Source organism: Apium graveolens, chromosome 3 (genome assembly GCF_009905375.1).
Source record: "Apium graveolens cultivar Ventura chromosome 3, ASM990537v1, whole genome shotgun sequence".
Lineage (NCBI taxonomy): Eukaryota > Viridiplantae > Streptophyta > Magnoliopsida > Apiales > Apiaceae > Apium > Apium graveolens.
Window position 1 is genome coordinate 32,561,998 of NC_133649.1, and position 51,902 is coordinate 32,613,899.

The following is a 51,902-nucleotide window of genomic DNA, read 5'->3' on the forward strand; positions in this document are numbered from 1 at the left end:
GAAGAGTGAAAAACATGTGAGGTACACGAAATAGAATCACACACTCACAGTGAGGAAGAAAGACAGAAATACCATATCCCATTCCCTATCCCTAAACATGGTTCTTGATACTTCGGGTCTCGATTCTATTTATGATTGGAACTTAACTCTTAGGAACCTAACATTTACAGATTGGATTAGAATACTTCGGGACCTTTGGGAGCTCATAATTGGTAACACTTGGTGATCTCACATTTGGGAGGTATAAGGAGTTGGGAAGATTGGTGAACATGATGATCAACAGTGAAGTCATTCTTGCAGAATTTAACGGGACATGGTTGATCAGACTCTGGCTTGTTATTTCTTTTCCAACGAAGTAAAATATGAGAACTCCTTCAGACAATGGCATACATTCCTTCTCTAAGGGGGAGATAAAAGCTTATATAATAGTTTGGAGGATTCCTCAACTAAGGGGGAAAAATAGCAGGGAAGAGGAAAAAGGTAAAGCACATGTACATTACACCACACTATTGTTGTTTGTAACTACGGATCCTATTGTACGGGAGAGGTGGTAAACACAAGGTGATTTCCTGGTAATCAGAAGAAGTGGTTTGGTTCATCACTATTCTTCATAAGGGGAGAAGCTGTTTTCCAAAAGGGGAGTACCATCAGTTCTAATCTGTGGATCCTATTGTACGGGAGAGGTGGTAGAAGAAGGTGATCTCCTTTAAGCAGTTGATTCTCATAGGGGGAGAAGCAAGAGAGATATGCGCTTCTCAACAGGAAATGTGGTTGTACAAAAGAAGCTGCTAATGATTACTTCAAGACTGAGAAGTATTATCTGGCAGAGATTTGAAGAATCAGGGAAATGAAGATGAAACTACTTGAAGATCAGTTCAGTGCTAGAGGAACAAGCATCTTTCATTTCAGTTACTCAAGAAATCTGGAAATGCAGTATTTGATCCAGAAAACCAGTAGCATTATTTACAAGTCCCGGTACATTACTTTTTCTAGTTGTTAGTTGAGTTATCCTCTCTATTCAATTTGTTTGTTAGGTTTAACAATCAAATAGGGGGAGATTGTTGGTGAGACTACGTAGCTGTATGAACAGTTACGTGATAACTCAATACGATGACAACACTAGAACAAGACAGGTTAATAATACTACGTCTATACAAGAAATCAGGAAGAATGAAGACAAGGCAAATATAAAGAATCAGAAGATTAGAAGAAAGCCTGAAGTCTGTCTACAGGTCACTGAAAGAAGTTCATTAATATGATCATGCCCCAGTGAAGAACAAAGGTTAAAGACTTTCAGGGTTTCAGAAATGTTGAAGATTCAGTATACAAGTGCTACCGGAAGATTTCAGTGTATTGGCATTGATTGAAGATAGACAGTGTATGAAGCATAGGAATCTGAAGAATTGAAGACATGGTATAGACAGAGGTTAATGAAGACGTTGTCTAAAGTACCAGAAAGGATTCCCGTGAAACAGTTTTTTATTGACAGTCAGTGTCTGAAGCAATAGAGTTGAGGCAAGCTTAACAATATAATCAAGGCTATAATACGAAGACCTGAATCGCGGTTAGTCGTTTGTGAACCAGACCAGTTGCACTAGGCGTCAACAGCTCGTGAAAGGAATCTGGGTATTATTTATAGAAGAATTGTTAAGTTGAGGAACATACTTGGATTGAACATTTATATGTTAAAGTACGAGAAGAGGTGTGCGGTGTATACAGCTAAACAGCTCAGGGGACTGGCGAAGCTCAAAGTTTAATTGGTAAATTAAATAAATTTATTTAATAGACTTTAATATAATTTATTTAATAAACTTAAAATGATTTATTTTATAAACCTTAAATAAGTTTATTTTATAAATCTAAATTAGTTTATTTATATAAGTTATATTTAAGTTTATTTTATAAATTAATTTAATTACAATTTAAGCTTAAAAAGAAAAATAGAAAAACAAAAAAAGAAAAAAGAAAAACAAAAGAAAAACAAAAAGAAAAAGGGAAAAACAAAAAGGAAAAACAAAACAAAAAGAAAACAAAAGAAAAGCAAAAAGAAAATAAAAAAAAATGAAAAAAAGAATAAAAAGGTAACCTTGTGTGACATTTGTCGCCACACAGGTTATAAGGTTTTGTTTTGTTTTTTGTTAGTAAACCTGTTGCCACGGGAAACAACAAGCCTCCCCTCTTTGTCGCCACACAGGAGTTAGTGTAGGTTTGTTTTGGTTTACACTTATATATATACTAGTACACTCCTGTCGCCACATGCATATATACTCCCTCCTATTCTCCTTGTCGCCACAGAGAAAGGACTTGTCGCCACAGAAGCCACTCAACCTCAGCCACACAATTTTATTGTGTGTAAAGTCTACACTTTGCAGCAGATCTAAATTAGAACTGTTTTATCTTCTTCTCCAACAAAAAGAGAGCTGATAAAACAAGAAGCGGAGATTTACAGAGGAGTTCAAGCTACTTGAATATCCGTTTAACTTCTCACCGGAGTAACGTTATAATTCCCGATTTAACTCTTGTATATTCTTAGGGGCATTATAATCGTTACCCGGTAATTAAATCCTAGTACAAACAAAAGCTAGATTATTGTATAAGATTTGATTTGTAAATCTTTGTAGAAGCTAGGAACTTTATTGTTCTTAGATTGTAGCCGGTTAATTTATTTACCGGAGTGTAGCAACACCCTCGAGGATTTATATACGAATATATATATTTCCCCGAATATCTTGTGTTCCTTATTTTTATCGTTCCAAACACCTCTCAAGAACACGAAACCGCTAACCGAGCACTAAATATTTTATCCGCTAAAGATCCGAAAGAATTTTTAATTTAGTGATTATCATATTCAACCCCCCCCCCTTCTACGATAATTCGGGACCTAACATTAATTCTTCATCCTAAGGCAATAACTCAGCTAATGTGTTGGAACAGATTAATTTCCAGTAAATCAAAATTAATTTGATTTAATTGGAAATTAACTGAAATATGAACTATAAATATTTCAGAAATCTCTGCATATTTATTTTTCAAAAATTCAAAATTCAACTTGGAATTTTTCAAATTCTAAGTAAACTGCTCGGTTGTTAATTTATATTCTTAATATGTAAAATTAACACAAGGCAGAATTACAAAAATCAAAAGTATATAGAGAACTGAGTTCTCGATAAGTCTAATTGACTTCTCGACAAGTCATTTTAGGACATCTCGAGTGAGTTCTCGACAAGTCAATTTACTGACTTCTCGATAGGCTTAAAAATGACTTATTGATAAGTCATTGTAGAGTTCTTTAGTAGTGTTAATTCACAGAGTTCTCTACAAGTACAATTTTTGATTTATCAATAACTCAGAACTAAAATAATTTAATAATAATTATTTTGGTAAAATACTTTTGGAAAATTTATTCTAATTTTATTTTGAATTTATTCAAATAAAATTTAAAATTAATTCAGTCCATTTTTGGACAAATAATTTTTAGTTCTCTATAAGAGTAATTTAAAATGACTTCTCGATATGTATTTCATTTATTAAAATGACTTCTCGAAAGAAAATTTCCAAATGTCTATTTTTGAGTTCTAGACAAGTCATTTGCTTTTACTATAAATACCCAGACTTCTCGATACATACACTTACTTACAACTTTCGAGATCTTAAGTGACATAGCTTTCAATCCAAAACCGATTTCTCTCTAGTTTTTCCTTCTTTCTCACAAATCTCTTTTACCCACTAAACTTCATACTCATATCAATGGCAGCCAACAATCTTGTACCCTTTCTCCCCAAAGAAACCAACTTTCTTGCATTTTTGGATGCAAATCAAGCACCTGAAATTTTTCAGTGCTTTGTTAAGTTTCTTTCTGAGACCTACTTTGTAGGTGATCTAACTGCTAATCATGTGTTGTATTTAGATGTGTTAGGTGATTTCTGGAACACAACAACAATCAGGACAATTATGCATGAGAATCAAGCTGCAACTATAGTGATAAACTGCACAATTAAGGGACAGCAAATGAAGATTCTTGAGGATGATGTCAACAAGACTTTGGGCATTCCTACTGACAATCTAGTGGAGGCTCCAACTCAGGATGAGCTGCATGAGTTCATGGACTTCATAAATTATTCCGAGAGGATTAATCTTGTCAGCGTGAACAAGAAGTATCTGAGGAGGGAATGGTCATTCCTATTTGACTCTGTGATAAGGGCATTTACTTGCAGAAAGTTAGGATTTGACAACATATCCAATATTGTCCAGAAGCTGGTCTACTCCATGGCTCACAATAAACAGATAAATATAGGACACTACATTTTGGAGGAGCTGAGCATCAGGTTGACAATGTCATTGAATCAAGAGCTAAGGAGATCTTTCTGCCTAGATTTATTATGTCAGCTTTAAATTATAAAGTAAGTGACATACATATGCTAGAAGGTATAAACATGACATTAATTGGCAATTGTAAGCAAGTATCCAAAATTCTATTTGGATCACTTCTTACTAAGAATAAGGTTTCAGTAAGTCTTAATTTAACACCTTTCATGATTGAAAGATTTTAGACTTATCCTTATTCTATGCCAGATATGAGAAGTATTGGTAATCAATTTAGCACAGCTATGATCCTTGAACCTGTGGAAGTAAAAACACAGGAACACTCACAGGGATCTTCCCAAGCTGCACCATTCCTTCAAAACCTTTAGAAGTTAGGCAACCAACCACCTCATCTTCTCAAAAGGATGAGGTGAGTAAAAAGAAGAGAAATGGGGCAACCTTAACTGTAGTAACTGAGAGTGGTGAGGACATAGCTGAGAAAGAGTCACCCTTGGTCAAGAGATCCAAAAGGAGTAAGCAAACTGAGCTGACCACTCTAGCCACCTCTGCATCCTCCCAACATGATGCAGTTGTAAAAGCAACCAATAGCGAGTCTGCACAACCTGCACCAGAAGAAATTCAAGTGTATGGTAGAAGAAATAAGGAAGGCACACACATTGAGGGTACATCATTTGAAGCTCCCTCATCCATTCAGGGGGAGCTGCCAACACTCACACTTGAACAACGAACTCTTATCTCCAAAATTTCTTCTCTTCAATCTGCACTTGAATCTAACTCTCAAGTGCAAGAAAAATCAAGTGACTTAGCTCAAGAAGCTTTGTTCACCACCCAGACACTCCATTTAGATGGTGAAAGGCTACATGATGGGGTAGACCTTGATGACAACATCACAAACATGGGGGATTCATCAGTTTTCACTGAAGACCCCATGAATACTTCTAATGCACCTTCATGTGTAAAACAGTCTTCACAGACTGAAAGGTTTGAGGATAGTACTCCTGAGGAGAGCTATCTAAATCCTCTCCAATTCAATTGGAGGCCCCTCATGTAGGAGCAACTCCCCTCACAACCCTAGCAGAAATTTCCTTGACAGTTGAAGCTAGGAGTACAATTACCCATGATCCTGTCATAGTGGAGGCAAGTATAGCACATTCAAGTGCCAGTGTATTGCAAGACACACAAGGGTTTGAGGTTGGTGTACATGACAGTAACCCAGTCAAATCCCCTCCAATTCAATTGGAGGTTCCCACTACAAGTGGAGGACAACACACTGTCAAAACCACATAGCAATCTGTGAGTCAAATTGTGACTTCAGTCACAGGTGTTTCCGAACCATCGACCTCACAACCTTCAACTTCCCAACCTCAACAACCTTACATTCTCACCAACTGGCTGCAAGAATCTATCTCTCAACCCACATCTGTAGATGATCTCTTAGTGGAGCAGATCTCTGGTTTGGCAAACATCTCTCAACATCTACTCACCTTTGATATGAGCAATCAGGACTATCAGGCCATCATGCTCACCTACAATGAAGATATGGAGAAACAAAAGGAGAAGATTATAAATGATGAAGAACATGATGGAAATGTGGATGCATGGATTTCTCAAGACTTTGTGTTAGAAATGGATCAAGTCTTGGCCAGATTCAGGGAAAAGTATGTTACTATCCTTGGAAGCAATGCAAAGGCCTTGACTCCACAAGAAGTATATGAAGCAGTCACAGAAGTGCATAAAGCTCAACTCAAGGCTTTTCACTTTTTTGGTAAAGCTCTTGAAGTCAAATTGACTGGTCATGAAGACATGATCAGGAATATGGTGAGGGAAAAGATGGATGAACTCATTCCCTCTCAAAATGAGATCAAAAATCAATTCAAACACTTCTCAGACTAAATGTCAAGATATGATCTCAGTGGTGTGGATAAAAGCATGACACAACTCAAGGATTCCTTTGTTGCTTTGCACAATCAAGTTTAAGCTCATATCACCAAATCTAATAACACAAGGTTGAAGTTGGATCAGATGCACACTGCAAGATACACTCCTTCTCCTTTGGTCATAGATGGAATTCAGAAATTTGTGCAAGCTACATTTAGGTCATTTACTGTTGTCTCTACATCAACCTGCATTTACTTTAACAAATCTACAGATTCTATCTCTCCAAGGTCAAGTCACAGCATTGCAAGACTCCAACTCTTCTCTTACTGCACAAGTTCAGGCCTTGACATCTCTTGTCAAGAGCCAACAAACAGATATCCAAACCCTGGTGGACTCTCATAAGCATCTTCAAATACAGAATTCTATAGCTTTGGAAGCCAACATGGGGAAACTCAACATACCACTACCTTCTCTACCTGAACAGGTAAGGCCTGAAATATCTACTCCTCTCCTCATGCTTGTCAACAAGACTAAGGGGGGATAGAGACTTGATTGGCACAATCAAGGTCATCTCAACAACAAGTCCAGGGTGGTGAAAAGAAATTATCTAAAAAAGTTGAGCTTGACATGGAGAGACTTATTAGAGCTGCTGAAGGACCTAGTCTGAGCAGAGAGTTTGATGAACTATTCAAAGCCTTAAAAGCTTCTCTCAACAACAATCACTTTACATACAAAAAGGCCCTGGACAAGACAATCAATTTCATAAGAGTGATCATGGTCAATCAGGACAACTTTTTGCAAAAGAGGATAGTGATCAATGTAAATGACTTAGGGACAGACAGATGTATGCAGGTGTCCCTCAATTACCTTGTCTCAAAGAGGGCATCTAAGTTAGATATCTTCATCAACAAAGTTAAAGTTATAACTCATGAAGATACCATGCTAATAACTGAATTGAGAGATGCTCAAGTGGCTACCTTTCCTGAAGCATATCTATAGCCAAGCAAAGGTATAGCATACATCTGTCCAAACACCAAACAATTCAAACATTTTCATATCCCCAAACAGTGTGTCATGAGTAACAAGAAGCTTATCATGATCCTTGGAACTGGTTTAAAAATCTAGAAGAATAGGAACAATGATGATAAGGAAATGATAAAGCTACCGAGGAGATATCTGGATAATACAGAAGCCAACTTACCCAAAACACAGATCAACAAGGATGATTTGGATGATGATGAGCAGAAGAAAGATGATCAAAATCCTTATGGCTCAAATCCAAGTCAATCCAGTAAGCCATCTGGCAGCAAGAGTGGAGAGAAGAAGAAGGAGGATGACAAGAAAGATGAAGAAAAGAAGAGAAGAAAAAAATTCATGATGACTCAGAACCACATCAAACCCTAAAAATCCAACCACAACTAGCTCAAACCTCAGCTCAACCTAAAACATCAACTATCTCAAACATCAAATCATCTCAAATCTCAAAGCCAAAGTTTATGTACAAACAAACAACCAATTCTTTCCTAAAAATTCCAATCACCTCAAGCCAAACTAATCTCAAGAAAATGACAACCCTACCTTTATCCAAACCTTCACTAAAATTCAAGCACAAATCTGTTAGGAGAAAACCTAAGAAAGTCAAGTCTATAAAGAAAGAAGAAGTCACTGAAAGGGCCATCTGGAATTGCTTTAAAGAGTCTGACCTTCTACCTCTAAATTGGTGCACCTCAAATGAAGACCATTTCCAACATCTAGCCGAGGAAATTGTTAGAGTCTGGGTTGTATCCCTGAGAGAAGTTAAAATTTATTTTGAAGATGGGACATTCACTTTTCTTGGAAATAACTTAATGGATTCCTTATCTTCAACAGAAATTAAGAGGGTGATAAGCTTGTTAAAGGACAAGGATATTGCTATAAGGGCATGGAGATCAGTTTTAGCTGAATGGTTGATTGAAAGGGAGGAAACAAAGAAAAGAAATGAGGCTGAAGCTGAAGAAAGAAGAAGAAGGTATGATGAAGAGATTGAGATGCCCATAAAAAGATCTGAAGAGTTGAAAGAAAAAATAATGAGCAGAATCTCCAAAGATGGAAGATTTCTAAACATCAAAGCTGGTGGATTCTCAAGATTCTGTATAGAATTTATAGACAGTGGTTACCCTAAGGTAGCAAGACAAAAACTTGTAGAAGCTCTAAGTGGAACACCTATCATAGAAGAACTTGATATTCTAGATCACTTGAAGGATGTTCTTAGGGAAGAAGAAGACACAAAAATTGTCTTTACCTTATACTTGTAACCATTGAACATTGTAAATCTTATGTTGTACAAAAATTTTAATTCTATCAAGCTTTATGATTAGTTTTATTTTCCATCATTTTCAACTTGGGGTTAGTCTTATTAACAGGCATGAATTTGTGTTAAGCAATCTTCTCACAAATTGAGGGAGATTATTGTATAAGACATGCATGTACCTTAACATGACTAAGACAATTTGTCAACCCTAAGTAAGTTGTATTGTTATCTAAATTTGTATTTTGTACTTGTAACACTTATAGTCTGTAAAAATGTCAAATGATCAGACTGGAGTCTTTTTCTATAAACAGTGTCAAGCCTAAGAATTCTATCTGGAAGAAGATCATGAAGATCATGCCTCAGAAGAATTATGAAGAAGCTTAGAGTTGAATAAATCTGTTTGGTTAAAAATACTCTAAGTCAAGATCTCTACAAGTCACAGATTTAGTGTTATAGAAAAGTCATTTGAGAACTCCAAATGACTTATCGAGAAGTCAGGAAAGCTACTAGAGAACTCAGAGAGATATCGACAAGTCAAGAAGACATGAAGGTTGGAGATATCGACAAGTCATTTCTTCTCTAGAGAACTCAGAGTTATCGACAAGTCTACATTCATTAGAGAACTCTGAGTTATCGATACGTCAAAGTCCACTAGAGAGCTCAGAGATATCGATAAATCAAAATTCACTAGAGAACTCTAAGATGTCGACAAGTCAAAGTGAAGACATGATGTTGAGAGATCTCGACAAGCTAAAGTTTCATTCGAGAACTCAGAGACCTCTATAAGTCAAATTCACTAGAGCATTAGAGATCTCGATAAGTCGTTATACTTATCGAGATGTCAAGATCTCTATATGCCTAATTGGAGATCTCGAGTGAAATTCTCAAAGTACAAAATCACAGACCAGTTCAATATTCAAGATAAACAATCAACAAACAATCCAACCAGCTGGATTGACAAGTCTACAAAAAGCAGCTTGAAGAATGTGCAAGATCAATGGTGAAGATTAACTGACAAAGGAAGATCAAGATAATCACATGATGCTAAAGATATGCTAAGCCAAAAATGGAAGATCTACTTTTCTATAAATAGAAATGACAAGTGACATTTTAGAAAAGCTAATAGCATGTCTTATTGTACACTGTGTAAACCAGCAGTTAACTGAACTATAAAGTTAACACTGGTCCTTCAGTCAGTTGTAACAATCTAGATAGAAAATCTTGTAACTCTCTCAAGAAGAAGCTAAGCTCTTTAAATAAAAAGCCTAGAAATTTTGTAGCAAAACATTTTAATTTTTAATATAAAAATTAAGTGAGTTTTGAAAAGATTGTGTTCTTGTTTATTGCATGTTTATTTACTTCATTAACACATCATCTCTACAAGATTAAATTTACTTTGTTCAACAAAAAATATTCAAGAAAAGCTCAAAAACAGAAAAATACATTCACCCCCTGTGCGTTATTCATTTCCTAACAACAATTAAGGGTTTTACTAGCATAGTAAACCACATGGAATATGTTCTTCTTCCTCTGGCCAAGAACAACTCCAACTGCAAAATCACTAGCATCACACATCATCTCAAAGGGCTCATCCCAATCAGGTGTAGTAATAACAGGTGTTGTAGTCAAACTCTTCTTCAAGCTCTCAAAAGCAACTAGACATTCTTCATCGAATTTGAAAGGGACATCCTTCTCTAACAGATTGCACAAGGGTTTAGAGATTTTTGAAAAGTCTTTGATGAATCGCCGATAAAAAATTGCATGACCAAGAAAACTGCGGATTCCTTTAACTGAAATTGGTGGAGGAAGATTTTCAATAATCCCCACCTTGGCCTTATCCACTTCAAGATCTTTTTTAGATACCTTGTGCCTAAGAATGATACCATGTTATACCATGAAGTGAGATTTTTCCCAGTTGAGCACCAGATTGGTCTCGACATATCTTTTCAACACCAAACCAAGATTATGCAAGCACTCATCATATGAAGTCCCAAACATAAAAAAGTAATCCATGAACACCTCCATATTAGTACCAATCATGTTTGAGAATATGGCCATCATGCATCTCTGAAAAGTAGCAGGTGCACCACAAAGTCTGAAAAAACTCGACGGAAAGCGAAAGTGCCAAAAGGACACGTAAAAGTGGTCTTCTCTTGATCTTCTGGGGCAATGCAAATCTGATTATGGCCCGAATACCTATCCAGAAGATAATAATACTCATGACCAGTCAACCTGTCAAGCATTTGATCAATGAATGAAAGCGGGAAGTGATCCTTCCTGATGGCTTTATTCAACTTCCGATAATCCATGCATACTCCCCATCCTGTGACTTCCCAAGTGTGAATGAGCTCATTATTTTCATTAGCAATAGCTATAATACCACCTTTCTTAGACACACAATGCACTGGGCTCACCCATGAACTATCAGAAATATGATAGAAGATCCATGCATCCAGCCATTTAAAAATTTCTTTCTTCACTACCTCCTTCATGATAGGATTGAGCATCCTTTGTTGTTCAACGGTTGTTTACTTCCCTCCTCAAGCAGAATTTTATGCATGCAATAAGAAGGGCCGATTCCCTTGATATCTGCTATAGTCTATCCAATTGATGATTTAAACTCTCTCAGAATTCGTAAGAGCTTGTCTTCGTCACTACCTGAAAGGTCAGATGCAATAATAACAGGTAAAGTAAATGTATCACCTAAAAAAAACATACCTCAAGTGATCAGGCAGTGGTTTGAGCTCAAGTGTGGGAGCTTCCTCAATAGATGGTTTGAGACGCTCCTGATAATTTTTAAGCTCTGATAATCCAAGAGATTCGAATGGAAAATCCAATCTCCTTTTCCACGGAGAAGCATTCAAATACTACAACTTCTCTGCTCCCTCTTCATCTTCACTATCAGATCCCCCTGTCAAGGCTCTCTCTAAGGCATCAGTCTTTAGCAATTGATCAAGCACCGAAGTCAATACAGAGTCGACCAACTCTACTTTAAAGCACTCATCTTCATCGGGAGGGAATTTCATGGCATTAACGACATTGAACGTGACATCCTGATCCTGAACCCTCATAGTAAGCTCGCCCTTTTGCACATCGATTAAAGTTCGACTAATAGCTAAGAATGGTCTCCCCAAGATAATGGAAATCTTCTTATCTTCCTCGAATTCCAGAATGATAAAATCAGCAGGGAATATGAGTTTATCTACCTTAACCAAGAATCCTCCACTACTCCACGTGGATAAGTGATGGAACAGTCAGCCAGTTACAAGGACATGTTTACCGTTTTTGGATCAGCTAGACCAAGTTTCTTGAAAACAGACAAGGGCATCACATTGATGCTAGCTCCAAGTCACACGAACACTTTTCCAAAGATAGATTGCCAATGGTACACGGTATCATGAAGCTTCCTGGATCTTTAAGCTTAAAAGGAAATTTCTGTTGCAGCACAACATTGCACTCTTCTGTTAGAGCAACGACTTCCAACTCCTCAAGTTTTAGCTTCTGAGATAGAATACCCTTCATGAACTTAGCATAGCTCAACATTTGTTCTAGAGCTTCCGTAAAAGGTATGTTAATGTGCAACTTCTTGAAAACCTCCAAAAACTTGGAAAACTGCTTGTCGAACTTCTGCTTCTGAAGTCTTTTAGGATATGAAGGAGGCGGATAGACTTGTTTATCCCCCGTATTATCCTTAGGAGTAATGTTTTCAACATCATTCTTCTTCGGTTCCACTTCATTACCCTTTTGTACAACTGAATCAGCCAAAATTTCAATTTCTGGACATTGAGAGGGGGCGAGCGCACTCCTTATGGGCGCGAGCGCACTCCTTATGGGCGCATGTGCACTACCCTTCTGGAGAAAAAATTCAGAATCTTCATTTTGATGATTTTGGGGGCTCGCGACCTTCCAGACCTCAGGGTGATTGCCTTAAGATGTTCCTTGACTTCCCTCTTGCCTGGATTAGCTTCCATATCACTCGGAAGAGTTCCTTGTGGTCGGTTGTAATAACCCCAAAAATTTTGGACTTTTTGTAACCTTTATGAATAGTGATTTTGCTGATTATGCTGAATAAGAAAACTTTTCATGCCACACTATGTAGGGGTTCTTTTATTGATATTCTGAGATCTTATTAGTACTCTATATGGTATATAAGTGTATGTAAAGATCGTTAGAATCCAAATTCGAACACTTTGATTTTTCCCGAAAACCCACCAGATACAGAAAGGATTGAGTATAAGGTAACATGATAAAAAGGATTTAAATTCAAGGATTTTAAGAGAGGATCATAAAAAGGAATATAAAATATTGAGAAAGGTTTAGGGAAAACCCAAGTAATAAGATCCCGGATATGATCCCTCGAACGATAAACGCGAACGAAAGTTAAGCGAACCGTATAACAGATAAGCGGTCATTAGCCAATTAATTAAGGGTTAATTAAAAAAGTTAGGGGATGATGATGTCATCACATCAACAAGAAGAAGACAAGTGTAACAAGATGACCTAAGCTTAATGACCTAAGCATGACAAGTGGGAAGGGTTGGTTGGTTGATTGTGAGCCACACAATTTTTACCATGGTAACAATTAAGTAACAAACAAAAGGAAGCAACCAACCCACAAATATCATAACACAAAACAAAATTGGAGTTGACTTTCCATTTCCAAGAAGGAAGCTCTTGGCTTCTTCATCCTTTCAAAGAAAAGAAAATCCAAAACCAAGATCCCAGCATTGTTAAATTGTGAGGTAATTATCCAAGGTTCCTTATACTTAGATATAGCTATCCTATGAATCTAAGCTTCCATTTCCTTCACAATCTCTTTCAATAAATCATGGAAGAAGAGGGTGAATAGTGTTTTCAAGAACTTGAAACTTTTGATCTTGTGTTTTTGTTTAGATATAGCTTTTGTAAGGATTTCCAACGGTTGTTTCAAGCTCCTTGGTTACTTCTACTCACCAAGGAAGGTATAATCTCTTACCCTAGCCTTATTATTGAATATTTAGAGCTTGTTATGTTTGGTATAGTTCATGGGAAGCATGATTCATGTATATTTAGAGTTTGGTTGGATTTGTAATGAGTTTGAGTTGTAAATCTTGGATTATTGGTTAATGAACTTAAGTATAGCTTTTAGTTCATATTTGGGGGTAGTATAAATTGGAAAATATTGAGATGTTGGGACTGTTGTAGTGAAGTTTGGATGGAGTTTGGTTGTAATGTTGATTGTGGGTTGATTTGTGGATTGATTGGAGTAGTTTAAAATTTGGTAATCGCGTAAACATAGCCGTTGTAATGCCCGATTTACCTTAGACTGTTTTTGTTCTTAACTTCAGGACCCGTGAACTCACTTTTAGATTCTGACCATTGCCATTTTTAGATAGTTCATGTTACGAGCTTCGTTTTGATATGTGGTTCGCTTGAATCCGATGTACGGTTTAGGAGAAATGGCCATTTTAAGTAATGGCGTTTCACGAACGAACCATTACCCCTTGCCTTACTTTGAAACCTTGGTTAAGGCCCTTAAATGACTAATTGGAGTATGAAACAATTATATAAAGTGGGTTAGGCAGTTGGTAGAGTACTCGCAAAAGGATCGCCTTAAAATTTTTAATGGTTAATTTATTAAAAATAGTGGAGCCGAGGGTACTCGAGCGACTTAAGTGAATATCTGAATATTATTATTTAAAATATCTGAATATTATTATTTAAAACATTTTTAAGAATGTTTAGAGTAATGCTGATTTAATAAAATAAATCAGTCCCAATATCTGAATATTCAATAAAATAAATCAGTCCCAATATTTCATTCAATAATATTTCAAAGGTCGAATCTATTCAAGTCTTATGTTGTAGTCCCACCTATGTGATGAACTTCGAAAACTTAGAATAATTTGAACAGTGGTAGTTCAAGTAGATTTCTAAATGGTATAAGTATAGTAAAGTAATTGGTAACTTCATCTTCCTTTAAGCTTATATCCAGTAAGTAATTACCTTACACTTGATAAAGGTTTCCAGTAAGTTATCCATTTAGATACTTGCATTATTGTTTATACTATATATTATCTTGCGAGCTGTAATGCTCACTCTTGCTTCATTTCTTCATCACACAACAATAGTTAGGAAAGATGGCCAGACTCAAGCAGACCCAGCGCAAGCGTGTGGGAAGTGTCCCACGTCTTTCTATTGATATCGTAACTGCTATAGCTGCAGAGGTAGATCTATTTGTAGATCAGACATTCTACTTTTGGGAATCAATTATGTATAATTATAACTTGTGGCATATAATGGCAATTAACTGTAAACTTATCAAGTAATCATTTTGGGTTGTAATAACTTTTAAATTGTGGATTCAAGGACTTGTACTTATTTCAATTTCATCTCTGAGACTGTAACGTGTTGTGGTGTGTGTTAGTGTGGGGTCACAACATGAGGTTATTTATTATTAATTAAGTTCAGTGATATTGTGGAAAGAAAGACCGTGACAACCCGGATCCCCGACCCCGGATCTGGGGGTGTTACATCGGTTCAATAAGGCGTTAACAATTTACCCTATTTGATTCTCCAGAGTCTTGATCAAAACCCCTTGGCTTTTGCACATAAGCCTCAACTCCTACAATTCAGATTTTTCATTCGAGGATGGACCGACACCCCCGTGAGATTGCTGTTGCATCCCCTGTGGTTGAAATTGCTGCCTTGGCGCATACTGTTACTGAAAACCATGAGGATTGAAAGGCTTGTTTCCAAACTGCTGGTATGGCTGTTGTGGCTGTTGCATACCACCCTGATTATTACTCTAGCTGAAGTTAGGATGGTTTTGGTTGTTAGGATGGTAAGTAACAGGAAGAGGTTGCTACGACCTCTAAAAGTTGCTCAGAAACTGAGCTGATTCACTAGATATCACACAATACTCTATTGCATGCGGACCTGCACAAAGCTCACAAACACTAGTTATCTGATGAACACCATAGTTGGTCAGAGAATCAACCTTCATAGTCAACGCCTTTAGCTACGCAGCGATAGCCGTAGCTGTATCCACTTCCAAAATTCCTGCTACCTTTCCTTGTGGTAGCCTCTGAGTTGGATTCTGATATTCATTTGCATCCATCATCTCAATTAGCTCATAAGCTTCCTCATAGCTCTTAGCCCATAAGGCTCCCCCTGATGCTGCATCGAGCATATGTCTTGACTGTAATATCCGGGATATATCGTGTAATTATTTTTGCTATTAAATAATTATTATGTGTGTTCAGTATCTATTCTGTGAATTAACTGTTAAGTGTTATTTGTATTTGAATATTCAAAAATAGTATTAATTGAGTATTTCAATTTTTATATGTCCAAAATAAAATATAGATAATTGTCATATCTTCTTAATTATTATTATGTTGATTTATGAATTTATATGAATCATATTAAATTTATAAAATCTTTTTCCGAGTATTTAAAATCTATTTTATAAAAACGGGAACCAACCGACGTCAACCGTTGTTATGTTTTTGGAACCCGAAACTCTTCCGAGAACTCCTTTCTAACCTAATTGTAATATTCCGAGCATTTTCCATGTTTCGACTTTTTCGATCCGGCGTACGGTTTGTCCTGCGCGGGTCCCGGCGCAACATTTTCGATACAATATTCGTTTCGGTAAGTCAATAAAACCCGTATTTTCGATAAACGGGAGCTTTTTATTAAACTATCACAATTATCACTTCGTAATACGTGTAACCAGGCGCTGAGACCAAGACCGCAGTACAAATTGTTCTGATTTGGATAATTATCCCGAAAACCGATACCGTTTGGATCAGTTTTTACAAATAAACGTACCGCTTTATATCCGGAATGATCCAACGGGATACTAATTTCCCGTAAATATAAATAGCCTTTTACCGTATTTTATTTCGTATCAAAATCATTTGCAGAAAGATAATTATATAATTTTACAGAGAAAAATCATATATTCATAAACCTTTAAGAGAATCAAACCACAAATTCAAGGTGTTAGTGAAATCCGTTTGGAAAGTTGGAGTAACCAATTTGAAGGTCTCAAGGAGTACTATCAGATTCCAGGACCTGTTTTACTGCAGAATCAAAGGTTGATTTTATATAAATTTAATTATTTTTGAATCATTTTTATGAAAAATATGAATTTTTGTTCGGATGATTGTTTGTATGATTTGATGATTGCATGTGGTAGAGCTTGTTTTCCTGATGATTTTGATATATTATACGTCTGATTTGGAGTTCAATAACATGCTCAAAAGTAGGTTTAATTTTCGAATTTCAAAATTAGGGTTTATAGCCCGTATGAATGTTTTCAATTGAAATTTGGGGGATTTGATTCAAGGGTTATTAGCTGTTAATTTATAGTGTGTTGTGTTCCTTATGAAATTTGCAATCGATTGGTATTAGCTCGTTAACAGGGGATTAATGGATCGAAGGGAGTTGTGTTTTGAAAGTTTTCGATGTTCGCCGGAAACCGGCGATGTTCTTGGCCAATTTCCGGCCAGAACAGAGATGATTATTGAGTTTTGATTGCACGAATAAGTTGCTGGTAACCTATAGATTTAATTTGGACACTTTGGTGGCCTGAGGTGGCCGGAATCGTGTTCTCCGGCCACACTCCGGCGAGTCGACGGCTGGGCTGGCAAAATTACAAACAGGCCCCTGTAGTTTGTAGATAATGAAGTTTAGTCCCTGTAGTTGGTAAAGTTTTCAAAAATAGGATTCATGTTTATAAAATGTTTAAAAATCATATTTCCTACTTATTTTTATTATAAAAATTCATTTTTAATTTCTGAAAATTCTAAAAATTAGTATTTTAATTCCAAAAATTATTTTTAATTCAAAAATAAATCTGAATTAATTAGTTAATTAATTTCAGTTGATTTTTAATTGATTAATTGGTCAATTAATTCAAAAATTAATTGATTAATTGATTTAATTAATTATTAATTGATTTAATTAATTATTAATTGATTTAATTAATTATTTAATTAGATTTAATTATTTAAAAATGATTTAAAAATTCCGAAAAATAGTTTCGAGCTTTAAAATATTATTCTAAATTATTTCCAAGGCTCGATAATTATTACGAAATTGTTTCGGAGCCAGAATTGGCCAACCGAACCCTGTTTATTAACCCGAAATTGATTCAACGACCCGTATTAATTCTGAAAAATACTTTAAAAATCATTTTAAATACCCGAAAGCATATTTATGACCCGAGACTTCTTTATAAATGATATGTCATTGATTAGTGATGTATTATGTGTTATATGTGACTTGTTGATTGACTATCGGTCTATATATTCGGTGTTTACTTGGTTATTGCATAACTTTCAATCCGTTAATCGGATTTGGGTGAAACGAAGGGAAGATAGAAGTATGTGTTGAATAAAATCCTATGAGTTGATGATTGATAGATGCTTATAATATGTGAGCAGAAGAGGCAAGACGTAGGAAAGGGAAACAGGTAGTTGAGGAGTAAAACGATTGTGATTGGAAGCGAGTACAGGATAGTAAGCTAATACCAGGCAAGTGTTCTGAACTTTCTCGAGATATTGTAGTACTTGATAGTCTTGTTGATATTGCAAGTGCTTTGAAGCACAGAAACCTAAACCATGATTTCAGTTATTATTCTTGAGCCATGAACCATATTCTTTCTAAGCCATTGATTATTGTATACCCAAACACGAACCACAAATCTACGATACTACTCCACAAATACATACAAACTAAATACCAGACACTGAACTGAATTATTATATACTCAACCCATGGTATCTTATGCTTAGAAAGACCAAATTCTTGAAACCCTGAAACATTGATTCCTTTATTATCCAATTCTTTCATTACCCAACATCCAAGCCTTGAAAGTACCTTGTTAATCCACACAAGGGTTGAAACCCTTTCATTGTTAAACACTCACTGTTGTTAATGATTCTGATTATTGTTTATTATTGTTTAATTTTGTTATTATGTTAGAATTGGATTGTTTTTATAAAATTGTGGACCAGATTCGTGGCCAATGTGTGCCTTGGATCCAGTAGTTAGAGCAATGCTGTGTGCTTTGCTCGGGGTTAGTGCGTGACTGATCAGCAGCCTAACCTTGGTTTTAAAATAAAAATATAGTATCCAATTCTAAATCATAATCCATTGTTCACTTGATATCATAACCATATTCACTTGATGATCATTATTCTCAGTTTTGTCATGATGACTTGCTGAGCTAGTTAGCTCATTTGTGCGATGTTGTTTATACTCTTTCCAGTTAAGAAGGAACTAGTTGGTAGCAAGGATCCCCAGTCCAGTGCGAGAGCTAGGGATTAAGGCTGTTGAAGCTGAGCTAGTAGGCTTCTTTTGGAATAATGTAAATTTGTAAAAGTTTGTAATATGTTTAATACTCAGCTTGAGTTTGAATGGTTGGGATTTAATCGGTATGTAATATGTTAGTGTGTTTGGCTTGTGTGCATACTTTAACCTGTTGCGATCCGTGGTAGTTGGTAAGTAGGGTCATTGCATATTATTATTATCTTTAGTATTGTTATAAGCAGGTTATAAATAAGGTGTGTGTGTGGACCCCAAACTTCTGACCCGGGTTTGGAGGGCGCCACAGTTTTGGTATCAGAGCTACAGGTTATAAGTCACTGACACAAGCCTAGGTTGACGGGAATGGGTAGGGGTTAGGATTAGAAGTAAGGCATAGGATGATAGAACGTCGAGAGGTTGAGTGTTATGGTATAACCGATATTAGTATAGTTCGCTTCGTGGTTCGAGATTCTTATATTGCGATATAATTTCAGATAGCAGTGATGGCCGACTCTTTTATTCTCGTATCAGCTGATCACTCAGAGCCTTCAGTTGGAGCACCAGCATCGGATCCACGTCCTGTTATTCCACCAGCATTGGTTATTCTACCTCCACCGGTGTTGCAGCTCGTACCACTGCAGGCTATTCCACCTCCAGGCATGAGGCCACCTGTTAGAGGACCCCCACCTGCTGATTCAGGCTTTACTGGTCATTCAGTTACAGGAGTACCTTTTCAGTTCTCTTCTTATCCTGTCCCATATCATCAATTTGAGGCTTGCCTTATGGAGCAGCGATTCCTTCAGGGTCAGATTCAGGAGTTACTACATATCATGCGTACCAGAGAGGTTGGGAGTGGTGAGAGGCGACTCAGAGAGAGACTACAGGCATTTCGTAGGACAGCTGCAGTGAGGATTGCTGAGGCTACATATGAGGACATCACCCCTGATTTCTTAGTGGAGTGGGCTAAGTGGGTTCTAGAGGAGCTTGAGGAGATTGGAGGTCTAGACTTGCCATGAGTCAGAAATCCAGAGACGGAGATGCTAAGCAGTGTTGTTATGGTTGTATAGTATGTACAGTAGTGTGTAGTGTGTATTAGTAGACTTTTGAGTTGTATTTATAGACTAGCGATATTGACTAGTGAGTAGGTTGTTGTACCCTTTTGCTTTTACTTCCGAAGCATTTTTACGCTTGTACTACCTAAAACTTTTGATCTATATATCAGTACCTTTTCTTTTCCAACACTATCATTTACTTTATCGCACCTGTTTTACTTTACCTTATTTATTGCACCAGTATACCCTGTGATACCATGTACCCTATTTTCCATAACTGTTTATATTCTGTAAAGAAGCATGCAATTTACTTAGTTACAACTGTTTTCAAAAAGAGATATTCCTGTTTTACAAAACTTTTCCTTTATGCAAAGATTTGATTCAAAAGCTAAATAAATTGATTAATTCTTTACAGAAAATGCCTCCCAGAAGAAATACCCGCACCCACACCCAGAATGAAGAAACCAACAACAACAACAATAACAACCAAGATGAGACAAACCAGAATATGAACCCAGGACCCATAGACCCAGTAATAGCCCAGATTCTTCAAATCTTGGCCCAACAAACAGTTCACCTGGCACAACAACAACAAAGACAGACCAATCCCCAGGTAACTTTCAAAACTTTTCAGGCAGTAAACCCACCAGAATGCAAGGGTTCCTTAGAGCCAATTGAAGCAAATGTGTGGTTAAAGGAAGTAGAGAAGGTATCTGCCTTGGTAAAAGTGAAAGAGGAGCAGAAGGTTGAGTTTGCAAGTTACTATTTGAAGAATGAGGCCACCTACTGGTGGGAGATGGTGAAGACATTGGAAGGTACAAATGTTATTACTTGGGAAAGGTTTAAGGAATTATTTCTAGAAAAGTATTTTCCTCAGTTTGTTTAAGATCAGATGGAGCTGAAGTTTTTAGAGTTAAAGCAAGGAACTATGTCGGTGGCAGATTATGAGAGTAAATTTGAAGAAGTGTCAAGGTATGTGTCGTCGTATGTTGATACTGATAGAAAGAAAGCTAAGAGATTCCAGCAAGGCTTGAATCCATGGATCAGAGGGAAGGTAACTATTTTTGAGTTGGAGACTTATGCAGGGGTTGTACAGAAGGCTATGATTGCGGAGACCGAAAGTGAGATGTCACAGAAGGAAAAAGAGAGCAAGAAAAGGAAGGTTGAGGGAAGTGAGGGTCAGTTACACCCAGGAAAGTTTCCAAATTTAAGAAGGGCAAGTTCCAGCCAGGGAGAAATTTTAATTTCAGGAGACAAAATGCAGGAGACGGAGGCCAGGGCAACCGTCCAGCTAATGTTCAGCCGAATCAGTTGAGATTAGCTTTTCCAGATTATCAAGTTTGTGGAAAGAAGCATGGAGGAGTTTGTAACAAGTTAAATGTGGTATGTTTCAAATGCAACCAGAAAGGGCACTATTCGAGGGAGTGCTGAAATCAGCTAGCTAGAGAGCCAGCAAATAAGGATCAGCCTATCCGAAATCCAGCAGTAAAGGTTCCAGCCATTGGATTTACGTGCTTCAAATGTGGAAAGCCAGGACATATGGACAGGGATTGCAAGATATCAGCCCCAGTCAGTAATGTATTGAGGATTATGGGATCTACCCCAGCCGTAAATGAGGCTCCAAGGGCTAGAGTTTTCGACATGTCAGTGAAGGATGCTATCCAGGATACAGATGTCGTGGCAAGTACGCTCAATGTGAATTCTTTATGTGCCAAAGTGTTAATAGATTCGGGAGCAACTCGATCGTTTGTTTCATAAGATTTTGTTAGCAAGTTAAATTGTCCAGTAGAGTATTTAAATGAAATAATGACTGTGGAATTGGCAAATCAAGAACGTGTAACTGTGAATCAAGTTTGTGGGAATTGTGAGGTTGAGATTTCTGGTAGTAAGTTTTATGTAGATTTGATACCATTTAAGTTAGGAGAATTTGACATTATATTAGGGATGGATTGGTTATCTAGGTATGATGCCCAGATAGATTGTCGAAATAAGAAGGTAATGGTGAAGACGCCTGACGAAAAGATAGTAACGTTCAAGGGTCAGAAGCAAGTAAAGAAGTTCTTAACAATAATTCAAGCTAAGAAGTTATTACGGCAAGGATGCAAGCATTTTATAGCATACGTGATTGACAAGAGTCAGGAGCTAGCAAAACTTGAAGATATTCCAGTTGTGAATGAATTTCCAGACGTGTTTCCCGATGAATTGTCAGGACTCCCTCCAGATAGGGAAATTGAATTTGCGATCGACTTAACACCTGGAACAGAACCAGTATCCAAGGCCCCGTACAGAATGGCGCCTGTTGAGATGAAAGAGCTAGGGAAGCAGTTGCAGGAGTTGTTAGAGAAAGGAGTAATCAGACCCAGTGTATCCCCGTGGGGAGCACCAGTATTATTTGTCAAGAAGAAAGATGGAAGCATGAGACTATGTATCGACTATAGGGAGCTCAACAAGCTTACAATCAAGAATAAGTATCCGTTACCTAGAATTGATGATTTGTTTGACCAATTGAAGGGAGCCAAGTATTTCTCCAAGATCGATTTAAGATCGGGATATCATCAACTGAAGATCAAGCCAGAAGATATACCAAAGACAGCTTTTTGAACAAGGTATGGACATTATGAATTTCTAGTAATGTCTTTTGGATTGACCAACGCCCCAGCAGCATTTATGGACCTGATGAACACAATTTTCAAGGAATATTTGGACAAGTTCGTTATTATATTTATAGACGATATTTTGATCTATTCAAAGACAGAAGAGGATCATGCGGAACATTTAAGGACAGCTTTGGAGATTTTAAGGAAAAAGAAGTTGTATGCTAAATTCTCGAAGTGTGAATTTTGGTTACAAGAGGTTCAGTTCTTAGGACACATAGTTACTAATGAAGGGATCAAAGTGGACCCGGCAAAGATCAAAGCAATTACGAATTGGAAAAGACCAAGAACACCCACCGAGGTAAGAAGTTTCCTAGGATTGGCGGGATATTATCATCGATTTGTTCAAAATTTCTCAAGGATTGCCACACTATTAACAAAGCTTACACGAAAGAATGAGAAGTTTATATGGAACGACAAATGCGAGAAAAGTTTTCAGGAATTGAAGCGACGATTAATCACGGCACCTGTTTTGTCACTTCCAGACGATCAAGGGAATTTCGTAATTTATAGTGATGCTTCTCAAAAAGGATTAGGATGTGTTCTTATGCAGCACGACAAGGTGATTGCGTATGCGTCAAGGCAATTGAAACCACACGAACAGAAGTACCCTACTCATGATTTGGAGTTAGCAGCCATAGTATTTTCTTTGAAGATTTGGAGACATTATCTGTATGGAGAGAAATGTGAGATTTATACGGATCACAAAAGTTTGAAGTATATATTTACCCAGAAGGAACTTAATATGAGGCAAATGAGATGGTTAAAATTGATCAAGGATTATGATTGCTCGATTAATTATCATCCCGGTAAGGCGAACATTGTAGCAGACGCATTAAGTCGGAAGGAAAGGTTAAATGTGTCATCCGTACCTGAAGAGATATATAAAGAATTTCAGAAATTAGAATTGGAGATTAGAATTTGCAAGCCTGAGGAAGCAAAAGTGTACAGTATGATTTTCCAACCGGAGTTATGGGATAAAATAAAGAAATGCCAGAAAGAGGTAATGGATCAAGATATAAATCGTTTGGTAGGTGAGGAATTATGCACGCAACAAGATGACCAAGGTATTCTGAGGTTTTCATCTAGAATTTGGATTCCACCGGTGACGGAGTTAAAGAATGAAATTCTACAGGAGGCACATAATTCAAGGTATTCCATCCATCCAAGAAGTACCAAGATGTATAGAGATTTAAAGAAGAATTATTGGTGGCCAGACATGAAGAGGGAAATTGCGGAATGGGTTAGCAAATGTTATACCTGTCAGAGGGTTAAAGCAGAGCATCAGAGACCAAGCGGATTGCTACAGCCATTGGAGATTCCAGAATGGAAGTGGGAACACATTGCCATGGATTTTATAGTTGGATTACCAAGGACAAGGGCTAATCATGATGCCATTTGGGTTATAGTGGATAGACTTACCACATCAGCTCATTTTCTGCCTATAAATGAAAGATTTTCGCTCGACAAGTTGGTCCATATGTACCTAAAAGAAATTGTAGTTCGTCATGGAGTTCCAGTGTCTATCGTATCTGATCGAGATCCAAGGTTTAACTCAAGATTCTGGAAGAGTTTTTAAGAATGTTTGGGAACAAAATTGAATATGAGTACGGCCTATCACCCACAGACGGATGGCTAAAGTGAAAGAACGATCCAGACAATCGAGGACATGTTACGTGTTTGTGCTATTGATTTCAAAGGAAGTTGGGACGAGCATTTACCCCTGGTAGAGTTTGCTTATAACAACAGTTATCACGCCAGCATTGGGATGCCACCCTATGAAGCCCTTTATGGACGTAAATGTAGATCTCCAGTATATTGGGACGAAGTAGGAGAACGCAAAATACTCGGACCTGAATTGGTGCAGCAGACAAAGGAAGTTGTTGAAATTATCCAGAAGAGATGATTAGCCGCACAAAATCGTCAGAGAAAGTATGCAGACCAGTCAAGGAAGGACATGAAATTTGAAGAAGGGAGCTTGGTATTATTGAAAGTATCACCATGGAAAGGACTAACGAGGTTTGGGAAGAAAGGGAAGCTAAGCCCAAGATATGTCGGACCTTTTGAGATTTTAAAGCGCATTGGCAAAGTAGCTTATGAGTTGGCGTTACCACCGCACATGGAGCACATTCACAATATTTTTCACGTATCGATGCTCAAGAAATATAATCCAGACTCCAGGCATGTAATAGAATATGAGCCAATAGAGCTTCAGGCAGATTTGTCATATGTAGAGAGTCCGATAGAGATTCTAGAGGAGCGAGAGAAGGTATTGAGGAATAAAGTGGTAAAGTTAGTAAGAGTATTGTGGAGAAATCCAAAGGTTGAAGAGTCAACCTGGGAATTAGAAAGTGATATGAGAGAAAAGTACCCTCATTTGTTTTCTTAAGAGATTCTGAGGACAGGATCCTTTTAAGGGGGGAAGGATGTAATATCCGGGATATATCGTGTAATTATTTTTGCTATTAAATAATTATTATGTGTGTTCAGTATCTATTCTGTGAATTAACTGTTAAGTGTTATTTGTATTTGAATATTCAAAAATAGTATTAATTGAGTATTTCAATTTTTATATGTCCAAAATAAAATATAGATAATTGTCATATCTTCCTAATTATTATTATGTTGATTTATGAATTTATATGAATCATATGAAATTTATAAAATCTTTTTCCTAGTATTTAAAATCTATTTTATAAAAACGGGAACCAACCGACGTCAACCGTTGTTACGTTTTTGGAACCCGAAACTCTTCCGAGAACTCCTTCCTAACCTAATTGTAATATTTCGAGCATTTTTCATGTTTCGACTTTTTCGATCCGGCGTACAGTTTGTCCTGCGCGGGTCCCGGTGCAACATTTTCGATACAATATTCGTTTCGGTAAATCAATAAAACCCGTATTTTTGATAAACGGGAGCTTTTTATTAAACTATCACAATTATCACTTCCTAATACGTGTAAACAGGCGCTGAGACCAAGACCGCAGTACAAATTGTACTGATTTGGATAATTATCCCGAAAACCGATACCGTTTGGATCAGTTTTTACAAATAAACGTACCGTTTTATATCCGGAATGATCCAACGGGATACTAATTTCCCATAAATATAAATAGCCTTTTACCGTATTTTATTTCGTATCAAAATCATTTGCAGACAGATAATTATATAATTTTACAGAGAAAAATCATATATTCATAAACCTTTCTGAGAATCAAACCACAAATTCAAGGTGTTAGTGAAATTCGTTTGGAAAGTTGGAGTAACCAATTTGAAGGTCTCAAGGAGTACTATTAGATTCCAGGACTTGTTTTACTGCAGAATCAAAGGTTGATTTTATATAAATTTAATTATTTTCGAATTATTTTTATGAAAAATATGAATTTTTGTTCGGATGATTGTTTGTATGATTTGATGATTGCATGTGGTAGAACTTGTTTTCCTGATGATTTTGATATATTATACGTCTGATTTGGAGTTCAATAACATGCTCAAAAGTAGGTTTAATTTTCGAATTTCAAAATTAGGGTTTATAGACCGTATGAATGTTTTCAATTGAAATTTGGGGCTTTTTGATTCAAGGGTTATTAGCTGTTAATTTATAGTGGGTTGTGTTCCTTATGAAATTTGCAATCGATTGGTATTAGCTCGTTAACAGAGGATTAATGGATCGAAGGGAGTTGTGTTTTGAAAGTTTTCGATGTTCGCCGGAAACCGGCGATGTTCTTGGCCAATTTCCGGCCAGAACGGAGATGATTATTGAGTTTTGATTGCACGAATAAGTTGCTGGTAACCTATAGATTTAATCTGGACAGTTTGGTGGCCTGAGGTGGCCGGAATCGTGTTCTCCGGCCACACTCCGGCTAGTCGACGGCTGGGCTGGCAAAATTGCAAAAAGGCCCCTGTAGTTTGTAGATGATGAAGTTTAGTCCATGTAGTTTGTAAAGTTTTCAAAAATAGGATTCCTGTTTATAAAATGTTTAAAAATCATATTTTCTATTTATTTTTATTATAAAAATTCATTTTTAATTTCTGAAAATTCTAAAAATTAGTATTTTAATTCCGAAAATTATTTTTAATTCAAAAATAAATCTGAATTAATTAGTTAATTAATTTCAGTTGATTTTTACTTGATTAATTGGTCAATTAATTCAAAAATTAATTGATTAATTGATTTAATTAATTATTAATTAATTTTAATTAATTATTTAATTAGATTTAATTATTTAAAAATGATTTAAAAATTTCGAAAAATAGTTTCGAGCTTTAAAATATTATTCTAAATTATTTCCAAGGCTCGATAATTATTACAAAATTGTTTCGGAGCCAGAATTGGCCAACCGAACCCTGTTTATTAATCCGAAATTGATCCAATGACCCGTATTAATTCTGAAAAATACTTAAAATATCATTTTAAATACCCGAAAGCATATTTATGACCCGAGACTTCTTTATAAATGATATGTCATTGATTACGTGATGTATTATATGTTATATGTGTCTTGTTGATTGACTATCGGTCTATATATTCGGTGTTTACTTGGTTATTGCATAACTTTCAATCCGTTAATCGGATTTGGGTGAAACGAAGGGAAGATAGAAGTATGTGTTGAATAGAATCCTATGAGTTGATGATTGATAGATGCTTATAATATGTGAGCAGAAGAGGCAAGACGTAGGAAAGGGAAACAGGTAGTTGAGGAGTAAAACGATTGTGATTGGAAGCGAGTACTGGATAGTAAGCTAATACCAGGAAAGTGTTCTGAACTTTCTCGAGATATTGTAGTACTTGATAGTCTTGTTGACATTGCAAGTGCTTTGAAGCACAGAAACCTAAAACCTGATTTCAGTTATTATTCTTGAGCCATGAACCATATTCTTTCTAAGCCATTGATTATTGTATACCCAAACACGAACCACAAATCTACGATACTACTCCACAAATACATACAAACTAACTACCAGACACTGAACTGAATTATTATATACTCAACCCATGGTATCTTATGCTTTAAAAGGCCAAATTCTTGAAACCCTGAAACATTGATTCCTTTGTTATCCAATTCTTTCATTACCCAACATCCAAGCCTTGAAAGTACCTTGTTGATCCACACAAGGGTTGAAACCCTTTCTTTGATAAACACTCACTGTTGTTAATGATTCTGATTATTGTTTATTATTGTTTAATTTTTTTATTATGTTAGAATTGGTTTATTTTTATAAAATTGTGGACCAGATTCGTGGTCAGACCATATAATGGTCAAGTTAGGCCAATGTGTGCCTTGGATCCAGTAGTTAGAGCAATGATGTGTGCTTTGCTCGGGGTTAGTGCGTGACTGATCAGCAGTCTAACCTTGGTTTTAAAATAAAAATATAGTATCCAATTCTAAATCACAATCCATTGTTCACTTGATATCATAACCATATTCACTTGATGATCATTATTCTCAGTTTTGTCATTGTGACTTGCTGAGCTAGTTAGCTCATTTGTGCGATATTGTTTATACTCTTTCCAGTTAAGAAGGAACCAGTTGGTAGCAAGGATCCCCATTACAGTGCGAGAGCTAGGGATTAAGGCTGTTGAAGCTGAGCTAGTAGGCTTCTTTTGGAATAATGTAAATTTGTAAAAGTTTGTAATATGTTTAATACTCAGTTTGAGTTTGAATGGTTGGGATTTAATCGGTATGTAATATATTAGTGTATTTGGCTTGTGTGCATACTTTAACCTGTTGCGATCTGTGGTAGTTGGTAAGTAGGGTCATTGCATATTATTATTATCTTTAGTATTGTTATAAGTAGGTTATAAATAAGGTGTGTGTGTGGACCCCAAACTTCTGACCCGGGTTTGGAAGGCGCCATATTGACTGTGCTCCCAAACCATTATAAAAGTAATTGATCACCATCCAGTCAGGCATTCCATGATGAGGACACTTCCTAAGCATCTCCTTATAGCGCTCCCAAGCTTCACATAAAGATTCACCGGTTGCTGCGTGAATTGAGTAAGAGCATTCCTGACTGCAGCTGTCTTTGCCATATGGATGAATTTAGTATGAAATTTCTGAGAAAGATCCTCCAATGTCACAATTGAACTTGGTGGTAGAGAGTGCAACCAACACTTAGCTTTATCCCTCAGAGAAAATGGGAAAAGTCTAAGTTTCACAGTATCTTCAGAAACATTATTGAACTTGAAGGTGTCGCAGATCTCGATGAATTCCCTAATGTGCATATTGGGATCTTTCATTGGAGCACCCCCAAACTGGACTGAATTATATACCATCTGAATTGTGCTAGGCTTAATTTCGAAGGTATTAGCTGCGATAGCTGGCCTGACAATGCTAGATTGAATGTCATTGATCTTTGGTTGAGAATAATCCATCAACGCTTTCGTTGCTGCTGCTGGTTCTCCCATTGCAATGATTACTTCTTCTTCAACTTTTTCAACTTCTTCAAAAACTTATTTTTCTTCTTCTTCAACTTCGTCTAGTGTTTCCTTACGAGATTGAGAACTTGTTCGTATACACGCTCTCTAGAGTACCTGACACACACGAACAAATAAACCTTGTAAGATAAAGAATTCGAGTCAGTGAACTTTAACGACACTGATGACAAACACACAAACTAAATATAACACCGATCCCCGGCAGCGGCGCCAAAAACTTGTTCGCAATAAAACACACGCAAAAATACACGCAAGCGTACGTGATCACAAGTAGTATAAGATTTAAGTCAAGTTTGTTCCTAGAGAGACCGGTTTAGGTTAAGTTCAGATTATGCATTTATGAAATAATATATGATTATCGTTCACAGCTAAGACAAGTAACAAATTTGAGTTAATTAAATACTTAAGAGATTATACTAGCTTTCATTAACTAAGAGATTAAAAGTAAATTACTTATATGAGAATAAAATATAGGATTCGAACTTCATTAAATACTTCATTCAAAGTTTATGTATTTATCAATAGTATGTGATGGTGATGATAACTAATCAGATAACACGAAACTATTATACGCTATCTTTCGATATATGTATACCCTACTACTGAGCATCCACAATCAAGATAGTAGCCAAATAGACACCAATTATACTTAGACCCTATATGTCTATAGAATTTGAAAACATAACGATTTAAGAACAAGTTATCTATTGTGATTACATAGGGCAGGTAAGATTGTTAAAATTACTCGACGAATTATGCATGTCAATTCATACATAAACCTATGCTAGCATGGAAAGTTCTAAACCTCTATATTCAATTTCGCTTCAATAGAGATTAACAAAAAATCTTAGATGTTAGCTACGCATCAAAGACGAATAAGCACAACCAAACTAGGAAATCATAAATCACCACACACTAAAGATTTCGAACAATCAACTATTGAAATCCATAAATAAATACGCTAGAACCCCATGATAACGATCAGTTCATGATCGAACACATCGTCGCCATGGGTTCCAATGAAAACATGGTAATAAATAAGTTCAGAATACTACGATAGAATATAGAAGAACTAAGGTTTAGAACAAATAAAAAACAAGCATCCAAAAGTATCTCCTAAATCAAAGAATACAAAAGAATGAACTAATTCTTCTTCTCCTTATCCATCTCGTGTGCTCTAGGTCTTCTTAATGTTCTCCCTGGCTTTCTTGTCATTAATAACATCTTCTTTTCTTTATATATCAGCCCCCGGTTGACCTGGACTCTTCAAATAACCCAATCAGACTCAAATCAGGATTCTGCAGCAAGTGTATGGCGCGGGCACGCTTGGTTGGGCGCGGGCGCGCTCCCTTACTGGCATAACTGGTGCGGGCGCGCTCTATAGGGCGCGGGCATGCTGTCCTTCCGGAGAATTTTCTGCATTTTCTTGTTTCTTCCTCTGATCTTCGCGCAAACTTCCGCAACTCCATTCCCTGATCTCTTATCAACATAAAATAATTTGAAAGCTCATTTCCACCTTCGACTAGTGCCCTGAAATGACTCAACACAAAACAAATAAAAAATACCAAATACTTGAGTCCAAAACACCAACTTAAGCCGATATGAAGCATTTCAAGTGGATATAAATTCCACTTATCAGTAGCTGAGACAGTAGTGTCCCTTGAAATCACCCACAGATCACTTAGGGTTGAAGCATATGAACCATAAACTAATGAAGAAGGCATGAAGCTCACCCTCAACCTCATTGACGAGGTTCGAGATGAAGCTAACGCCTGTAATTAGAGCATCAACGCAGAGCCTCCCTCTATTACAATAGGATGGTTAAAAAAAGGTTCTTCCAGCAAGAAGACTTGGTATTGAGAAATATTGAGGCATCAGGAGTTGGCGAGAAAAGGAAGCTAGCCCCAAATTAGGAAGAACCTTACAAGGTCAAGAAGACACTAGGACGAGAGTCCTATAAGTTGGAAACATTGGGCATATATGAGGTGCCTTGAACTTGGTACACTTCAAACCTAAGGGTTTATCATGTCTAGGACAAGCAATTCATGCTTCTAGTACTTAGTAGTAGACGTAGTAATAAGGTCGATGAAACCATTTTTATTCTATGTAAGGGTTGAACCCATTTTTTCAGGATATTATCTATATATGCAAGTTTGTTTTATTATCTTTTCGGTCAATTATTTATGTATGAGCATTGGATAAGTGCAAGTCTTGAAAGGCCAAATACCAGAAATAAAAGACAAGTAGATAAATAAGCTAGTAATGCATAAAAAATAGAAGATCCCGAAGGACAATTAGGGTACAAATATGAAATATTTAAAAGCTACAAGAGGCAGTCAAGGCCATGTAAGGCCGAAAAATTACTCCTCGGAGGAGCCTTCTTCTTCATCTCCATTATGCGCCCTCTTGGTGACTTCCTCATTATTCTCACATTTTGCTTGTGTCACTATAAGAGCTCCCCAAAGAGGAGGAGAAGGAACCCTCATTCTGAATCATCTTTTCTTGAATAGACTCATGAACCTTCCCGTATAAGTGACCTTTGAATGGAGCTTTCTCATTAGGGCTCCTTCGAACTGGGGCTTTTCCCTTAGCTCTATCACGAATGAGCACTTTTCCCCTGGAGCCAGAACGGCTAGAACTGGAGCTGAAATGTTGAGGAGCCACAGCTGGCCTTGATTCAGGCGTTTGGGCAACCATGGTAGTGTCAGATGAAGCCCAAGGACTAGGGAAGTCTTCTGACTGAAAAACATTGGGATAGACACCATGGACCTTAATGATGGCCAAATTTCAACCAAGTGACATGTTCACTGGACGCATCTTATCATCATGCTGATCCATCAGCTGAAAGAAACTCATTTGTTCGATGATAGAGATTAACCATCGTCCCCCCACTTCAGCTTCCTCCAACTCGTGAGATCATCATACATGTTGTCCTCAGGCACCACATCCCTTGACTCCAACTTCTTGTAGTCTTTATCCAACTTGTTCATCGCCTTCTCTAAGGCAATATTTTGTCATATCAGAGTGCGTCGTTGAAGAGACAAGGCGTTGAAGTAAGCGTTATCCTGAAAAGGAGCGGGCAAACAATAAGGAGTTAGTGAAACCGACTAGACTAAGCAGAGTAGGCTCGTATAAATCCCAAAAATAGACTAAAAAAGTTCAAATACGCCAAAAGAATCTAGCATACCTGATACAAGGCATGAGCGCCCATCATATCCGCCTCGAGAAGCTTGCTGGGGTAGTGACCTCGATCAAGTCGGGGGCAGTAATAGCACACATGAACCAGTCTAGGCCCCACTCCGGACTTTCGATCACAGAGTCTTGGCCGCATATACCCCAAGCGGGCTCAAAAGGAATCTTGCAGTTCCCATCAAAACCCTTGGTCCTCTTCTTCCCTGTAGAGGACTCCCCCAAGAAAGGGAGAACCTTGGGAGGAAGACAACTTGCTTCCTTAGCAGCTTGATTGATCATTCTCCGTGTGGGCTTGATCCCCTTCTTGGCATCCTCTGTGTCCAAGACATCAGCAACTTAAATAAAATAAGAAAAATATTGGTATAAGAACAACCTTGTTCAGATTTGAAGAATGAATAAGTAAAATACCCTCAAGTAAAAGACTGTTAAGTCCAGCTTCAACTAGCGCTCTCTTGGTCAGGGCGTGCCGAAAGTGAGTCTGACCCCTATCACTAATATACGCATGTCGGGCGTAATACTCAGGAACATTAAGTTTTAAAATATGATTGGGATGTTCGACTATGTTGCCAAATCTAGGAACAATGAGATCTCCCCAGTCACCATCTTCTAGCTCAAGAATAAATAATTTCATCTTCCATCCATGATAAGAGTCGGGAAGGGAAAGTGAGTTAACAATGTTGTCAACCCCGGGTCTATGCATGATTTGAGCCCATCCAGCCCTCAACAAGGGAAAATTTTTGAGCAAGAAAATACTCTTAAAGATTGTAGTGCTCAAAGGAATTCCCAACTGATGGAATCTCACTATAAACACAATGATCAAAGCCCATTCATTCAGATAGAGTTGGCAAGGATGAGCTCTTACCTCTGACAGCAGCTCCATGTAAAATGGATGGACCGGGAACTTTTGTAATAACCCCAATTTTTGGAATTTTTTGAAACACGGATGAATAGTAACTTTTGCTGATGATGCTGATTAAGAAAAATTATCAGACCACGCTATATAGGAGTACTGTTATGGAAATTCTAAGATCGTATTAGTATTCCATAAAGTAAATAAGTGTATGTAAAGATCGTCAGAATCCAATTCCGAACACTTTGATTTTTCTCGAAAATCCACCAGATACCGAAAGAATTGAGTATAAGGTAACATGATTAAAGGGATTTAAATTCAAGGATTATAAGAGAGGATTATAAAAAGGAATATAATGTATTGAGAAAGGTTAAGGGAACCCAAGTAATAAGATCCCGGGTATGATCCCTCAAACGATCAACGAGAAAGAGAGTTAAGCGAACCGTAAAACAAATAAACGTCCAAGGGGCAAGCAAATGCAAGTAACATGAGAAGGAAGCTTCTAATATAAGCTAAAACATGTGGTTAGAAGAAAGGTGACATCATCACACCACAAGAATGAGACATGTGGCAAAGTAGTGATGCAAGCAATGACATAAGCAAGTGAAAACAAGATATTTAGCCAATAATTAACCACAACCATGCATTCTTTGCACAAATATCAAGGCAAGACAAGCAAGCAAAAGCTCTCCCCCATTTCTTTCTTCTTCCATTCGGCCTTTTCAAGAAATGAAGAAATAGATTTTCAAAACTCAAGTTCTAGGCCATGGAAAATTACAAGGTTTGTTCCCTTGGATCCTATATTTCATAACTTAGTTATACCATGAGTTTAAGATCAAGATTCCATGGTTTGCATAGCTAATCCACTCATCAAAGATGATGATGAATAGTAGTGAATAGTAACTTACTTTGATTTTCTTGATTTTCATGAAAGCTTAAGGTTGATTAAGCATAGATCAAGGTTCCTAGAGGCTTGTTAGTGACTACCCACTCTCCAAGGAAGGTATAAACTCTTGAACCCTTAGTTTTAAGTTTGGTTTGTTTGGATGATAATAGTGCTTAGATGAATGGGTTTAGTTTGATGTTGATGGATGTTGGATTGTTGTTGAATTGGTGATGATTTGGTGTAGTTTAAACTTTAGAAATCGTTAGGTTATAGCCGTCGTAATACCCGATTTTCTATAAACTGTTTTGTGATTAACTGTTGGACCCGAACACCCACTTCTATAAACTAACCACTTCCATGCTTAGATAGGTTATGTTTCAAGCTTCGTTTTGATATGTGGTTTGCTTGAATCCGATGTACGGTTTAGGAGAAACGACCGTTTTAAGTAACGGTGTTTCGCGAACGAACCTTTACCCCTCGCCTTACTTTGAAACATAGGTTAAAGACCAAAAAGGGTTAATTAATGCATAAAACATTTATGGTAAGTGTGTTAGGCAGTTGGTAAGACACTCGCGAAGGAATCGCCTTAAAACTCGTAAAGGTTAAATTATTAAAAATGGTGGAGCCGAGGGTACTCGAGTGACTTAAGAGAATCAGTAAGCGCAAAACGAGCGTTAGAGTCTGAGTTGGTTAGAGTATAGATTTACAAGTGACTTTGGTTTAATTCCAACTTACTTGTTGTTTATAGGTTACCAGACTCGTCCCGAGCCATTCGTAACCCCCAGTCGCTCAGGCAAGTTTTCTACCCGATATACTGTTGTTGTGATGTAAATATATGTATATGCATTATCTTGTGATAGTGCATGATTGTTATTAGCAAATTTTGCGATATATTGGAGCATGCTGATATGGTATATATGCATGTCTGTTTCGTAATCTGGTTATCTATCTGTTGATTTCAATGCTTATAGTTGCATAATACCTATGCTAGAAATAAGCAAGTAGTTGCGTATACCCTTAGTATAGGGGATAAAAGGTGAACATATTTCTAAACCGGGAGTCGATGTTCCCGAGTATATTATATATATATATATATATTTATATATATATGGATATAGTTTTTAAAACTATGGATCGAATAAGGTTTATTCGATACCTTTATTTTACTTAATTAAATATTATTTGAATATTCATTCGAGGGCTTATGACTCTTTTATATTATTATTGGATATTACTTGGATATTCATTTGAGGATGTATGACTCCTTTATTTTATGAATATTATTTATAATATTCATTCGAGGTATTATGACTCCGCTTATTACTGCAATATATTCTTTATTTTATTAAAGAATAAGGTGTCGATAATCATACTTATTTTTGATTATTCAAATAAAGATATTACTTTCGTATAAGTATATCTTTGATTATTTGCTATTCATTTCAAGTATAAGTTTTAAAACTTCTACTTCAATTATTTTTATAAAGATTATTCTTTATGGGAATATTATTTAAATAATAATATTCAGACATTTTCTAAATATTCTGGGGACTGATTTACTTCATTAAATCAGCTTCACTCCAAACATTCTTAAAAATATTTTGCGAGTCTTCAAAATGATTTTTAAAAGTTAGAGCAGATTCCAAAACTCATTTTTTTAAGATCCTCCTTTCGAAGGGGATTTAAATACTCGCTCAAAACCTGAGGGATCCGGCTCTGTGGTGTGTTTTATATTCGCAACAAGGTTGCTGTTTTGATAAATGAATTGATTACTTACCCAACACTCGGGAAGTAAAATTCTTGGAACAAGTTAATCCATTAACAGGCATCGCCTGGGAAATATCGGTGAGTTCTCCTTTCCAAATAGATACGACTTCTTGGTGGAGCCGTATCAACAAGTTTCTACTTGGGGAAAGTGGGGACAAGCTTTACGTTTCAGAGTCATGGATTTCATCTGAACTAGGAGTGGCGTAAGTGGCCGAGTAGCGCCGGCCCAGCCTTATTATATTGGCCCAAATGGCCTGGAAGTTCCGCTAAGGCGGTCCATTCCTTAGGAGTTCAGTGTTCGGTTGACAAGTAAATCCGACAGGTTCTCCTCTACATGTAGAAAATGGTGGGGTTGTACTACTACGACTGATCATCGTAAGTGGTCTTCCTGGCGCGGCAAACTCCCGTAATGAGTTCATCATCCAATTGGATAATTTCTGCAACACTACCCAGAGCACTTCGATAGAAAGGCTACGGTTGGGCGATTGTTGAGTGTTGGCAGGGTCAAGTTTTCAAAATGATGTTTACATCAAATGAAGTATCTCGTAACTTCATTTTATTTTGATAATATTTTAAAGATTTAATCTATTCAAATCTTGTCTTATAGTCTCATCTATGTGATGAACTTTTGAAGCTAATTATAACTTGAACGGTGGTAGTTCAAGTAGTATTTGGGAAAGATATAAGTATATTGGGGTATCTTATAACTTCATCTTTTAAACTTATATCTAATTAATAATTGTCTTATGAATGACAAAGATTTTCAGAAAAACGTTGAGACAAGGTTAGATATATGAGATCACCTTGCAACGATATTTTTTTTTATACAGTTATACACTGGGACTTTGTGTATATTGTGCATGGAAGAGGACTTCCAATATTTTGAAAAGTATATATGTATATATATATACTGAATATTTTGCGACTTCATCGCATTAAGATATCAACTTGGTTCATTTCTTTTGACCAAGACTTTCATGAGTACTATGAGAAGGCTCATATATTGTTAATCATTATACATATTATTTTGGTGGGCTTGCTGTTCACCCTTACTTTCTTCTTTCATCACACAACATCAGATAGACAAGATGAACCGGACCAAGCTCCCGATTCGCAAGAGGTTAGGAGACGTTCCGCAGTTTTCTAGAAGCACTGATGCCGCCATAGCTGAGGTAGGAACTACCAATAGGCTAGGCTTTCAACTTTTGATGTATCAGATTATGTATATTTATGAATTGTAATAATGGCAAAGAAATGTAAATTTATTCAGAAACCTGTTTAAGGTGTATTGGCATATAATTGTGGAATAAAACGACTTGTGATTATTTTTGGATATTCATCTCTGAGACTATAACTTGTGGTGTGTGTGTTTATTGTGGGGTCACAGTACAGAGTAGTTGATTATTTATTAAGATTGGGTGTTGTTAAGGGAAATGGAACTCATGACAACCCGGATCCCCGACCCCGAATTTGGGGGTGTTACAACTTTAGTCCTAAAAGGATAGAACTCCTGAATACACATAAACAAGTAGTATTCCAGTGACAAGTTTGGTCGTTATCACGAGCCATACAGATTTTCATCCCTCGAGGGAAGCTATATGTTTGTTAATATGCCTGAACTCACTCTTCTTGAGTTCACTAACATGGCTATAAGCATCAAGATGAAAACTAGCATGGAACTTTTCGGCTAAGTCTTGAAACTGTTTGACGAACTTGAAGCGGTTGAATAAGGTTTTAAATATATAGAATAGTTAAGTATCATACCTCATTATGATTTTTCCTTTGCTCGACGAGCAAGCATCTCGGACACGGAGGGAGAAGGACCATTGTTCCCACCATCGTTCCCACTATTGTCATCATAAGAAGGGACAATGTGTTCGTCAGACATCTTTGAGTGGAGCTTGAGTAAAGCTTGAGAAACTTGAAGAAGATAGAACTAGAGAGAATTTGAGAAGTTGGAAATGAAAAGTGAATGAAAATGAATGCCTCTCCCCTTCTTTTATAAGAAAAGGGCACCAGCTATTGCAAGTCACAACCTAACTTGGTTCGCGTTTGTAGGTCGTTTACAAGTTAAATACCTACAGACGACTAAAATCACTCAAAAAAAATAGGAAAAATATTTAAATAACGAATAAATGCTCCGTCAGGGCAGAATTCAAGGGTACAATAGCTGAATCCACAGAGACAGTCTTGAGTACGCTCAAATAAAGCAAAGATCAAGGGCTAGTCACTAATTCGGATTAACGATGCTAATCTCCCTAATTAAATAAATGAGTTAGGGAACTTGGAAATAAATTTCCGTGAATGTTAACTTCAAGGATTACATTTGAAAGCTTTTCAGTCGTGGATGTGACTTCGTATATTCTCAGAAGAGTGGACTCGGAAGAGTACGATTACATTTGAACGCTTTTCAGCCGTGAGTGTGATCTCGTATACTCTCAGAAGAGTAGGATTATATTTGAAGAATTTTAAGCTAAGTAGGAGACAACTACCCAACACAAAAATGAAGTTTTTTCAGCCGATGAGGCCACAACCATACCCTCAGCCGAGTAGGGGGCATGGTGCACCCCTAAGCCGAGTGCCCCAGTTCGAGCCCTTTTGCCATCATCGCCTACACGGTGATGAAAAAAAGTATTTCAGCCGAGGAGACCACGACCATAGCCCCTCAAAAAAGACGTTGTGCCCCTCGACCATCATCACCTATATGGCGATAAAAAGGGGGTTTTCAGCCGAGGAGGCCACGACCATACCCCAGCCGAGTAGGGAGCCGAGTAGGGGGCATGGTGCACCCCTAGACCGAGTGGGCTCAGAGGAGACCTCCGGCCACTGTCACCTACACGGCGACGAAAAAAATAAAGGAGATTTTTATCTAATTTTCTTGCATGCATGTATACCTCATAACTTTAATCTCACTGGACTCGCCCATAGGTACGAGAGAAGCGCTATCTAGTTAAGCGCTTTGCTTTTTAAATGCCTATCCACTTTCGAGAAGCACCACTTAAGTGCTACTAAGTGAGAATTGCAAAGCCGTTTTTTCTGCTCTTTGAGAAGGGGCTAATATGAGTTGATTTTCCGAATGCACTCCGCTTCAGTTAATTTAGCAATGAAATTTGCCTTGAAGCTCTGGGAGGCAACTTTGCATTTTGTTGAGCTTTTCACTGTAATTACTATGGACTCGCAACCAACTTCCATTATTTAAATCGATGAATGTACTTGTTCATATTCTGCAAAATCTAGGTTAAGTTATGATATAAAGTTTCCCAAGGATTTGGTTCTTAAAGCAATTGATCAATCTGTTATTTTCATTGTTAACTACATTTTAGCAATGCGCCCATTTCACTGAAGCCTTCTTCATCCTCCAATTTTAACCACACAAGTATTTCACGCCACTACATCTCTTAGTCATATTGAAACGTAAATCCTCACATGCCATATCTAATAAATTATACACTTTTTGAAAATCCATTCACACATTTATCTTCTCCTTGTACAAGAGAAAATAAAAGATAATGAATGGATACTAGCTGTCTATCCATTTCTAATATCGTTTTCTTTGAACTTTCTTTTAAACATGTTGATTAGTGTGTGTGTGTTTTATGATATCTAATTTTATTTCTATAAGCACTTTCAATATTCTTTGTATTACCTCGTGTATATAAATATTACATGCAGGTTGATTAATTTTATTTTTCATATGCTTTGTGCAAAAATGTCTTTTAAAGTATAAATTTTAATGCACTCGTAATCATATATGCGTGTGTTTGTGGGGTTTATACACACCCATGCTACACTACAATTTTATACTTTGGCATTTTGTATATTTCCATCTTGCCGGCTCCTAAAACTTCTCATAAACAACATCTTGATCAGCTGAATGATGAGGACTTTCTGGTTGATCTTTAACTTTCAAATATGGAAAGGTGGTTAAAAGTGATAATAATATATCTTTACGTAATTTCAAATATGGATAGGTGATTTAAAAGTGATAATATTATATATGTACGAAATTATGTTGGTTTTAGTTAATTAATGAACTTTTTGTTATAACGCGATTTGTTAAGTAATTGGTCAATCTAAAATCTTAAGGTAGTAGATTAAGGTCTGAACATGATCTTATATTCTTTAACACTGCCCCTCAATCGTACGATACATTTTGCTACGATTGACAACAACAAATATAACTAATAACAATACAAATACCCATACAACCTTAACGTAGTAGCGGAAGTACCGAACATGATCTTATACTCTTTAACACTCCTCAATCGTACGATAAGTATTGCTACGGTTGACAATAACAAATATAACCAATAGCAATACCCATGCAACTTTAACATAGTAGAATAAGATTTGAACAAAGGTCTGAACATATCTTATATTATTTAACACTCCCCTCAATCATACGATTGACAATAACAAATATAAGCACAACAATACCCATACCAACAACAAATATTTAAATTAAACAAATACGGGTGAGAGGACTCGGACCCTAAACCGGACTCTGATACCATGTTAAGTAAACAGTTCATCCAAAACTTTAATATAGTAAATGACCGAACTGAATTTTATACTCATTAAGAGATATCATAATCATTTTTATAATCATTTGTGGTTAAAAGATTTTATGTGATTAATATTTTATATTTCCTATTTGCACAAACAAAAGCTTGATATCCCGACCTTTTTTTGTATAGCGATTTAGAACTACCAGAACCATTTTCACTATCATCTGATTTTAAAATCTTTCTAGTGATTTATATTTTAACTTTTCTAGCTGCATAAACATAAGCCTGATATCCATACATGTAAAAAAATAGTATGGAACTCAGCTATGAGAGTGTTTTCAAATTTCTGAATTCATACACACTTGGTATTTAACGGTCTAAGTTACTTAAATGTCTATTCTAGGATCAACCACATTGGGTTGATATAATGTTTTCAATCCACATTCATACCGATCTCCACTTTGTTGTCTCCATCAATTTTGTTGCCAGTAACTAAGAATTCCAAAATATAGGCCATTTTGAATACAAAGAATAGCTTTTGGACATGTTTTCACTTGGGCTTCCGAAGTCATTCCTTCTTTTTTTTTCTAAACCCAAAGTCATTCCTTTTAATATAGGCATTATGTTGTATGGTTGAAGATTGTGACTTTCGATGAAGATATCGTCAGAAGTCTACCTGTTTTACTGATGTTTTGTTGCAAAGTTGTGCTTCTATATCTTTCATCACCTGCCACTTTGAACACCTTTGTTAAGATTTTTAAATTACAATATTGTGACTGTCTTCCTATATCTAGTGGTAGGTCTTCAACATCTCTTATGAGAATGTTGTCCCTCATTTACCCCTTTTTTAATATTTATAATCCTACATATAGAGACATAATATACATTTACAATGATATGTTAACAGGAGTTTACTTATACCGACATAAAGTTGGTGCGGTTTAACATAGATGTGCTCGGCTAGATAGGTCATTTATGTTGATTTTGATTGCAGGGTCAAACAAATTCATCTTCTAAAGACAAAAATATCCGCTTTGAAATCTATGGGGTTTTCTCTGGATGAGGCTTTAACAGCTATTGATAGATGTGTGTAAATTTTGATAATTTTCTGGTTTCTTTATTTAAAAATTTAATTACTTTATATTGCCTTTAAGTTCTTTGCATCCACGTTTAGGTTGTAAATGTATGAGTTGGCTGCTATGTTTGCATAACCTTTTCGTGATAAACAGACTTTTTTATTGGGACAAAGTTGGTTGACCCTATTATAAGCCTGGGGGTTGGGGGTTATAGTTCGCATTATATATTTTTAAACCTATCACGCCTTTTACCCAGTTTTATTTATCCAGTATGAACTTTATATTGTCATCCTTATGGAGGAAATAACTAAATTTGAGATTAGATGCGTGTCTGGGAAATAAAGAATAAGGCTGAATAGGTTTATGATTGGAGTAGGGCTGTAATTTCTAGATAAAGAGAGGGAGTCTGTAACTTCTAGATGGTGCACTTCAAAGTACTTGTATTTGCATATAAGGATCCTTGAATGAATTATTTATCTTTCTGATGAACTAGAAATGGGTGCACTGCAACTTGGCATGTTGGAGACAAGTTAGTATATGTTGGGGTAATTAAATGAAGTCAACAAGAGTAAACAAGAAGATTTTACACCACAGTAATTGTTTACTGAACTGTGAAACTTACAAATGTGTATTTTCAGTGGAACATCTCTATTAATAAGTTATTTCCAGTATATCTTACTTCTTTACGAGGTTTCCTCCTACATGGACATTTGCCTACTATAGAATTTGACTCTTAATTCCTTTTCATTATCACAAGGCTACAATAGCAAAAATTTCATGTCTGCTTTTCAAGGATTAATTTACTTTTCACGTGTTACAGGTCCTGAAGCATCAATTTATGAACTAATAGAATATATAACATCTGTTAAAGTAGCAAACACAGCTAGCGTCTCTTTTCAGGAACTTTACGGTGAAAGCAGGGTGTTTACTATTAATGGGATTTCTTATGATTGCCTTTTGATATATCCTTGAAGGGTTTTTTAATTTCTTTTTTTCCACAAAAGCCAAACAATCCATACAGAAAGAGGAAGCGTGAACTGAAAGAGGGAAAACAGGGCACTCATCTTGCAGAAAGCAATCAGAACATTCCGTTTCTGCAAGAGATTGTAGGGTTTGTGAACCACAATCTACAATTAATACATACAAAATATACGAATAATAGAAAGAACAATAAAAGGATATAAAAGGAGAAGTTCTCGAGTCTAGCGTATAACTGTCTCCTTAAAGTTATTACGACCCTCACCGTTTGTGCGAGTCGTTAGCCTCCCAGGATAAAATGAGAAAAATGGCGTTGCTGCACGAACAGCGCCTTCGGCGAACAAGAACGGAGTAATAAACTATCACCGGCAGAGAATGGGGTTTTTTTGTTTAGGAGGCGGTTGTGTAATATATTTCGAATGAATGAATAATCCTAAACCTGATAATGATAATATATAGACTCGAGGGAAACGTGTGCGCTACTTTACGCGTAATTAAATAAAACACGTTAATTAATAATCAAATTCGTAATTGAATTAAAATTATTATTACGCCAAATCAATTATAATAATTCGTAATAAAAAATGAATTAAGAATTTAAGAGCCCAAACCCAGTGGAAATTAAATTTAGCAAAACTAGTCTGTAATTATTCGGACCAATTTTTTGCTACATTCGTGTCTGCACGTCGCACACGTGGGCAAGCTCGAAGGCTTCGCAAGCCTCGGATTGCACCTCGAAAGCCCAAAATTTTCACCCCCTGCGCGCACGTAAGTGTTGGAGCAATACATAAGTAACACATTTAAACACTACATTAATGTTTTACTATATAAAGTTATACATTCTCCTTTGCTAATTCAATGTGGGACTTTCATTATTCTACACAAATTTCCACAACTAAGAGACTAACTTTGGATGATCATATCTCATCCATCTCTTAGTCATTTTGAGTGATTCAAAGTGCCTCAGAAAGCTCTCCCGGAGGAGAACACGTTCCAAGTTTCACTTGTCGCGCGCACGCGACATTCGTCCACTCAAACTATGACTCAAATTGACTCAATATGGGACTACTACCAACATTTTCCAACAACCCCCCACATGGATGAGATTGACATTTTATTAGCACACACCAGATAGACAGACAAGGAGTTTGACTTGGTGATAGTTTCTTCGATCAAATATAGCATACGATAGATAGAGAATGCTCATTGAACCTTCGCTCGAATAAGCATGCCGACTTTACTAGTAGACAGTAGACATGCTTGTCCTTAAACTGTTCGACCGTTTGTGTAAACGATGATATACTTATCACTATACCCTTTCTGACTCGTTCAGTTCTCATGAGTATGTCCATTTTGGCCATGGAACATCGTCCTGGTTCTGCAGGAGTTTCTAAAAAATTGTGCCTCGCAATTCTCCTTTGAAGCGGCCCCACTTCTCTCCCACATATGTGATCTTTATCTTAAAGAGTAACCCGCATTTACTCAACTAAATTCTATGCGTTCACTCATGAACTCCATGTATTCCCCAAAAGATCATTAAAAACTCAAAGGATTAACCTCGTACCATACGGGTCTCACTGTTTTCTCATCATAGGAACAGGCCAGGGGTTTCCCCCACAGTGATTTGGTCATCATGATTTAGTTGGCCCATTGAACCAAGTTCTTGGGATCTCCAGTCAGCATTGGTTGGGTGTCCACCATAACGTCGTTAAGCAACAGGCTTAAGGCCCATCCCTCTCGATGATTTCTTAACCACTTCTCTTGATAACCCTTTGGTTAGTAGATCCGCGACATTATCCTTTGACGGTATATAGTCAATAGTGATAATTCTGGTTGAGATCAATTGTTTAATGGAACTATGTCATCGTCGTATATGACGAGACTTTCCATTATACATCGTGCTATGTGCTATACCAATAGCGGATTGACTGTCACAGTATATCCCTATTGCAGTCACAGGCTTTGGCCATCTTGGAATATCCTCTAAAAATTGGCGTAGATATTCAGTCTCTTCGACGCATTTATCTAGTGCCACGAACTCAGCTTCCATCATGGAATGAGTTATCACAGTTTGCTTTGAGGATTTCCATGATATTGTCGTGCCATCTAGTGTAAACACATAGCCACTCGTAGACTTTAGAGCCTTCTTACTAGATATCCAGTTCGCGTCAGTATATCCCTCTAATACTGCTAAATATCTTCCATAGTGTAGTCCATAGTCTCGAGTTCCTCTCAAGAACATCGGTACCCTTATGATCACTTTTCAGTGATCAGTTCCCGGATTACTCGTAAACCTACTCAACTTGTTGATTGAGTATGCAATGTCTGGTCTTGTAAAACTCATTAGGTACATCAGACTTCCAATTATCCTCGAGTATTCCAACTAGGAAACCACTACACTTTCGTTCTTGGATAGATGTAAAGTCATATCCACAGGTGTCCTAGCTTTCTCAAGGTCATCCTTAAGAAACTTCTCAAGGATCTTGTCAACATAATGAGGTTGACTCAGTGCGAGTCCTTCTGATGTTCTAGAAATTTGGATTCCTAGAATCACATTTTCTAGTCCCATGTCTTTCATGTCAAATCTTGCCTTTAGCATGTCCTTTATAGATTTGATCACTTTATCATTGCTTCCGGCAATAAGTAGATCATCTATATACAATGTCATCATGACATAACCATTATCATTTTCCTTGACATAACTGCTTTCATTATCTTTGTAATAGGCACAACTATCACATTCATTGATCTTGAAGCCATTGGCCAGCACAACCTCATCAAATTTCTCATGTCATTCCATAGGTGCTTGTTTCAAGCCATACAGTGACTTCACTGATCTACAGACTTTCCTCTCTTGACTCGGGATAACGAATCCTTCAGGTTGTTCCATATAAATTTCCTCATCTATATCTCCATTGAGGAAAGCTATTTTCACATCCATTTGATGTACTACTAAATTTTGCATTACAGCGATAGCAAACATCATCCTTATAGACGTTATTCTCGTTACTGGAGAATATGTGTCAAAGTAGTCAAGACCTTTCTGTTTCTTGTATCCTTTAATTACAAGTCTTGCCTTGTACTTGTCGATAGTACCATCAGTTTTCAACTTCTTCTTGAAAACCCACTTGTTGCCTAACGGTTTACAGCCGTATGGAAAATCAACTAATTCCCAAGTATGATTCTGCAGAATTGAATCAACTTCATTTTTAATGGTCTCTTTCCACATGGGGCCATCGGGTGAGGTAACCGCTTCCTTATAGGTTTTCGGGTCACCTTCCTCGAGCAAATATGTCATAAAGTCATACCCATAGGATTTCTTCGTACGTTGTCTTTTGCTCCTTCTCACTACCCCACATTTTCATCCTCACTTTCTTCACTCTCATTATTGTCCTTTATAGACTCATGAGCTCGTTTAGACGTTGTAAGAGGTTCGTTTCCTGGATTGCAAGGAAACGTCGTCTCAAAAAATGAGGCATTCCTAGATTCCATAATCGTATTCTTCTGAATGTCAGGAATCTTGGAGTCATATATGAGAAACCGATATGTAATGCGATGTGGTGGAAATCCGATAAAGATATAATCCACAGTCTTTGGACCAATCTTCACCTTCTTAGGTGTAGGGACCAGTACCTTTTCCAGGCACCCCCACACTTTCAGGTGTTGGTAACTTGGTTTCTTTTTCTTCCATATTTCATAAGGACTTACATACTTATTCTTGCGCATAGTAATATTTAAAATATTATTCGCGCTTAGGATGGCTTCCCCCCACATTGACTGCGGGAGTCCAGAGCTTAGCAACATCGCATTCATCATTTCTTTGAGAGTGCGATTCTTCCTCTCAGCCACTCCATTTGACTGAGGGGAGTATGGTGCAGTGACCTCATGGATTATACCATATTATGAACAGAATTTCCCAAAGGGTTCAACATATTCACCTCCACGATCACTTCGTATCGTTTTGATTTTCTCAGTTTGTTGTGTCTCAACTTCTTCCTTATAGATTTTAAATTTATTTATAGCTTCGTCTTTGCTTTTCAACAAATATACATAGCAGTATTTTGTACAGTCGTCTATGAATGTAATAAAATACTTATTTCCTCCTCTAGTTGGAGCGAATTTTAAATCACATATATCGCTATATATTAGGTCTAGCACTTTGGTGTTTCTTTCCACACGTTTAAATGATGATCTCGTTAATTTTGCCTCAATACAAGTCTGACACTTATGTTTTGTATCAATTGTTAATTTTGGTATGTATTCTTTTACACTTAACCTTCGAAAAAAGTCATAATTAACATGTCCTAATCTAGCATGCCATAAATTAGGAGACTCAATCAATTAAGCAGAAGAATTTTTCATTTCATTATCGTCCTTAATGGAAATAACAATGAGCTTAAATAGCCCATCGGTCACATAACATGGTTTCAGGATTCATGAGAATCAATATGGCAGCTTCAAGGCTTAGTTGTTGGGTAATGAAATAATTGAATAACAAAGGAATCGGTGTTTCAAGGTTTCAAGGATTTTGCCTTCCAAAGCATAGGATGCAATGGTTTGAGTGTGTGGGTAATTCGATTCAGTGTTCGGTATTTAGTTTGTATGTATTTGTGGAGTAGTATCGTATAGTTGAGGTTCATATTTGGGTATGCAATAATCAATGGCTTAGAAATAATAAGGTTTATGGCTCAAGATCAAAACTGGAATCAGGGTTTAGGTTTCTGTGCTTCAAAGCACTTGCAAGATCAACAAAACTATCAAGTACTATAATATCTCGAGAAAGTTCAGAACACTTGTCTGGTATTAGCTTACTATCCTGCACTCGCTTCCAATCTCAACCGTCTTACTTCTCAACTACCTATTTCCCTTTTCTACGTCTTGCCTCTTCTGCTCACATATCATAAGCATCTATCAATAATCAACTCATACGATTCCATTCAACACATACTTCTATCTACCCTTCGTTTTACCCAAATCCGATTAACGGATTGAAGGTTACACAATAATCAAGTAAACACCGAATATATAGACCGATAGTCAATCAGCAAGTCACGTATAACACATAATACATCACGTAATCAATGATATATCATTTATAAAGAAGTCTCGGGTCATAAATAAGCTTTTGGTTATTTAAAATGATTTTTAAAACATTTTTTGGAATTAAAACGGGTCGTTGGATCAATTTCGGGTAAATAAACAGGGTTCGATTAGCCAATTCTGGCTTCGAAACAATTTTATAATAATTATCGAGACTTGAAAATAATTTAGAATAATATTTTAAAGCTCGAAACTATTTTTCAGAATTTCTACATCATTTTTAAATAATTAAATCTAATTAAATAATTAATTAAAATCAATTAATAATTAATTAAATCAATTAATCAATTAATTTTTGAAAAAAAATCGACCAATTAATCAATTAAAAATTAGCTGAAATTAATTAACTAATTAATTCATATTTATTTTTGAATTAAAAATAATTTTCGGAATTAAAATACAAATTTTGTTTAGAATTTTTAGAAATTAAAAACGAATTTTTATAATAAAAATAAATAGAAAATATGATTTTTAAACATTTTTAAACATTTTTAAAACAGGAATCCAATTTTTGCAAAGTCTGGAAACTTCAGGGACCTAACTTCATCATCTCCAAAAGTACAGGGGCCTGTTTGCAAATTTGCAAACTCCCACCGTCGACTCGCCGAAGTGTGGCCGGAGAACACGATTTCGGCCACCTCAGGCCACCAAACAGTCCAGAATTAATCTACAGGTTACCATCAACTTATATATGCAATCAAAATTCAATAATCATCCCTGTCCTGGCCGGAAAATGGCCAAGAACATCGCCGGTTTCCGGCGAACATCGTAAAACTTAAAAACACAACTCCCTTCAATTCACTAATCCTCTGTTAACGAGCTATATACCAATCGATTGCAAATTTCATAAGGAACACAATCCACTATAAATCAACAGCTAATGACCCCTGAATCAAAAAACCCCAAATTTCAATTGAAAACATTCATACGAGTTATAAACCCTAATTTTGAAATTCAAAAATCAAACTCAAATTTGAACATGTTATTGAACTCCAAATCAGACGTATAATATATCAAAATCATCAGGAAAACAAGCTCTACAACATGCAATCATCAAATCATACAAACAACCATCCGAACAAAAATTCATATTTTTAATCAAAATAATTCGAAAATAATTAAAAATATATAAAATCAACCTTTGATTCTGCAGTAAAATAGGTTATTGAATCTGATAGAGCTCTTCAAGACCTTCAAATCTGGTACTCGAGCTTTTCAAACAAAGATCAATAACACCTTCAAAAGTTGGTTTGATTCTTGGAACAGTTTATGAATATATGATTTTTCTCTGTAAAATTATATAATTATCTGTCTGCAAATGATTTTGATATGAAATAAAATATGGTAGAAGGCTATTTATATTTACGGAAAATTAGTATCCCGTTGGATCATTCCGGATATAAAACGGTACGTTTATTTATAAAAACTGATCCAAACGGTATCGATTTTCGGGATAATTATCCAAATCAGTACAATTTGTATTGCGATCTTGGTCTCAGTGCCTGGTTACACGTACTACGAAGTGATAATTGTGGTAGTTTAATAAAAAGCTCCCGTTTATCGAAAATATGAGTTTTATTGATTTACCAAAACGAATATTGTATCGAAAATGTTGCGCCGGGACCAGCGCAGGACAAACCGTACGTCGGATTGAAAAAGTCAAAACATGGAAAATGCTCGGAATATTACAATTAGGTTAGGAAGGAGTTCTCGGAAGAGTTTCGGGTTCCAAAAAGTAACAACAGGTGACGTCGGTTGGTTCCCGTTTTTATAAAATAGATTTTAAATACCCGGAAAAAGATTTTATAAATTTCATATGATTCTTATAAATTCATAAATCAACATAAAAATAATTAGGAAGATATGACAATTATCTATATTTTATTTTGGACATATAAAAATTAAAATACTCAATTAATATTATTTTTGAATATCCAAATACAGATAATACTTAACAATTAATTCACATAATGGATACTGGACACGTATAATAATTATTTAATAGCAAAACAATTACACGATATATCCCGGATATTACATCCTTCCCCCCTTAAAAGGATTCTGTCCTCAGAATCTCTTAAGAAAATAAATGAGGGTACTTTTCTCTCATATCACTTTCTAATTCCCAGGTTGACTCTTCAACCTTTGGGTTTCTCCACAATACTATTACTAACTTTACCACTTTATTTCTCAATACTTTCTCTCTCTCCTCTAGAATCTCTATCGGACTTTCTACATATGACAAATCCGCCTGAAGCTCTATTGGTTAATATTCTATTACATGCCTGGAGTCTGGATTGTACTTCTTAAGCATTGATACGTGAAAAACATTGTGAATGTGCTCCATGTGCGGTGGTAACGCCAACTCGTAAGCTACTTTGCCAACGCACTTTAGGATCTCAAAAGGTCCAACATATCTTGGACTTAACTTCCCTTTCTTCCCAAATCTTGTTAGTCCTTTCCACGGTGATACTTTCAATAATACCAAGCTTCCTTCTTCAAATTCCATGTCTTTCCTTGACTGGTCTGCGTATTTCCTCTGACGATCTTGTGCGGCTATCAATCTCTTCTGGATAATTTCAACAACTTCCTTTGTCTGCTGTACCAGTTCAGGTCCAAGTATCTTGCGTTCTCCTACTTCATCCCAATATACTGGAGATCTGCATTTGCATCCATAAAGGGCTTCATAGGGTGGCATACCAATACTGGCGTGATAACTGTTGTTATAAGCAAACTCTACCAGGGGTAAATGCTCGTCCCAATTTCCTTTGAAATCAATAGCACAAACGCGTAACATGTCCTCGATTATCTGGATCGTTCTTTCACTTTGGCCCTCCGTCTGGGGGTGATAGGCCGTACTCATATTTAGTCTTGTTCCCAAACATTCTTGAAAATTCTTCCAAAATCTCGAGTTAAATCTTGGATCTCGATCAGATATGATAGACACAGGAACTCCATGACGAACTACGATTTCCTTCAGGTACATATGGACTAACTTGTCGAGCAAAAATCTTTCATTTATAGGCAGAAAATGAGCTGACTTGGTAAGTCTATCCACTATAATCCAAATGACATCATGATTATCCCTTGTCCTTGGTAATCCAACTATAAAATTCCTGGCAATATGTTCCCACTTCCACTCTGGAATCTCCAATGGCTGTAGCAATCCGCTTGGTCTCTGATGCTCTGCTTTAACTCTTTGACAGGTATAACATTTGCTAACCCATTCCGCAATTTCCCTCTTCATGTCTGGCCACCAAAAATTTTCCTTTAAATCTCTATACATCTTGGTACTTCCCGGATGGATGGAAAATTTTGAACTACGCGCTTCTTGCAAAATTTCATTCTTCAGCTCTGTTACTGGTGGAATCCAAATTCTAGAAGAAAACCTCAAAATACCTTGATCATCCTTTTGTGTGCATAATTCTTCACCTACCAAACAATTTATATCTTGGTTCATTACATCTTTCTGACATTTCTTTATGTTCTCCAGCAACTCCGGCTGGAAAGTCATACTGTACACTTTCACTTCTTCAGGCTTGCAAACTCTAATCTCCAATTCCAATCTCTGAAATTCCTTATATATCTCTTCAGGTACTGATAACTCATTTAACCTTTCCTTCCGACTTAACGCGTCCGCTACAACGTTCGCTTTACCGGGATGATAATTAATCGAGCAATCATAATCTTTGATCAATTATAACCATCTCCTTTGCCTCATATTAAGTTCCTTCTGGGTGAATATATACTTCAAACTTTTGTGATCCGTATAAATCTCACACTTCTCTCCATAAAGGTAATGTCTCCAGATCTTCAAAGCAAACACTATGGCTGCTAGCTCCACATCATGAGTAGGATACTTCTGTTCGTGTGGTTTCAATTGCCTTGACGCATACGCAATCACCTTGTCGTGCTACATTAGAACACATCATAATCCTTTGTGAGAAGCATCGCCATAAATTATGAAATTCCCTTGATCGTCTGGAAGTGACAAAACAGGTGCCGTGATTAATCGTCGCTTTAACTCCTGAAAACTTTCTTCACACTTGTCGTTCCATATAAACTTTTCATTCTTCCGTGTAAGCTTTGTCAATGATGTAGCAATTCTTGAGAAATTCTGGACGAATCGTCGATAATATCCTGCCAATCCCAAGAAACTTCTTACCTCGGTGGGTGTTCTCGGTCTCTCCCAATTCGTAATTTCCTCGATCTTTGCCGGATCCACTTTGATCCCTTCATTACTAACTATGTGTCCTAAGAACTGAACTTCCTGTAGCCAAAACTCACACTTCGAGAATTTAGCATATAACTTCTTTTTCCTTAAAATATCCAAAGCTGTCCTTAAATGTTCCGCATGATCCTCTTCCGTCTTTGAATAGATCAAAATATCGTCTATAAATACAATAACGAAATTGTCCAAATATTCCTTGAAAATTTTGTCCATCAGGCCCATAAATGCTGCCGGGGCATTGGTCAATCCAAAAGACATTACTAAAAATTCATAATGTCCGTACCTTGTTCGGAAAGCTGTCTTTGGGATATCTTCTGGCTTAATCTTCAGTTGATGATATCCCGATCTTAAATCAATTTTGGAGAAATACTTGGCTCTC

The 51,902-nt window shown here is 36.6% G+C and overlaps 1 non-coding gene across 1 annotated transcript; it reads left to right on the forward strand.

Annotated features, from left to right (window-relative positions):
• The first annotated feature begins 28,409 nt into the window (after positions 1 to 28,409).
• Positions 28,410 to 28,515, forward strand: LOC141716323 (small nucleolar RNA R71). The gene has a single exon (XR_012573036.1). It is a non-coding gene; the product is annotated as a small nucleolar RNA R71 (small nucleolar RNA).
• Positions 28,516 to 51,902: the final 23,387 nt, after the last annotated feature.